This window comes from Staurois parvus, unplaced genomic scaffold (assembly GCF_062004578.1).
Source record: "Staurois parvus isolate SC_StPar_1 unplaced genomic scaffold, SC_StPar_1.0 ptg000139l, whole genome shotgun sequence".
Classification (NCBI taxonomy): Eukaryota; Metazoa; Chordata; class Amphibia; order Anura; family Ranidae; genus Staurois; species Staurois parvus.
In genome coordinates this window covers 4144774-4216862 of record NW_028317935.1, presented here as the reverse complement: position 1 = coordinate 4216862, position 72089 = coordinate 4144774, and the positions used below count along the sequence as shown (strand labels likewise).

At 42.9% G+C, this 72089-nt stretch overlaps 1 protein-coding gene across 1 annotated transcript; it reads right to left on the bottom strand.

Moving 5' to 3' along the window:
- Window positions 1-41328: 41328 nt before the first annotated feature.
- On the bottom strand, window positions 41329-67002 carry MTRF1L (mitochondrial translation release factor 1 like). Its single transcript, XM_089673518.1, has 7 exons — window positions 66575-67002; window positions 61886-61965; window positions 55945-56128; window positions 52936-53099; window positions 49955-50072; window positions 44351-44487; window positions 41329-41852 (listed from the first exon to the last, which is right to left on the bottom strand). The coding sequence occupies exons 1-7, from the start codon at window positions 66936-66938 to the stop codon at window positions 41658-41660; spliced, it is 1242 nt and encodes a 413-aa protein (XP_089529644.1). The 5' UTR covers window positions 66939-67002; the 3' UTR covers window positions 41329-41657.
- Between the last annotated feature and the right edge of the window lie 5087 nt (window positions 67003-72089).

The following is a 72089-nucleotide window of genomic DNA, read 5'->3' as shown; positions in this document are numbered from 1 at the left end:
CAGGCCCATTGAGAATTTCCTGTGTACACCCCCCCCCCCCCCGTCAATCAGTGATCACATGATCGGGACCTCGTACAGAGGTCCCGTCCGACGATCGGTGTTTCACTGTGTCCGGTGGACACAGCGGGCGGTGGTAGCGCGCACAGCTAGAAAAGGAGGGTGCCGTTTATGAACGGCAACCCGACCCTGGAGTGCCACCGCCCTGCCGTTTATAAACAGCAGGCGGACGGCAAGTGGTTAAAGAGGTATTAAACCCAAAAGAAAACATTTACTATATTGTAGCTCACCAATCCTTAGATGTGATGGCTGCTTTAGTTTGCTTTTTTCGGGTTTTTTTCTTTTACTTTCACTTGGTGATCCAGCCAGTAAGTCTGTTCTTTTTCAACAGAACAAGCTGTCTGCAAATGCATCAGTTAAAAATGTTGAGACAAACCATTTACCACTGACAGGGGTGCTTGCAACTATCAGCTGTTATGTATGTAAATTCTTTCCCAAAAGAAAAAAAAAATGTTGCTGTAACTTTGTAAAGTGTGAGCTGGAGTTTGGCTTGTTAGTGTATCTAAATCTGCTAGTACATCAAACACTCCCCTCCCCCTAGACTAGCCTTTCTCAACCAGGGTGCCCAGGCACAATGGGGTGCCTTGAGGTTTCTTCAGGGGTACCTTGGCAAAATGTCCAGTGGGGGGAACAAACCTGCCTTTTAGTTACACAAAGTCACAGGATTTTCATTGTGCACCATTCCGACCTTCTAGCCTCCGACATCCTAACTGTCAATGACATCATCAGCTGATAAGGAGGATGTCAACTGCCTGCACACAGGGGCGTCCCTAGGCAGGTGGGGGGGATGCGCAATGCACCGGGTGACACCAACTGCACAAGGTGACTCTGGACCTGCTCCACAAAAAAGGTGAGTTGTAAAGCAAGCCGAAGATCCCATCTGGATGGATCGGATCTGCGGATTGAGCATAATGGATCAGAGTCCGATCCATTATGCTCCCCAGTCCGCAGATCCGATCCATCCTGTGGGGATCTTCGGCATGCAACCTATACGGGGTGACACCAGACCCGCTCCACGAAATGGTAAATTGTAAAGCAAGCCGACAATCCCTGCAGGATGGATCCGATCTGCGGATTGGGGAGCATAATGGATGGGACTCTGATCCATCATGCTCAATCCGCAGATCCGATCCATCCTGCAGGGATCGTCGTACAACTTACCTTTTCGAGGAGCGGGTCCGGTGTCACCCTGTGTGGTAGGTGTCACCCGGTGTGGCGCGCACCTCCTGCACCTGCCTAGGGACGCCCCTGTGTGCAGGCAGTTGACATCCTCCTTATCAACTGATGTTGTCATTGGTTGTCAGGATGCCGGCGGTTAGAAGGTCGGAACTTACCTTTTTGTGGAGCGGGTCCGGTGTCACCCCGTATAGGTTGCATGCCGATGATCCCCGCAGGATGGATCGGATCTGCAGATTGGGGAGCATAATGGATCGGGCTCCGATCCATTATGCTCAATCCGCAGATCCGATCCATTCTGCGGGAATCGTCGGAGGGGGTGCCACCAAGTGTTACCGCACCGGGTGACACCAACTCTAGGGACGCCCCTGCCTGCACAGCATCCTAGTTTGACCCTTCCCTGCCCCTCTTCATCAATGCTGGGGCCACATTAGTTCAGTGATGGAGGACAGGTGCTTTGGGACTGCCCACAATTTTAAAGAGTGCCTTGACTGAAAAAAGGTTGAGAAACGCTGCCTTAGACTGACAATGTTTCTGTGTGCTATGCCCCCAGTGCTCCTTCACCCAGAGTGGGGGCTCTCTAATACAGGTGGTGCATTACTGGCCAGATCGCCAGGTGAAATCAGAGGGGAGGGAAAAAAGCCTAAAAAAAAAACTAATGCAGCTGACACATCTAATTATTGGTAAGTGGCAATATATTCAATTTTTGGTTTTGGGTTTAACCACTTCCCGACCGGCCCATGTATATAAAATGCCGGACGGTGGCAGTGCAGGGGCGGGTTGCTGTTCATAAACGGCGCCCTTCCTTTTGGACTGTGCGAGCTCCCGGGGAGCGACCGGCACCACGATCCGGAGGACACAGCGGAACACCGATCTCTATACGGGACCTCTGTGTGAGGTCCCGATCACGTGATCACTGATTGGCCAATCAGTGATCACATGAATAGTAGTAAGCAAGATGTCACTTCCTGACATCATTGCTTACTACTTGTGAAATCTGTGAATGATCACAGAGGTCACATGGCACAAGGCTATTCACAACAGCCTTGTACCATGTGACAAGCTGTGACCAATAACAGCTCACACAGTATTTCTCAATGGCTGCAAGAATGCAGCCAGAGAGAAGGAGAAATGATTGCTTTTACAGCCTTTATGGGTGTAAAAGCAATCAGTGAACAAAAAAAAAAATCTTCATCACCCCCCCACAAGTAGTACAGTGTACTGTACTGCTAGGGTGACAGTATGTTAAAAAAAAAAAAGTGTAAATCATTTTTTTGAAAAATTATAATTTTTGGGTATAAACTAATTTGTTTGTTTTTTTACTAAAAAGATAACTGAATAAATGTTGGCCAAAATTTATGAAGAAAGATTATTTATTTGCAAATTGTTATAACAAAAACACTCTTTTTGAAAATCTTTTGAGTTTTTCATTTATATAGCAAAAAAAAAAAATAAAAATCCCAGTGGTGAATAAATACCACTAAAATAAAGTTTTTTTGTCTCAAAAAAATGCTAAAAAATTCATATGGGTACAGTGTTGCATGACCGCGCAACTGTCATTCAAAGTGTGATAGCGCTGAAAGCTGAAAATTGGCCTGGACAGGAAGGGGGTGAAAGTGTCCGGACTGGAAGTGGTTAATATCACTTTAAAATCTGTCCAATAACTGGCTGGCGCTCCACAAGCTAATAAAAGTGCAGTTCCTAACCCAACTGCCGCTTTTTTTTCAGCCTACTGTCTTCTACAAAACGACATGTGTTTTATTAAATCTGAAAAATGTTTTTCAGATGTCCGTGAGAGCGTCAGACATCATACAGGGAAGAGAGCGTTGGCTTCAGATGTCACGTAATAAAGCCCAGCGACACATCTGATTCACATGATGCAGCGAGTCGCCACGTTTCATTCATTACATGTCAGAGCCGTATTAATCAGTGACATCTGTGATGTGATCTCCTTGCTGGAAAATCGTATGGAATCAACAAAAAAATAAAACCTGATCATTATTAATAGAAATGAACACATCTGTTCCGCTGCTTTTACAGTAGGCGGGGGCAGAGTGATGAAATCCTTGGAACCAAAATGCGGAGCGAGCTCATAAGTTAAAGGATAGGTCCACTTTAAGGGACAGTTCACACCAGGGGCGGACTGACCATTTGGAAACTCGGGCACCGCCCGAGGTCAGTAGGGAGCCCATGAGATGCCCCTGGTACCTTTTTCATAGGCTTTTTTGAGTTTGGGCAAGGACACAGGGGCCCCATGATCCACCAAATTGCCCGGGGGCCCCATGAGTTGTCAGTCCGCCCCTGGTTCAAACCACAAAAACGCACTCTGAATGCATTCTGGATACCTTTTTGCTTGCAGTTCACACCGCTCTCCGTTCCGGTGCAGTTCTGATGCAGGTCCAGTATGGTTCTGTGCAGAAAAAATTCAGACTGTTCTACTTTTTATTCTGCACCGGGAACTGACTGCACTGGCGTGAACTAGGACCATTGGAAAACACGGAAAACACTGTGCATGCATTTTTGATGCAGAAAAAAATGCACTGGACTGCATCTAGTGTGAACCAGCCCTAAAACAATCATTTCACTTTTTTCTCCAAAAACAAAAATAAAAAACCAAAAAAATAAATAAAACAAACATAACAAAAAAAACAAAACAAAAGAAGTAGCATTCTCACCTTGGCAGCAGTCCATGTCTCTTGCCTCCTTGCTGCAGCCATTTACAAGCCCTTCAGGGACTGTTCAGGGAGTGTTGGGGTACCAGCGGACCTGCTGCATGCTGTGATTTCATTCTCTGACCCCTTTGCCACCTTACTACACAGCAGTCATTTAGGAGGTCAGAGAATGGAACCACAGCACACAGTGAGTACTGGTATCGGACTCTCCGGGAAGTACAGAAACAATTGAGTACTGTCCGTGATACTTTTTTTTATTTGCAATAACATCCAATCTTCAGGACAAGCTTTCGGGGTATGTCCCCTACTTCAAGGTCCAAGCAGTACCAAATGCTAGAGGGCCTGGAGGAGGTTGCATTTCCCGGAACAGAGGCGAAGTTGGAGATACGGGTCAACAGAGAGGTGGGATTGCTACCTCTTCTCTTGCAGGGAACTTTCAGCTCTATTTTTCAAGGACCTGACAGGGTCGCTTTAACTAGTTACTGACTTTGGGCATGCTACACACGTCCCAAAAAAAACAAAACAAAAAAACACACAAAAACCCCATCATCATTGTACACAGAACATGTGTAGCACGTCCAGTCTCTCTACTCTGTTTGTGGGACCCTCCCCCACACTAGTTTTCAGAAATCGATGGCTTGGATTAATCAGAGTTCATAGAAGGTGTTGGCGGCTGTAGCTGCCAAAAAAGCGTTCGGAATAAAACTCCGTTGACACTAGCGTGACCTGTCATGCCGGTCAGGATACAGATAGTTGTGTGACAAGTCGCAGCCCATCGATTGAACGGCACCCATTCCATTCTATGTGACCTAAAGTCGCAGTAACTTTGAAAAGGTTCCTGCACTACTTTGATGCCACTTTCTTGCGACTTGAGTGCCAGCGAATTTAAAGGCGCATAAAAGTCACCCAACATCACGTGACTTTGGAGTCGCCCTAGAGTGCACAGAGCCTCAATCTGTGACTATACAAAGTAACATTTTGTTACTTTTGTATCATTCTGTTCATTCATCTGCAGATCAAAAGGGATGTCAGTTAAAACAACGTGACAAGTAAAACAAAAGTAAATAAATAAAATGTTCCTCTTTGTAACCCCTTATTAACCCTTATTTACTCTAATCAGCCCCAATTAACTGCTTAGTCTCCTTCTCCCTTAAACTATTACTTGCCTGCTGATTTTTTGTCTCTATTTCAATAACTATTAATATTGAAATATTTGTTTTTAAAGGTTACTGTTTTGACACATTAAATATACACTCGCCGGCCACTTTATTGGGTACACCTTCCTATTGCCAAGAAAATCTCCCCCACCCCATTACACCACCACACCACAACGCTTTTCCAATCTTCTATTATCCAATTTTGGTGATCCTGTGTGAATTGTAGCCTCTGTTCCCTGTTCTTAGCTGACAGAAGTGGCACCTGATGTGGTCTTCTGCTGCTGTAGCCCATCTGCTTCAAGGTTCAATGTGTTGTGCGTTCAGAGATGGCACTCTGCATACTTTGGTTGTAATGAGCGGTTATTTTAGTTACTGATGCCTTTCTATCATCTTGAACCAGTCTGCCCATTCTCCTCTGACATAAACAAGGCATTTTCATCCACACAACTGCCACTCACTGGATATTTTCTCTTTTCCGGACCATTCTCTGTAAACCCTAGAGATGGTTGTGCGTGAAAATCCCAGCAGATCAGCAGTTTTTGAATTATTCAGACCAGCCCGTCTGGCACCAAAAACTATGCCACGTTCAAAGTCACTTAAATCCCCTTTCTTCTCCATATTGAGGCTCGTAAGTCATCTGTTGCTGCCATGTGATTGGATGATTAGCAATTTGTGTTACAAAGCAACTGAACAGATGTACCTAATAAAGGGGCCGGTGATTGTATGTTTACACATTTACCATTTAAAAATGCACAAAATTGAAAAAAAAAAAAACACATTATTTAACTTGTAAACAATGTTGCAATGCTTTGTACCAGAATCATAATGCAGAATTTTCATTGAATTTCACACCATTAGTGGGCTGCAGAATTAGACGATTTTCATGCAGCCATCAAATTTGAGTGATCGGGCATGTTGAAATTTTTTTTGAAAAACAAATGAATTTCTAATCAATGATGGGAGAATCATGCGAGAAATATAATCAAAAAAGAAATGAGCGCGAACCGTGACCTGGAAGGAAAGCAGATTCCCAGCCATGAAAATTCTTTTCTGTAGCAACATGAAGTGAAACTGAAGGCTTGGATGGTCGAATTTCGAAATGAATGGTGGCACCATCGGATTACAAAAAGAACAACATTTCTGATTTTCTAAAGAAAATGAATTCAGAATTCGACCCATGTATGGCCCACCTAACTTTAGTGTCATTTTAACTACTTGAGATCCGGAAGGTTTTGCCCTCATTTATGACCAGGCCATTTTTTGCTATTTGGCACTGCGCTACTTTAACTGACAATTGCACTTTCATGCATAACTGTATGAAAATCAAATTTATATAATTTTTTTCATACAAATAGAGCTTTCTTTGGGTGTTATTTGGTCACCACTTGGTTTTTTTGTTTTTTATTATATAAACAAACCAAAAAAGATCAAAAATTAAAGACCAAAAATTTGGAAAAAAAAAACAATATTCTCTACTTTCTGTGATAAAACATATTCAGTATTTTTTTTTTTTACTAAATTTCTTCATAAATTTAAGCCAAAATATATTCTGCTACATGTCTTTGGTAAAGAAAATCCCAAGTGCAAATTTTATATATATATATATATATATATATATATATATATATATACACAGTACATACAGTGGGGCAAAAAAGTATTTAGTCAGCCACCAATTGTGCAAGTTCTCCCACTTAAAAAGATGAGAGAGGCCTGTAATTGGCATCATAGGTAGACCTCAACTATGAGAGACATAACGAGAAAAAAAATCCAGACAATCACATTGGCTGATTTGGAAAGAATTTATTTGCAAATTATGGTGGAAAATAAGTATTTGGTCAATATTAAAAGTTCATCTCAATACTTTGTTATATATCCTTTGTTGGCAATGACAGAGGTCAAACGTTTCCTATTAGTCTTCACAAGGTTGGCACACACTGTTGCTGGTATGTTGTGTCTTGGAAATTCGCTTTACCGAATTTCTCCTTACCGTGAGTACTCGCAGTTGGATGCGCAGAAATCCCCCATAAAGCTGTGCGAATCTCGCTTACCACGACTGCAGCCAAACTACACGATTCCTGCCCATCCAAATACTTTGGTTCTGTTGAATTTGTGGGTGATGGAGCTCCGTTACCCTGGAATGATCACACGACACTCTAAGGCTGGTTGCAACTCACATAAGGGCTGATTTTAGGCTCAGCTCTCTGTTTTATTAAGAATACACACATGCCCCCCACATGAATAAAGTCAATCCCTCCCACCGAACAATACAATGGGGATTGCTTATACAGAGGATGTACATTCCAATTGGAGCATAGCCTTTGCTATTATCTATCACTGGTCCTCCCCCATGAACCTTCTGAGGTCAGCAGACTTCCTCCCCTTCCCCCCTATGAGCCATCTGAGGTCATATTTCCTGTCCTACTAGCTTCTATTGGTATGTAAATTCTCTGCACAAGCACTCCCTAAAAATATCAGTCTGTACCTGGATGGGCCCGATACGATCTTTATTAAAACACATCCATCCCAGATACAGTTTCAAGTTAGTAATGGGTTGTAAGATATGCATAAGCCTACACGTGGAGTTCACACCGCTTGCGCATTGCGTTATGAAGCCCACGTGGTACCATGCTGCTGATATGTGGATACAGGCCCACGGTCTACTGACAGCAGCATTCGCATGGAATGCCGTGGTGGTATACACGCCGGTCTATAAGCGCAGATCTGCCATCTCATCCATTACCAAGCCGAGTACTGTAATACATACATTGTACATGCGCATGGCCCAATTGCAGCCTTCAGAGCTTTAATTAAGCCACACGAGAGACATATGAATAACACAAATACATGACACATTTAAAGTTCGACCAACAATACAAAATTTCCATGACATTCCCTCCTGTTTTATCATATTCTCCTCGTGTCCCTTCTTGATCTTCTTCAGCTTGATGGGTGTAGTCTCAAACTTCAAAGAGTTCCTGTAGTTGTCCCTGAGAATAAAGCTCCACGGGGTACCTGAAACAACAAGACCCGACGCAGACTCGACGCAAACAGGCTTGATTGAAGCGATGATCCTCAAGAGCGTTGGAACCTTCACTACAGGAAGGCTCTTGCAAAAACCACAAACAGACTTGTGGTATGAATAAAGCTTGTGATCCCACGGTGGTCTGGGGAGATCCAGCAACAGATTCTCAAATTGCCCCTGCAGACGGGGCCACACAAGGCTGGTCTCGACCCAGACAGTTTTCCAAATCGCAGACACAAACCATGATGAGGCTTGAAGCTTGCTTGAAGGTCTTGGAGAATGTGGTCTTCAGAGAGATAAATTAGAGGGAAGCCAGGACGTAATCTGTAGAGAAGGTGGATGGTTGGTGAGGTCTTCCTCCGATCAGTGGTTGGAGTGGGATCCCAGGAGCGGGCATGGAGATGTGGTCGTCTGCCCGAGCTTGGTTTACACGGTCGATGAGGCAACAGGAACATCTCACCGCGGCATATAAAAGGCAGATGAAAAAGAGAAGCATCAGGATATACACTCCCACTTCCTTCAACCAAGATCCGATGGAGAACAGGAAATCTCCCAATCCTCCCAAACCCTTGAACGGATTCCAACCCTCACTAGCTATAGCTCTAGCTTTTCCCTGTAGTTCACTAACTTTGTCCATATGGGCCTGGACCTTGTCATCGGTGTCTTCTATCCAAGTACAACAATCCTCTCCGATGAACTCACAGAACCCCCCTTTGGCGGCTAAAAGGTAATCAAGGGCCATCTTCTCCTGAAGCACTAAAATTCCCATCTGCCGTTGTTCTTGGGCAATTTCTCTGACAGCCTCTACGGTCTCGTTAAACATACTATCCACGATGACAGAAAAATTGTTCAGGCGCTTCATAAGTTCTATTCCCCATCCTGTCCATGAGGGGAACCAAGCCCATGCCTGGTCGCCCTCAGAGAACAGCTCCCTGCGAACTCTCCCTGCCATCCTTACCTTCTTGTGGACCATCAACTCTTCATGGTCCATCACTACATAGGATGCGGGGACTAGCTTTATGAGGGCACACGAACCTTTCGCGTTCTGGGGAAATGTTCTATAGGCTGCCGAACCACACAGAAAATAGTATGGACCTGTCAGAGCAGAACAGGAGGAGTTCCTCGTTCGGCCTCTGGTACTGAGCAACAGTTGCACAGACTGGGGGATTGCTCCCTCAGTCTGCACATCACATCCGTCCTTCCAACACACGTGGTCTGGTCGGTCAGTGTGGTTACTCAGAAAGGAAGTCTGGTTAGTCAGATTGACAGTTATACCTCCCTCGCAGGTGGTAGTCCCAACAAACTTGTTACCTGTGCCAAAGCTGATGTTAAAGCACACCTGAGGGCTGCCTAGCTGCCCAGTTACCCATAATGGACTGGTGAGGGCCCTACAGGAGCTAGAGCTAATATTGGTGCTGAAACTGATGTTACCTGCTAAAAATGTGTCATTAAGTTCTACCGACAAATGTCTACGTGGGGGCTGACCAGGGGTCCCTTGCTTTTTCATGCCGACGCGGATGTCATATAGGGCATGAACAGCGGCCATTGCGGACATGTGATGACTGGGTGGGGGCTTAGAGCATACCCAACAGTTGGTTTTGTTGGCGGTTCTGGCTAAACGCAGGTGCATTTTAAATAAAAGGTTGGGGTATCTGCCGTCTTTTCCTCCGTTCACACACATGTATGACATACAAACAAAAAGAAAAAGGAAAATGACACCCCTCATTCTCTGGTGTAGCTGAGAAGCTTCTTGCAGTGGCTTGCGTGCACCCAGTTGTCTCGTCCCTCGAGCTTGAGTGAGGTAGGTGTCGTCAGCTGGACTTGGTATGGTCCGGTGAACCGTGGCTCGAGTCCGGTTCTTTGATGTTTCTTTAGGACGACCCAATCACCTGGCTCAATAGAAAGAACACCTGTTATTGTATTTGGATCGGGGAGCGATTCGCGAACCCGATGGTGTATCTTCTGCAGCTCCCGTTGCAGAGATTGCACATAACCTGTAAGCTGTGAATGCAAAGACGACAACTGTTGAGGAAAGTACAACCCTGTTTTGGGAGGTCCCCCAAACAACACCTCGTAGGGTGACAGCCCATGTGGTTGCCGAGGGGCATTCCGGATGGAATAGGGGGCAATGGGGAGACACTCAGGCCAAGGTTTTTGGGTATCGGAAGACGTTCAACCTTACCGCTACTCTCGGGGTGATATGGGGTGTGTCGCCGCTGACTCCAGTTCCACCAAAGAGATGCAGTCGTGTCCTTTGGAAGAGAGATTAGTAGTGGACAAAGAAGACATGTTAGCAGAAGAGGTGTTAGTATTGTTAGTCGTGTTGCAAAATTCAGCACTGTCATTGCTGTCCTCCCCCCCCTTCTCATCTTCCGACACAGGAAGAAGAGAAGCTGGGTTAAGAATAGTGCATCGTTTGATAGTGAGGTTAGTAGGGGTTAGGAGGGTTTTCCCCTGAGAGGGGTACCTTGCCTTGGATGTCCTGTTTTCGCAGGACCGTTCTTGCTGCACTGGTGTCGGTGAGGCAAGGGAGGGGATATTTTAATTCCTCTAGAAAAAGATGGATCTGGGCCGACACCGATTTGTCAACTTCCTATGAGAATTCATAGGAGTTACTTACCATGGTGGTCATAGGGGCGGAGGACTCATCAGGAATGAACTGCCACCGACCTTTAGGTAATTGGGGACAGCTCCTCCTCATGTGCCCCGTTTGGTGGCACTGGAAGCACCTGGGTGGGGGCCTATTCTTCCTGTGACCCAGATCCCTTGGTTTTTCGTGTGGGGTCTGGGACATAAGAACTTTGGCCTTGTCTTGTTTTCTTCTATCCTTTTCCCTCTCTATTGCCGCAAGAGTGGAAAGGATAGCAGGGATAGACATCTCATTATATTCGGGTCGGGCCAGAACCAGCCTTTCCCGAATTTTAATATTGATGCCTTCCAAAAATTTGGCCCGCAACAGAATGTGCGTCGCGGTCACCTTTACCCCTTCAGTTGGAGCATCAGGTCCAACTTCCAGATCCGCATCCAGTGCCGTCTGCTTGAGACGGCGCCAGAAGCAGGCGCTTTCCTCATTAGGACCCTGGGTGAGCTTCATCATGTCCGTAGTAGAGGTAGCACCATACATTTCTGGAAGCTTTGCCTTTAGCTGTGTACAGAACTCTTTGCCCCCTGAAGTCATCTCCTCATGCGTGGTTATAGAGCACCCTGCAATCACTGTACTGGCCACTTCCATGCCCACCTTTGCCCGTAGGATCTGTGCACAATCTGACCCGCTCATACCATAGCTGAACTGGTTTTGTCCAAACATTCGAGCAAATCCTCTCGGATTGACTCGATAGTCCGGGAGCTCAGCCAGAATAGTGCGGATCTCTGCCGGGGTGAAGGGGACATGCCAAACTACCCGTTCCCCTAAAGTCCGTTCCCCCCGTGCATTGGGAGGACCTTCAAATTGCTGCACCCTGACTGGATAGGCCTCGGTCCGGGAAGAGTGCAAGGGCTGACCCAGCATCATCGGTGGGCTTAGATTAACCACCTCGCTTACTGCACCTTCAGGTTTGAGGTCCCTCAGATCAGGGTATAGCTGGGGGGCAGGGGTCTGATCAGTGGTTCGTAGCGCTTTGATGCAATCCGCCCTGTTTTTTAACCGGGTGTCTATTCCCCTTGATTCACAGATAGTCTGCAAATCGGTTGTTGAGAAGGCTTCATAGTTGGAAACAGAAGGAGCTGGGGTGAAGCAGGGAGAAGGGAGAGGTAGAGGCAGAGGCTGAGGCATAGAGACAGAAGACACAGAAGGTATGTCAAGAGTGACGTCACTAACAGAAGAGACAGGTGCAGTTATACTTATCTCAGCCACTGTTGGTTGTTGGGGGACCCCAGCAGACCCTGATCCTGCCTGCCTTAGTAGAGTCAGCCCTGAAAGAGCTTCCTCCACCTCTGACACCGGATCCTCCTGTTTTATTCCCTCTGGAGGCCAGGTATACATCACCTGGTTCTTCCGGACAGACACCAGTTTATGTATGCCTTGCTTCCCTAATCGGATTGACCTGTGAAGCCATAGCTGTGCGATCTCTAGTTCTGACGCCTGCATCCGTGGTCCAAATTCAGAGATGAATTTTTCCCACCTCCATGCGTCAAATGTACCTTCCCGGGGAATTTCCCATCTGGTACCCTTCGACCATTTATTCCACCTTTTGAGGGGTTCTGTAGACTTCCCCCCCAAACTCACCTTCATCAGTTGTGCAGCTGTCCTTACCCTGAAGAGGGCTGCTTCCCCCTCTCTCTTCATGGACTGACTACTGCCCATCGTGACTAGTCACTGGTATATATCCCGCGTCCGGGTACCTGTTTACCCCCTGGAGCACTCGGTGGGATCCTACCGAGAGGCCTGATTCCACCACTTTCCCAGCACAGCGTAATTTATGTGATACTTATCGATCACCCGAAGCGCATCAAGTGGCGGTCAGACTGAGAGCACACCTCCCACTCCCACAGCGCAATTTGTGTGATCCTGACCACCCGAAGTGTTTGTGGTAACCAGGATTTCCCTGGACCGCCCACTCACACAGCGTAATTTATGTGGCTCTCATCACCCACTGTGTTTGGCAGGCCACACCGCACAATGATGAAAGTGGCTTTTCTCTCCCTGCACACAGTAGCTAACACAAGTCAAAACAAAAAGAGGGGTTCTTGGATGTTACTTAGGGGTCACTGGTTGGGCAGAAACCTGCTAACTGACCTTTAGGAAATTTGTGTAAAGAAAAAAACTTTCCTAATACACACAGAAAAAAAAAACTCTTTTCAACCTGAAAAACTGTTAAAAAGGACAAAGTGGATCCTTATGAAAAAACACGGGACGTTTCACAGTAAAACAATTACACAGAGGTAAACCGAAAAACTGCGCCAAAAGTAACCTTGTTGCTGACGCAAAAATCACTCCTATCAGCACCGCTAAACGATCCGCGCTACACACGCAATCTTCAGTGCAACCACCTAGAACCGTTTACACAAAAAGTCTGCTGGACGTGAAACACGCGACACAGCAGCTTAAAACAAACCCGCTTTACAATAAAGAACTACTTTTAACAGGAAAAACACAAGAAAAACATAATCACTATACAAGAAATCTATGTGCAAAAACCCAGACTTCACCGCGCTCACTAAATGTGGAACACGTGAAGGGAAAACTCGCTTAACACACTTTAAATTGGCTGGCAATACGCAAATTTAAAGCTAAAAGCAAACAAATGAAACTGTAAAAAATTTGGATTAAAAACACAATATGGGTCAAATGCATATAGGAAACTTCATGCACATTGCATAGAGATTACTGCACATATGGTAGTCAACAAAATGGCCACCAACAGGGAAAGCACATGGTAGCCAACAAAATGGCCACCAACAGGGAAAGCACATGGTCATTACTAGAATGACCCCCCACAGGGAAGCACATGGTAACACTAGAATGGCCCCCCACAGGGAAGCACACGGCAGACTCTAGCCTCAAAATTGCCTCTAACCCCTTACATAAAACAGACTTTTAGACAGAACATACACTGGACAATTACACAACAATATGAAGCACACATACAACACAATTTGGCACAATCACAGAACGGACATAAAACACCAACATATCACACTAACATGCACATGTAACAGAAAGGACCCCCTGCTGCATGCTTGCTGGGAGCAGTAGTACCACAAAACATTGTACAGACTACATAACACAGATCTTACAACAGTTAACAATTAACCTAAGCCTTTCAGCACTGTAATAATTACCTCACGTGGAGGGGGGTAAAGCAATCACCACAGTACCTACAACCCGCAAATACTTACCTAACACTATGCAACAACTTTTACCCACTAAAACATATACCCGTTTAATTTTTGGTTGGAAGATTTTTAAACTTGACCAAATCCAGCCAACCAAACCCACCCCTCTGCTGCTCTCCGCAGAGACAAACCCTCGTCTTTCACCCACAAATCAAGAGTTTAGGACAAAAAACGAGGTCCTTGTTAAGCGGTATTTCTTGTTAGCTAACAGAGAGCGAAATCAGCCACACGAACACGCAAAAAGCGATCCTCTTAATGGCAGAGAGACCTGAAATGTGCCGGCATACTTTTTGCTAGTTCATGATGGCCCATTCCCCCCTCGTTCTTTGTTAGCTACGCAAGAATACGCGTTAGTATCCACCAGGCTCGCCAAACTGTCTTGGAAATTCGCTTTACCGAATTTCTCCTTACCGTGAGTACTCGCAGTTGGATGCGCAGAAATCCCCCATAAAGCTGTGCGAATCTCGCTTACCACGACTGCAGCCAAACTACACGATTCCTGCCCATCCAAATACTTTGGTTCTGTTGAATTTGTGGGTGATGGAGCTCCGTTACCCTGGAATGATCACACGACACTCTAAGGCTGGTTGCAACTCACATAAGGGCTGATTTTAGGCTCAGCTCTCTGTTTTATTAAGAATACACACATGCCCCCCACATGAATAAAGTCAATCCCTCCCACCGAACAATACAATGGGGATTGCTTATACAGAGGATGTACATTCCAATTGGAGCATAGCCTTTGCTATTATCTATCACTGGTCCTCCCCCATGAACCTTCTGAGGTCAGCAGACTTCCTCCCCTTCCCCCCTATGAGCCATCTGAGGTCATATTTCCTGTCCTACTAGCTTCTATTGGTATGTAAATTCTCTGCACAAGCACTCCCTAAAAATATCAGTCTGTACCTGGATGGGCCCGATACGATCTTTATTAAAACACATCCATCCCAGATACAGTTTCAAGTTAGTAATGGGTTGTAAGATATGCATAAGCCTACACGTGGAGTTCACACCGCTTGCGCATTGCGTTATGAAGCCCACGTGGTACCATGCTGCTGATATGTGGATACAGGCCCACGGTCTACTGACAGCAGCATTCGCATGGAATGCCGTGGTGGTATACACGCCGGTCTATAAGCGCAGATCTGCCATCTCATCCATTACCAAGCCGAGTACTGTAATACATACATTGTACATGCGCATGGCCCAATTGCAGCCTTCAGAGCTTTAATTAAGCCACACGAGAGACATATGAATAACACAAATACATGACACATTTAAAGTTCGACCAACAATACAAAATTTCCATGACAGTTGGCCCATTCCTCCATGCAGATCTCCTCTAGAGCAGTGATGTTTTGGGGCTGTCGCTGGGCAACACGGACTTTCAACTCCCTCCAAAGGTTTTCTATGGGGTTGAGATCTGGAGAATGGCTAGGCCACTCTAGGACCTTGAAATGCTTCTTACGAAGCCACTCCTTCATTGCCCGGGCAGTATGTTTGGGATCATTGTCATGTTGGAAGACCCAGCCACGTTTCATCTTTCATCTTCATCTGCCCTTGCTGATGGAAGGAGGTTTGCACTCAAAATCTCACGATACATGGCCCCATTCATTCTGTCCTGTTCATGCATCAGTCGTCCTGGTCCCTTTGCGGAGAAACAGCCCCAAAGCATGATGTTGCCACCCCCATGCTTCACAGTATGTATGGTGTTCTTTGGATGCAACTCAGCATTCTCTCTCCTCCAAACACGATGAGTTGTGTTTCTACCAAACAGTTCTATTTTGGTTTCATCTGACCATATGAAATTCTCCCAATCCTCTTCTGGATCATCCAAATGCTCTCTAGCAAACTTCAGACAGGCTCGGACATGTACTGGCTTAAGCAGGGGGACATGTCTGGCAGTGCAGGATCTGAGTCCCTGGCGGCGTAGTGTGTTACTGATGGTAGCCTTTGTTACGTTGGTCCCACCTCTCTGCAGGTCATTCACTAGGTCTCCTGTGTGGTCCTGGGATTTTTGCTCACTGTTCTTGTGATCATTTTGACCCCACGGGGTGAGATCTTGTATGGAGCCCCCGATCGAGGGAGATTATCAGTGGTCTTGTATGTCTTCCATTTTCTAATTATTGCTCCCACAGTTGATTTGTTCACACCAAGCTGCTTGCCTATTGCAGATTCAGTCTTTCCAGCCTGGTGCAGGTCTACAATTTTGTTTTTGGTGTCCTTCGGCAGCTCTTTGGTCTTCACCATAGTGGAGATTGGAGTGTGACTGTTTGAACTTGTTATCAGTATAACAGACACCTGTCCACAACCTCAAACAGGTGCCATTGATACAGGTAATGAGTGCAGGACAGAGGAGCCTCTTAAGAAAGTACAGGTCTGTGAGACCCAGAAATCTTGCTTGTTTGTAGGTGACCAAATACTTATTTTCCACCATAATTTGCAAATAAATTCTCTCCAAATCAGTCAATATGATTGTCTGGATTTTTTTCTAATTTTGACTGTCATAGTTGAGGTCTACCTATGATGCCAATTACAGGCCTCTCTCATCTTTTTAAGTGGGAGAACTTGCACAATTGGTGGCTGACTAAATACTTTTTTGCCCCACTGTATATATATATATATATATATATATATATACACACACATACATAAAACACACATATACAGATATATATATATATATATATAAAGAAAAGACAGACAGACACACACACACACATATATATATATATATATACACATACATTATGATGCTATGCCGGTATTGGCGGTGATCAGCGACTTATAACTGTTAAAATGTGGTGTGCAATCTGGTGCTAGCTGACACAAGCTGAGAGGTACACTGACTGACACTGACATCAATAGTGCCACTAATACAGTGATCAGTGCTAATTCTGCACACTGTCACCGTAACTAATGACGCTGGCTGAGAAAGGGTTAACATCAAGGGGCTAATTGTATGCCTAACAATGTGTAATGTGTGTTATATGTGCTGCATTTACTTTACTGTATGGCTGTTTTTCTCCCTGCTTTGCAGGAAAAAAATAAAAAACAGGCATATCGGTGTTTCCTGTACACAGAGTTCTTTTAGTAAACACAGAACCCTGTGTGTGATTGGACACAGTTGATCAACTGATTTTAGCTGGAACCATTGGCTGAAACCAGTTGCCAAATTCATGCTGTGTCCAACCACAAGAAACTCTTCTGCTTTTTGCTGCATATGGGGGACTGGAGTGCGGGAACCTGTATGCGGTCTGATATTATAAGGGCTGTTTGGCAGGGAGGTCTATCTCACCAGCAAAGGAGACACCTAATTGTGGACGGTGGAGGGTATACCGGTGCAAGAATTTGGTGAAGAGTTTCTTGTTGTGAACACGGAGAATATTATCGATTTTTTTTCCCTGAATATAAATCACGTATATATTGGACTGTGTATGGAACTTAATTACGAATTGGACATTTATACATAATTGTTTAGTGTTGATGTCTAAATGTATTTTTCTATTGTGGTTATCGATGATATAGTAGAGCGCGTTGCTGCGTTAGTTAATATGATGTTCACATGTGTGGTGATTGCACTGCCAGGTTGTAGCAGCTCTGCAATTGCAAAACTGTTTTCTATTGTCACATTTTTTCTATATTTTTTTTTATTTGCTTTCCTTTTATTATTTTTGATACTTTTTTGTTTGAGCACAGTAATAACATGGGGATCACTATTTATTTTATATTTGTTATCACATCTTAAGTAATGACAAAAGGTATTGCCGAATGAACAGGTCCATAACAGAGATATAAAAATTGCTCTTCTCCATAGGGGGTGAACAGGTGTGAAAGATGAAGTAGTTAAGATATATCAACTAGCTGAAGACACTGGACGTGCTGCACATGTCCATAAAAAACCATCATCAAAGTACACAGGACATGTGTAGCACATCCAGTCCTTCTATCCCTCTGCCCCCTTCCAATTGCTAGCCATTGTAGGTTCTAAAAATGAAAAGGAAAAAAAGCTGTCCGTTTATCAACATTGCTCAGATACAAATACACAGATTTATTTATTTATTTCAGGTACTTATATAGCGATGTCAATTTACGCAGCACTTTACATATATATTGTACATTCACATCAGTCCCTAACCCTCAAGGGGTGTACAATCTAAAGTCCCTAATTCACATTCATACATAAGACAGATACAATGTAACAGTATTACTTTTGTACCTACTACATTTTAGTGCTCGGTCACACCGAATCAGACTTTGAAATCGTGCAACTTCACTTAAAGTCGCACGATTTCAAAGTTGGATGTCAGTGCGACTTCAGGTGCAACTTGCAAGACATCTATGCGACTTGCATAGGCACATGTGGCTATGCAAGTTGCCCCTGAACTTGCAAAAAGTAGTGCATGCACTGATTTCAAAATCGGTGCAACTCTGATGAAGTCGGAATCGCACCAATTTGACGGATTCAATTGCAGACAATAGGGTGCGACTTGTCATGTTGATTTGAAACTATCAAATTCCATGACAAGTCACAATGATATGACCGGGGTCTTACCCTAGGTTCACATCTGTGCGGGTGGTGCCGCTGCAGATCTGCACGAAAATCCGTGCAGCCGCACCACCCACACAGAGAATTGCGGACCCGCGGGCAGGTGCCATTAGTTCTAATGGCACGCCGCCCGCACTGGGAAACGTAACCGTAGTGGGAACCGAGGGTCCCGTGAGGGCTGCGTGTTCCAAAGAAGTGCAGGGACTTCTTTCCCTGCGTGTCACGGGCACTGGAGTCCATTCAAATGAATGGGCTCTCGTGCCCGAGCAAAACGCGGCTCGCACGGCCGCATATGTGTGAACCGGGGGTTAGGGCTGATTCACAATGTAAGAAGTGCTACTGCAGCACTTTACTTCTGTGAAAGCTCTCTGTTGCCAGCTGCCCTAGGGGGTAGTGTGGTGCGCGAATCAGCGTATTGTACTGCCCCCCCCTTTTTTTTTTGGTTTCTGTATAAGCTTTATTTGAACTGTACAAAATGTACACTTCATTCACTGCAATGTCATGCAGTATAATGCGATAAAGTGCAGCATGTCTGCATTTTAGCGCAGCGCTAGGCTGCGTTGCAGTGTGAATGGGACACATAGGAAACAATTGTTTCCTTTGTGTACCTGCAGTGACAGACGTTTTTACAATGCGGTAAAATGTCTGTAACCGCACATAATTTCAATCTGCATATCCTGTCAGTTAAAGCAGCCTGACAAGAGGAAAAACACATTTATTAAAATAAAATGTGTCTATTCAACCCCTTATTAAACCTTAGTCTACCCAAATCAGCCCAAATTAACTCCTTCTTTCCCTTCTCCCCTCAACCATTTTCTAACTTTTTTGTTTATTTCTATTTTATTAAAGTGGGATTAAAATGCTCAAGACTTACCTCCCCCACCCTTCTAACAAGCCACCAATGAAAAAAAAACGCACTTGCGCAGGTGCACTGCTGGTCTCCTCCAGTCCTTTGGGAACTGCTGGAAAAGACCGGTGATGCAAGCTGCTTGGCGATAGTTTGGTAGCCCAGTCCAGCCTTGTATAGGTCTACAATCAACAGACTCTATGAGGGTGGCCTGAGGGCCCGACATCCTCTAGTGGTCCCTGTGCTCACTGCCCAGAACCATAGAGCTCAATTGACATTTTCCATTGAACACCAGAATTGGCAGGTCCACCACTGACACCCTGTGCTTTTCACAGATGAGAGCAGGTTCTCCCTGAGCACATGTGACAGACGTGAAAGGGTCTGGAGAAGCCGTGGAGAACGTTATGCTGCCTGTAACATCGTTCAGCATGACTGTTTTGGTGGTGGGTCAGTGATGGTCTGGGGAGGTATATCCATGGAGGGACACACAGACCTCTACAGGCTGGACAATGGCACCCTGACTGCCATTAGGTATCGGGATGAAATCCTTGGACCCATTGTCAGACCCTACACTGGTGCAGTGGGTCCTGGGTTCCTCCCGGTGCACAACAATACCCGGCCTCATGTAGTGAGAGTATGCAAAAATTGTAAAATTTTCCTTAGGCATTAAGATTTGTTTTGCTCTTAGGCGTGAAGCAGTTAACAAAGAAAACACCTTCCCATTTCAAGCTGTCAGCAATGGTACCACATGGAAGAGAAATGTCACAAGGCCTGAGAAAATAATTTCCTCACACAAGAAAGGTGAAGACTACAAGAAGATCAGCAAAGCTTTACTTATCAGAACACTGTAGCAAAAGTGGTACAAAAATTTAACAAAGATGGAACTGCAACCATCTTACAGAGACGTCCAGGTCATCCACGGGAGTCAACACCTCGACAGGACCGTCATCTGATTAGAAGGGTTCATGAAAATCGCCATGCAAATTCACTGCAGTTAGCTAAAGAAGTAGAAAGCCAAACTGGGGTGAATATTACAATATGGCATACACTGCAGAGGAATGGCATGCATTGGTGTCATCCACAAAGGAAGCCTCTCCTAATGCTCATACACAAAAAAACCTGCTTACAATTTGCCAGAACCCATGCTGAAAAAGAAGACTACTGGGACTCTGTACTCTGGAGTTATGAGACAAGGATAAATGTTTTTTAACTGATGACTTCAAAACTGTATGGCGTGGTGAGGACTACACATAAAAATACATGGTGCCTACAGTGAAACATGGTGGTGGCAGTGCCCTTCTGTGGGGCTGCATGAGTGCTGCTGGCATCAGAGAGCTGCATTTCATTGATGGTATCATCAATTCACAGATGTACTGCTCTATATTAAAAGAGAAGATGCTACCATCACTCCATGCCCTTGGTTGTTGTGCACTTTTCCAACATGACAATGATCCAAAACACACATCTAAGGCCCTCTTGCATTTCTGAGGAAGACCAGGGTGAAAGTGACCAAGCATGTCTTCTGATCTGAACCCATTCAAACACCTATGGAGAATTCTGAAGAGACAAGTTGAGCACCACTCTCCACCCAGCATCCAGGTTCTAAAAGAGGTCATTGTTGAAGAATGGAAAAAGACAGATGTTGCAGTATGCTGCCAACTTGTTAATTCCATGCCTAGAAGACTTACTAGAAAATACTAGAGGTAGTAGTTTTTGTTGTGGGGTGTATTCATTTTTGCATCAACTAATTTGAGTAAAACTGAAGATTTTGTAATCTAAGTTATATTACTAACCTTTGAATTATTATACTGTACCGCGCTCCAATATTATCAACCTTTTGTGATTAACCTTTTTTGGTTGTGTGAATTTCTTAATATACCACCTATAATCCAATCATTACTTACTTCTATGGTGCTTAAATATACAATTAACATAAATTAATTTATAAATATGAATTAAAAAATTATATGTGATTATAACAAATATTAATAAAAAATTAATGAAAAATTGGAATGTCAATTCTATGTGCATAAAATAATAAAAAATTAAAAAAAAAAAAAAAAAAAAAAAAAAAAAGGGAATGTCAATTATTTTCTTTGAATTTGAGATGGTGTTGTTATTCAATTTAGTTAATGTGAAAAGTCTGTGTTGGCAGCTTGAACCTCTCCCTCGTCTCCTCTCCTCTCTCCTCAGCTCAGCTTTCTCAATTGTGCTTTCTTCACTGGCTGCTTTGTTTATTCCTCCATATACGGAACATGCAGAGAAGGGAAAAGAAACATAGTGTCTTATCCGGGATATAAGTGATTTATTGCTCTTTGATCTCCCACTCACATTGTGTAAATGTAAATAACGCTTTGCATACAATGTATCAAGATTGTGCTTCAGACAGCCTGGCTGATGTGTTTGCTTGCAGTAAATATACTCGCCGTTCCTCTGTGGATGCGTGATAACGTCACCGCCCCTCCCCTACGCGTTACGCTACAGGGACTCGTAGCTTCCTCGCCGTTCCTCCCCCAGAGGAAGCTACGAGTCCCTGTAGCGTAACGCGTAGGGGAGGGGCGGTGACGTTATCACGCATCCACAGAGGAACGGCGAGTATATTTACTGCAAGCAAACACATCAGCCAGGCTGTCTGAAGCACAATCTTGATACATTGTATGCAAAGCGTTATTTACATTTACACAATGTGAGTGGGAGATCAAAGAGCAATAAATCACTTATATCCCGGATAAGACACTATGTTTCTTTTCCCTTCTCTGCATGTTCCGTATATGGAGGAATAAACAAAGCAGCCAGTGAAGAAAGCACAATTGAGAAAGCTGAGCTGAGGAGAGAGGAGAGGAGACGAGGGAGAGGTTCAAGCTGCCAACACAGACTTTTCACATTAACTAAATTGAATAACAACACCATCTCAAATTCAAAGAAAATAATTGACATTCCCTTTTTTTTTTTTTTTTTTTTTTTTTTAATTTTTTATTATTTTATGCACATAGAATTGACATTCCAATTTTTCATTAATTTTTTATTAATATTTGTTATAATCACATATAATTTTTTAATTCATATTTATAAATTAATTTATGTTAATTGTATATTTAAGCACCATAGAAGTAAGTAATGATTGGATTATAGGTGGTATATTAAGAAATTCACACAACCAAAAAAGGTTAATCACAAAAGGTTGATAATATTGGAGCGCGGTACAGTATAATAATTCATAGTTTAATTTCATACACCTAGAGAGGGTGTAATTAGTGCCTGGCGATCCAATATTTAATAAATATTCACTTAAGCACACAATTAACACTAATAATAGAGTAAGTTAACTCCTGGTGGCTCACAAATAACTATTCTATTAAAATTATATTACTAACCTTACTTTCATGTAAGGAGCTAAACAAATGTTCTATAAAACTCAGTTTTGTCAAAATGTTGGGAACTGTTCTTGTGTTCATTGAGATATTGATTAAAATCTTACTTTTCAAAAGGGGTGTACTCATTTATGCTGAGCACTGCACGTTATTTTTCCATTTTTTTAACACAGTGACAACACTGTTTATCCTGCATTGAAATTTTGAACAAGCGCGATCACCACGTGGACAGGTTAAGCTCCAGAAGGTTTTACCTCCTCCATGATCGGGCCATTTTTGCTGTTCAGCCCTGCGCTACTTTAACTGATAATTGCGTGCCAAATTACAATTATATAATTTTTTTCACGCAAATAAAGCTTTCTTTTGGTTGTAGTTAATCACCACTAGAATTTTTTATGTTTGATTCAATTTTGAAAAAAACTATATTTTTTACTTTCTGCTATAAAACATAACCAATTAAAAAAAATTATTCGTATATTGAGGCTATAATGTACATATTCTACTTGTCTTTGGTAAAAGAAACAAATCCCAATAAGTGTATATTGATTGGTACATTTGGAAGTTATACCGTCTACAAACTATGGTATATATACTGGAATTTTTTTTTTAATACTAGTAATGGCAGTGATCAGTGACTTTTAGTGGGACTGTGACAGTGAAGCAAACAATCTGACACTATTTTTTGATAAAATCAATTAATACTCGTGAGCCATTAGAAGGTGCTTACTTACATTGAAAGTGTAATATATAATTATATTAGATCACAGGATACTTCATACACCCTCTCTAGGTGTGTATCAGTTGACAATATATTCCAATATAGTACCGCGCTCCAATAGATCCTACCACGTATATCAATACTCAAAAAAACTCCTATATTATTCCACCAAACATCAAAAAATGATCAAAACATATAATCCATACATTAATGCTATAATATGCGTGAGAAAAAAATCCTTTCTATAATCACCCAAGTGAATATAATATACAATATGCCACAAAGTATTCCTCCTCTGTGATGAATCCTACAATGTTCAAACAATATTTCACCTTTCAGTGCTAGAGTATATGTGGGAAGAAAAATATTTTTCCTTTTCTGTAACCAAGTGTTAATCACCCAAATGGGTATAGCATTCAATATATCACAAAATGTTCCTCCTCTGTGTAGGGTTAGATAATAGTGTTCAACCAGAGCTGCACCATGGATCTGTGTCAACAGCGTGAGCCTCTCTCTCCTCAGCACAGCCGTTTCCTCAGATCATTCTCAGCTGGCTGCTTTGACTTTATCCTCCATATATGGAACATGAAAAGAAGGGAGAAGAAACATAGTGTCTTATCTGGGATTAAAGATATTTTAATGTGCGCTGGTTTTACACTCACATTGCAAAAGATGCAATTGCGCTTTGTATAAAATGTATCCAGACCACGCTAGGGTCAGCCTTGTAGGTGTGTCTGCCCTCAGTGAGTATAATCGCCGTTCCTCTGTGGATGCGTGATGCGTGATGCATCCACAGAGGAACGGCGAGTATACTCACTGAGGGCAGACACACCTACAAGGCTGACCCTAGCGTGGTCTGGATACATTTTATACAAAGCGCAATTGCATCTTTTGCAATGTGAGTGTAAAACCAGCGCACATTAAAAGAGCTTTAATCCCGGATAAGACACTATGTTTCTTCTCCCTTCTTTTCATGTTCCATATATGGAGGATAAAGTCAAAGCAGCCAGCTGAGAATGATCTGAGGAAACGGCTGTGCTGAGGAGAGAGAGGCTCACGCTGTTGACACAGATCCATGGTGCAGCTCTGGTTGAACACTATTATCTAACCCTACACAGAGGAGGAACATTTTGTGATATATTGAATGCTATACCCATTTGGGTGATTAACACTTGGTTACAGAAAAGGAAAAATATTTTTCTTCCCACATATACTCTAGCACTGAAAGGTGAAATATTGTTTGAACATTGTAGGATTCATCTCAGAGGAGGAATACTTTGTGGCATATTGTATATTATATTCACTTGGGTGATTATAGAAAGGAATTTTTCTCACGCATATTATAGCATTAATGTATGGATTATATGTTTTGATCATTTTTTGATGTTTGGTGGAATAATATAGGAGTTTTTTTGAGTATTGATATACGTGGTAGGATCTATTGGAGCGCGGTACTATATTGGAATATATAAACAATCTGACACTAGCTGACACAGGGTGGGAACTGACTAACTGACATCACCAGTGACACTAATACAGTGATCAGTGATAATACTGTTCACTGTAACTGTACTAATGACACTGGCTGGGAAGGGGTTATAATATCAGGGTAATCAAGGGGTTAGGTGTGTGCTTAACAAGTGTTAATGTGTGTATTATCTGCTGCTTTTTACTAAAAATCTATTTGTTCCTTCTACCTGCACAGATCTTTCTCTCTGTACAGAGCCCTGTGTTGATTGTCAACACAAGGCTGTGATTGGACACAGCCAATGAGCAGGTTCTGTGACTACATACAAGGGTGCCGCCTTTAGTAGTCTGTAAAGAAACAATTAAGGTCTATATCCCGATTTAGACCTTTTGGATTCAGTGTTTGTAATCTATGGATCCATTGGGTTTCCATCTGAGATACTTTTAAACCCATGTTAGTACCCCTCCAGTGCCTGGAAACCTTATCTATTCCTCAGAACTGGAGGCAACTGGGGTCCTTATTGTGTTTGAGTCGAAAGTGGTTAGAGACACTATGTTGTTTGTACACATTCTTGATATTTGTTAATCTATGCTCCTATAGATAATTTCCTAGTGGTTCTACCAATATATTGCAGTTTACATGGGCAGGTGAGCAAATATGTGACATGTTTAGAGTCACATGTGATGAACTTCTTAATAGGATAGGTTATCCCTGTCACATGAGATGTGAAACTATCTGACCTTTTAGTCCTATCCTTTACCATTCTTAATAGGACCCTTAATAGGATGGGCCAATTTTTCAGGAAGATCTTCTCTATTTCCTTATCCTTCCGGAAAAATTGGCCCATCCTATTAAGGGACCAGTCTTTAAAACAAATTCTACCACAAAAGCCTTTGTTTATTTACAAAAAGGCATTGGGGTTAAGACATATTATTACCAAGAATGTGGTGGAACCCCCGAGGAGGCCCCTAACGTTTTTGAATGCCAAAGGTTCCTATAAGTGAGGTAGATGGAAGGCGTGTAGAACAGTAAGGGATAGGACTAAAAGGTCAGATACTGTAGTTTTACATCTCATGACAGGGATAACCTATCCTATTGAGAAGTTCCTCACGTGTGACTCTAGATCAGGGCTTGAAAAAGCTGCTCGCCCGCTCGCCAAATGCGAGGGGAAATCCTTGTGTGGTGAGCACAGATGGAGCGGCTCCACCTGCGCTCCAAGCCTCATTGTGAAGCCGAGCTCTGGTTTCCAACTTCCGATTTACAACTTCCGGCTTCTTGTTCGGCACCACCATTACACTGGTACCTATATTTAACCTGGTATCAGTCCCTGTACAGCAGAGTCCAGACTGGGAGAGGGAGAAGCAGCACAAGAAGCCAATCATGTGTGCTGCAGTGCTGATATATCCTGTACATCAGGAGGATGCGGCTCTCCTTGTGTAATCATTGGGCTCTGTGCTCTGTATATCAGGAGAACGTGACTCTCCCTGTGTAATCATTAACTCATCATCAATGAAAAATACAAAATGTTTACTACAGGTTTAAAGCTGTAAAACGTGATAGTTTGATTGCATCCTATTGCTATTAGCTATTGCTGTTATGTTTAAATTGACATAATAAAGCTATGTTATAATTGCTGTTTTTTATATTTTGGACTCTTTATTCTAAAGAAAAATGTAATTTCAGAAGCTTTAAGGGGGCGTAGTTGGGTGGGGAAACTGGTGGAGAGTAAGGTTTGTGCCTGGCTAGTAGGTCTAGAAATTTTAAGCCCTGCTCTAGATATTTCACATATTTGCTTACCTTCCCATGTAAACTGCAAAATATTGGTAGTACCACTAGGAAATTATCTATACGTATAGGAGAACATGTTAAATATATCAGGGGGCGTGGCTTGAGCCCGGAGGAACATCCAGTTAAGCCGCAGTATCCCAGATATATTCCATACCCAGGCCCAGGATCACAGTGCGGCCTCCTCCCATGCGGCCTCCGCCCAAACCACATTCCGGAGCATCCCGCTCTCACAGCAGAAGTAAGGCCCCCACAGCTCATATGCATGTAGGGTCCCCACTTACTATGGGGAACCTCAAGGCAGTTGCATCAGACATAAAGGACACCCTGTCTGCAGCAACTGAGGATCTATACATAGATACGCAGGCTGTGGCACAAAGGCTTGAGGATGTGGAAGACAAGGTAATCCAACAGGATCTTGCCTTACAAGACACCTGCCAGCTGGTAAATACCCATGCCACCCATTTGTGCATCGGATTCCTTAACATACGCCGATATTACTGGGCTTGCCACATGGCAGGAATAGTCGACTAGACCTCCAACTATGTAAGGAAGACTTGGGTGAGTCTGGAAGCAGCCTTTTCTGTGATACCCCTAGCCACATCTCCATGGCTGGAGAGGCCACACATTCCACCCATGTTCAGAGAACATCCACTCATTGGACCTACATTGTCCTGTTTCCGCATAGTCTGTACGAAATGGGACCTGTCTTCAATGCCTGGTCCGCTCACGCTTATCCGAATGAATCCCGACTTCCCTCCTGGAATGTCTATTACATTCCTGTCTGGGGCCTTGCCTCTCGCTCACCCAAGATCACATCATTTCTTCAAAGATGGCATCCTCCTGACAAGAGAGCGCCTCGTAGCTAAATGGCCGTCAGTTACCTTGACCCCATGGATGTATATACAGCTCCATCATTTCCTACACAGCTCGGCCCTTAAGAGGGCTCTTGCAAAGCCCCTCACCCCATTTGAAAAAATCTGCTCCACAGACTCCCCACAGAGACACGTTGTTTCTAAACTATATGCCTATTTGGGAAACAAAAACTAAGTCACCTCTAGAAAGGCCTGCGTGGCCTGGAGTAGAAATTTGCAACTAGACTTGTCATCTGATGATTGGGACTGTGTATATTGCAATATTCATAAAGGCTCCATATGTGTCTCAACCCAAGAAAATAACTACAAACTATACTCAAGATGGTATAGAGTTCCATCTTTGCCCCACAGATTCGATCAGAGTATTTCTAACTCTTGCTGGAGATGCCACCAAGCGATTGGTACACTTCTTCATGTGTGGTGGGAATGCCCAATGCTTCAGCCATTCTGGATCAAAATACACTCAATCATTGCTCAAGTAACGACTTACTCACTGGACCTATATCCTGCGCAATTCTTACTTCATCACTTGTCCCTTTCTTCTAAAACGTACACTAAGTCACTCGCCATGCATACAGTATGGTGAATGCAGCTAAGCAATGCATACGTATACATTGGCGCTCTACACACAGTCCTTCTATCCAGGAATGGTTTACCCAAATAAATAAAGTAGCCGAAATGGAGGAACTCATTTATATAGCAAAGGATCCCCCTGAGAGATTCAGGAAAACTTGGGCGTGTTGGAGTCATTTCAAAACGATAGACACATATCACCAACTGCTGAAAGACCCTACCCCTTCATCCACGTGAGAATGTTCCTGTAAATACTCTGTATACTTAGATATGTCAGGTGATATGACCATATCATACACCCCACCTCACTGGGACTGATGAGCTTACCCTATGTACCGGTGAGACTGATATCTGCACTACGGAGTTCCCTGAACGTCAGCCAATATTGATAGTCCAGAGGATCTAACTGATTCTCTGAATACCAAAGATAACTTTGCCCAAAGTAGTTGAGTCTTCTACTTTTTTGTGTACCTCTCCCCCCACCCTTTTTTTTTTTTTTTTGCTTTTCTTCTTTCCTCTCTGTCCCTCATTCTTTCCTCGCTCCTTCCTTTCTGCACTTTTAACATCCCCATCCCACCCTTCCCTTGGATAATACATGACCAGACACCAATTCTTGACAGCTGGGAAGGGGAAAAAACTTTTTTGTTTGTTTGTTTTTAGTAAGACTTCACTAACTGAGTACTCTCATGTACAAATACATATAATGTGCTTCCACCATATTGGTGGACACTACTTGACCGGTATACGTTACCACTCATCCACCACACATAGTTTCTAGTAACTGACTTGGGTTGCCGATGGAATGTGCCATGATTCCCTTGCTCTCTAAGCCACTGTGGCTGAGGGGAAGGTATGGCGGTCTGCTAATTCATGTACCCAGTTGATAACAGCTTTTTTTTTCTGTATTGTTATGTGATTAAACTATGTATAATCTGGATGTATACCCCGACAGGGGACATTTGCATTGGTTTGTAAACTGCATGTTCAGAATGTAAACTGTTCATGTTATTATTATGCTTCTTTTCTCAATAAAAATGTTTTTGAAAAAAAAATAAATATAAAAATAGCAAGAATGGGTACAAACAACATAGAGTCTCTAACCACTTTCGACTCAAACACAATAAGGACCCCAGTTACCTCCAGTGCTGGGGAATAGATAAGATTTCCAGGCACTGGATGGGTACTAACATGGTTTAAAAAGTATCTCAGATGGAAACCCAATGGATCCATAGATTACAAACACTGGATCCAAAAGGTCTAAATCGGGATATAGACCTTGTTTCCTTACAGACTACTAAAGGCGGCACCCTTGTATGTAGTCATGGGATGGTTGGGTGCATAAGGAAAACAACCTTTTTCCCCCCTAGATATGGAGAAGTTGTAATTCAATGTATGTGGTATGACTAAATTAACCAACCCATCTCCCCTACAGGAAGCCAATACAAACAGGCAAAGTGCTGTAGGGATTAATATTTAATACCCAATCCTTTACACCTTTAAAGAGTAGCCTCCCTTTAGAGTTATTACATTTTTATTCTTACCAAATAGCTTTGAAAATATAAAAAAATTAAACTCATATAACCTTGTTCCCCAATTAGGGGCTTGGGACAACTATGTCAATTGCCATTTACTGCCACGATTTAATAGTACCCACCCCCTATATATAATATCAACTACTTTAGCACAGGGAAAATTAGTATTTATGTATGTTTTTTCCCATTTAGTGAATTATTGCCTCTGTGACTATAATATTTTATTGTGTTGTTTTTTTGTACTTTTCTATGGTATTTTGTGCATTTAGTAATTTTAATTAATTGTATGTATTTATCCATTTTTAATTTCTATTTGTTACCTAATAGGGCATATCTGTTTAGTACATATCAATCCATGGTATGCACTGTAGAGTATTTGCCTCACATTGGGGGGGAATATGCATTGCCTATTAGACAAGGTAGTTCTACTATCCTGTACTACGCCAATGTGTGCAGCCCGATTTGAATATCCGGGTTTAGCCGGCCATCTACATGGAGCCATCCAATTAGGTGTCAAGGTTAATAATTGGAGATACCCATTCAGAAGCAATGCAACTCTACTTAATGAGCCCGGATATGGAGACCAACACTTTCTGAAGATGCAGTTGGGCGAAACGTACGTCGAACCGTGATTCCGTCACTTCTGGGTCCGCGGACGTGATGTCCGGCCCAAGTGAGGCTTGGCACACACATCGGCCATTTTCGGTATTCACAGGCTATACATACTGGTGCAGGTATACTAGGCTTCATCACATGTGAGTGCATATCTGTTTGTTTTTTATTCTATTGCCACATTAATAAATGCTACACTTAGAACGCTTTAAAATCTTTTGGTTTATTTGAGCGGCTTGGCATTATTCCTCATATGGAAAGGAGAATTCCACATTGAGTATCCAAAAAAATTGGAGAGTTTGTTAACCTACAGTGCCATACCCCTTGGCTTGTTCTGTGGAGAGCTGATGAAGGGGAGGAACACCCTAGGATTACCAGAGGTGGATGGTCCAATATACTATTAAAAAATGTGCTTTTGACTGCCTTAACCGGGGTCAAAAAGGTCTGGTGAGTGAGCAATTCACTTATATCTCATTGGGACGTGGTGAAGACACAGTACATTTATGGGCTACAGCACTGAGGTTCAAAAGGACTGTCACTTTTTAATTATTATCACGGTTATATATGGACGTCAATTGGTTAATATATATTAGGATGACCTAGCACCTGAACAGGTGAAATCTACATCAGATGCCTTACGTTTGGGGCATTGTTTGATTCTGGTTTGCTATATATATGTTTATGTTGTATTTGCACAGCGCCTGTCTATTCAAAACTATTGTTTGCACAAGTGGTTATCCATTCTTGAGGGGCAGCTGCAAGTTTATACTTTTGTTACTAGAAAGATTTATTAGGCACCCTAATAATTTTTTCATTATATCAGATAAGCATCTCCTGGCCTTAAATCATTGGCTGGAACCTGATGACCAAATCCAGCCATGTCTAATCACAGAGGGAGCGAGCAAATTAAATCAGCACACCATGGATCTTCAGAGTGAGTCTAAAGCTTTATTCAGCGATCACATAGTTACATCAAATAGTAACATTTTGGAGCCTCGCAGGACCTCTTCTTCAGGCTTGTGATGAGCCTTCTGCAAGACTTCAAAATGTTTCTACTTGCTCTAACGATGTGATCACTGAATAAAGCTTTGGACCCACACTGGTGATCCATGGTGTGCTGGTGACTTTCTCTCGCTCTGACTATATACACTTCCAGCCGGTGGTGATCGCTGCAGCACCCACATATACACAGCCATTACAGGAAACTCTGTGTTGGGAATAGTAAGTTTTAATCACAGAGGGAGTTAGCAGGGGGCCCGCCCACGCGCTTTGAACTCCGGAATGCAAATGTACTGCTACAGGACAGCGTCACTGGGCAAAATCACATAAATATACACGATTTTGCAGTTCCAAGTATGGGGCACGCCACCCTACCGGTGCTTCTATTGGCTGCTGAGTATGTCAATCACCAGATCCCGGCTGGCGATATTCGGCTGGGATTTGGTGATCTTCAGCAAAGCTGACAGGGGAGAGACCTGTGTGTAAACAACACAGATGTCTCTCCTGTCATCATGGACGTACTGCTTTTTATCTCTCTGCCATCTTCCGAAATTCGAATTTCAAAAAGAATAGAATGAAATAAAACAGAATAGAATAAAAAGAAAAAAAGAAAGAAATAGAATAGAAAATAAAAGTATGGAAAAAAATAGAATACATTAGAATCGAATAGAATAAAATAGAAAGAATATAGCCATGTTCCGAAATTTTAATTTAGAAAAAAATAGAGTAAAATAGAACAGAAAATAAAGGAATAGAATAGAATAAAATAGAATATAGCCGTCTTCTCTCGAAATTCAAATTTTGAATAAAATAGAGCCAGCTATGCTTCACAATGTATTCAGCTAGGATATCTTTGAATAGTTTGAAACCACTGAAAATATTTGAATCCGATCGAAAACGAATAAACGGAATGAACTTCATTACAAATGCAACAAACCAAAATTAGTAACTTAACCACTTCCCGAACGGCCATTGCATATAAACGGCCGCACGGTGGCAGTGCAGGGCCTCCCTGCACCCTGCTTGTGCGCGCTCCCTGGGAGCACGCAGCGCCACAATCCGGTGCCCGCTGTGTCCTCCGGACACAGTGAAACACCAATCGTCAGACGGGACCACTGTTCGAGGTCCCGATCATGTGATCACTGATTGGCCAATCAGTGATCACATGCAAAGTAGTAAGCAAGGTGTCACTTGTGACATCATTGCTTACTACGTGTGAAATCTGTGAATGATCACAGAGGCCACATGGTACAAGGCTATTCACAACAGCCTTGTACCATGTGACAAGCTGTGACCAATCACCGCTCACTCAGTACTTCTCAATGAGTGCAAGAATGCAGACAGAGAGAAAGAGAAATGATTGCTTTTACATCCTATATGGGTGTAAAAGCAATCAGTGTAAAAAAAAAAAAAAAATCTTCATCACCCCCCACAAGTAGTACAGTGTCACCATGGTGACACTGTACTGCTAGGGTGACAGTATGTAAAAAAAAAAAAAAAAAAAAAATAATATAAAAAAATAAAATAAAAATGTAAAAAAAAATGTTTAAAAATTATAATTTTTGGTTATAAACTAATTTGGATTTTTTTTTTTACTAAAAAGATAACGAAATAAATGTTGACAAAGATTTATGATGAAATATTATTTATTTGCAAAATTTATAAAAAAACACTTTTTTTTAAATTTTTGGACTTGTTCATTTACATAGCAAAAAAAAAAAAATCCCAGCGGTGAATAAATACCACCAAAATAAAGCTTTATCTGTCTCAAAAAATGGTAAAAAATTCATTTGGGTACAGTGTTGCATGACCGTGCAATTGTCATTCAAAGTGTGATAGCGCTGAAAGCTGAAAATTGCCCTGGTCAGGAAGGGGGTAAAAGTGTCCGGTCTGGAAGTGGTTAACGAATCGATCTGAAACAAAAATAAACAAAAACAGCCTGTGAGGAGGGAGAGGGGGGCAATGTTGAGCCACACTGTTTGTCTATGGACACAAGCTGATTCGAGAGTGAGCCCACACAAGTGCCCCTTAGGAAGCAGCTTCCTATGGGGGCACTCGTGAAAGATGACGAGCCAGGGGTCCTGGTGGGGGACCTCAGAAGGGGAGGATCGGGTCTGCTCTGTGCAAAACCATTTCACAGAACAGGTAAGTATAACAAGCTTATTTTTTTTAAAACCTAAACCCTTCCAGTCACTTTAAAGGGGGGAAAAAACACAAACACACACAGTAAAAAATAGTTGCTTGAGTACATTGAGTTACAAGTATGAGGATCAGGAAAAAGTTCATATTTGAAAACTTGTTCCAAGTTACAGACAGAAAGTGGTAAAGCCCTAGGTGCTGCAGTACAGCCAGAAATCTAGTATTTTCAGGAGTGAAAGATAAGATTACCACCTTTCAGCCCATGGAAAACCAAAAAGAATGAGAGTGTGGTGTTGCAATGTGGTAAACCAGTGTAATTCATTTTGAGCCCATTCACACTATTCAGGTGTGGAGGAATACCTCAATGTACAATTTTGAATGGCACCTCAACAAACATCTTCAAGTGCACCAAAACACACTATTGCTTATTGTAATCCGCTGAATTGCCAAAAATTCTGCATGTGTGTTTGCTTTCGGCAGTTTGGTAAATTGCCAACCCATTCACTTGAATGGGCTACCGTAATGCAATGCATGTTGACCTAAAAAAAGCAACATGCTTAAACACAACACACTAAGATGCCAAGGCCTGAAATATGAACAAAGCATATCCCTCTAAGTTTCTTCTTGTCTCAATACAGAATACTAAGTGCTATTTCTGACTGCTGCCTCATTTCTCTGCTATCTGCATGAGTCACTTCTGGCAGGTTTACACCAAGAGGTAAAAAGGTGACAGGGAAGGAAGCTCCAGCACACAGCTTGAGGTTGACAACCTCAGCTCTATTCCCTTTCCTCACTGAACTCTGCAGAATATAACTTCAGATCTGTGCCCTCTGCTTTTCAGAGAGATTCTGTGTACATTCTGCACTTTGAATGGATGTACAGGACAGATTGCTACAAATAAACAGGTACAACTTACGCTGGTGGAATTATTTAATCTTTGTGTACCATCTAAGGCAGTGTTTCTCCATCGGGGTTCCACGAGAAGTCCCCGGGGGTTCTGCAGCAAATTTACATTATGGCGGATGTATACAGTCAAAATTTATTTTCAACGCTGTGCTAAGGAGCGCTGACAGTCAGCATTGGCAGCGGATGAATACGCAGTGATTCCTCTATACTTCTGGCTCCTAGAAAGTCGGGGGGCAAAGCAAGAAGAAGGGCTTGTATATGACAGCGCTGATCAAGGAGGAACACGTGGCTCAGTTGGAAGGTAAGCTCCGACCCGACCTATTGTACAGCCAGCGGCAGTCTGCCTCCCCCCTGCATTGTGCAATTTGCTCCAGCGGCTCTGTCCCCCCTGTAATGCAGAGTACAGGAGGGGACAGAGAGCCGTCAGAGCACATGGGGGGGGGGGTAGATACTTTCAGCTTGCGCTTATGGCATGGCCTTTACTTTCCTTCAGCTGCTGCAAAACTTCTTGGAGTGGGCGAGGCTGCTGAGTGATGAAGTGAGGGCCATTAACTCCCCTCTCCATCCTCAATTACCCCCCTTTCTGCCTCTCTCCACCCTCAACAACACCCTCCCCCACCACTCCACCCTCACAACCCCTCCGATCACTCTACCCTCAACACAATACCCCCCACCTCTCCACCCTCAACAATACCACTCCACCCTCAACAATACCCCCCACCTCTCCACCCTCAACAATACCACTCCGCCCTCAACAATACCCCCCACTTCTCCACTCTCAATAATACCCCCCATCACTCCACCCTCAAAAATACCCCCCACCTCTCCACCCTCAACAATACCCCCCACTTCTCCACTCTCAATAATACCCCCCACCTCTCCACCCTCAACAATACTCCCCACTTCTCCACTCTCAATAATACCCCCCACCTCTCCACCCTCAACAATACTCCCCACTTCTCCACTCTCAATAATACCCCCCACCTCTCCACCCTCAACAATACTCCCCACTTCTCCACTCACAATAATACCCCCCACCTCTCTACCCTCAACAATACACCTCTCCACAATGTACTGTGCCTTCTGTCCTTTAAACAGGGCAATTGTTTTACTTTCAGCAGGGCTGACTGTGTTACAAAGCAGGGAACGACACTGCAGCTTCAGGACTTGGCTGAAACTTACCTACAGGAAGCAGTACTTTCAAACCAGGAGTGCATACATTGATGGAACAGCAAGAATCTTTGTAAGTACTATGCTACACGGTGGGGGGGGGGGGGGGGGGGATTGATCAATGCAATGATACTTTGAGGTTGATTTAATAAAACCTGAGAGTGCAAAATCTGGTGCAGCTGTGCATGGTAGCCAATCAACTTCTACCTTCAGCTTGTTCAATTAGGTTTTGACAAAAGACATGGAAGCTGATTGATTTCAGTGCAGAGCTGCACCAAATTTTGCTTTCTCCAGTTCTCTATGTGCCCTGTTCACACCATAACACTGCTGTCTTGTGATTTTTTTCCTGCTTTTTTTAATCAGAAACCTGCATATGTGTTGCAGATTTCTATGCAGAAACAAATGCGCCGTACATGATATTAGTGTTTTGCTGTGAACAGGACACACATTGTACTGTGCCCTGATGACCTCCACATTGTACTGTGCCTATGCAAACAGAAAAAAGTTGCATTTGTGCCCTTGCAGAGATAGGTGCAGATAAGTTGGGTTTTTCAACTGTGTTGATATTTTTGCATTACAGTGTAGATTTAGCACTGAGAACCAGATATGTGCAATAATTGCATTGCAGAAAGACTTTTGCTATTTAATGCTCAGTTGTTATTATTGATAGTGTGGTTGACTTACAGAAGTATACCATTGTGTTTTTTTATTAGTTGTGTAAAAAAACAAGGAAGAGAGGTTCAAGAGGATAGTACACCTTCATGTACTACAGAAAATTCTGATAAGGCTAGTGAGGAAGAATTACAACATTCTGAGTCCTTTGCATGCACCAGCACGGTACTTGACCCCCAAAAAGTCCGCCTTTACAGTGAAAGTTACCTACCTATGGGTTGTTCATGGACAGGTTATCCACATTGTCCAATTCCATTGTGCCTTATCTGTGGCAAACAACTTATAAATACAGCAATGGCTCCAGCAAAACTGAAAAGACACTTTACTACAAACCACAGCCATTTGGTATCGAAAGGTGCTGATTATTTCAAATGGCTATTGGAATTTCAAAGCAAGCAAAGTACAGCTTTTGTTAAATAAGTCTCCATTAGTAAAAAGACTCAGGAAGCAAGCTATTTGGTGGCAGAAATTATTGCTCAGAAAAGAAAAAGTCACGATTGGTGAGAATATAATAATGCCAGGATGTAAAATTATTGTAAATCACATGCTAAAAGCAGCTGCAGTAAAAGAAATTGAAAAAGTTGCACTCTCAGACAGTACAATAAGTCGGCGTATTGATATGTCACATGATGTGGAAGAGCTCTTGTGTGATATCCTGAAAAAAAAACTGCTTTGCTATCGAGGTTGATGAGTCCACTGATATCACCAATGCATGCCATCTTGTAGCATTTGTACGTTTTGTAAATAGTGGTGAAATTCAAGAAAACGTCTTCTGCTACAAAGAGCTGCCTGAAACAACCAAGAGTCAAGATATATTAAATGTTTTGTCTGCCTATCTGGAATCACAAGGCCTGTCTTGGAATGGTTGTGCTGGAATCTTTACCAATGGTGCCCCATCAATGGTTGGGTCCATGAAAACCCTAATGTTGTCACAACACACTGCTTTATTCATAGATAAGTGCTCATGTCCAAAACTCTTGGCGCAGAACTGAAAAGTGTTCTGGATGATGCAACAAAAATGGTGAACTTTATTAAACAAAGACCAGTTCACTCAAGAATGTTTCAAACACTTTGTGAAAGCATGAAGAAGGACCACGTAACTCTCTTGCTACATACAGAAATCAGGTGGCTTAGCTTAGGACGAGTTCTGGACAGAGTGTTTGAGCTGTAAGAAGAGCTAAAAGAGTACTTTCAGAAATTAGTAGGTCAGATTTGGCTGAGTGCTTTGAAGATGAAGAATGGCTGCAGAAACTTGCATACTTAGCTGACATTTTTAATCACGTAAACCTGAACAAGTCTCTGCAAGGTTCTGAAGAAAATATCCTGACTTCAAGTGACAAGAAATTTGGATTTAAAAGGAAATTGAATCTTTGGAAAAGCCATGTTGTTAAAGGAAATTTGGAGAGGTTTCCTATGCTACTTGGCCTTGGAAATGAGGAAGGATACCAGCAAGTTTCAAGTCTAGTTTAAAGCCACTTGGATGTACAGCAGAGCAAAATTGAATATTATTTTCCTTCTCTTTCAACATAAATGTATGATTGGGTGAGGAGCCCTTTCTCCGAGTCTTCTGTTCAGTCAGAGAACTTGAGTTTAAAAAAACAGGAAGAAATTTGTTTTCTGCAGTTCGACCGTACACTCAGGATGAGGTTTGATGATGTGTCCTTGGACAAATTCTGGATTTCAGTCAAAGAAGAGTATCCTGCCATTTACAGAAAGGCAATAAATGTTTTGCTGCTGTTTTCTGCTTCCTACATGTGTGAGCAAGCTTTTTCCTGTTTAAAAAGCATCAAGAGCAAGGAACAAAATCGTTTAATTTCAGCTGAGGATGAAATTCGTGTGTGCTTATCTTACGTTCGACCCTGAATTGAGCATCTGTGCAGAAAAAAGCAAGCCCAAGTTTCACATTAAGGAGGTAATTTTGTTTAAATATTTAATTTATTTGACAAATTGCTGTTATATTTACAGCTCGCTGATCAGATCCAATGTTCCATGCACTGTAGATGTGACATTTTTTTTCAGAGGTTCCCCAAGATCTCGGTCCTGTTGCCAAGGGTTCCCTGAAGACAAAACGGTTGAGAAACACTGATCTAAGGGTATAGTGTAAAGGTTTACAACCACTTTAAACACTATAATAAATATGTTCTTCCCTCTGGGAAAAAGCTTATAACTTGTGATAAATGCACATTTTATTCAGCATAAATTTGGATTCTAATATAAAACATGGTGAAGTTATATGGAAATGAAATAAAGACTTTTTATTTTTGTATGGCTCTTGCATTTCTTTTATAATGAGGTACTACAGAAACATGCAATTAACATGGATAAAAATGAAGATTCACCCATGCAATTGGAGAATTAATCCTACCCTGAAAAAATAGTGGCAACTGCCATATTTGTGTGATTGAAAGCGAATTATATGCCTGAAAACTGAAGATTTACTTGAAAGGCCAAAACATATGTGGTTTAGTTTCTGCTAAACGGCAGAAAAGCTATAGCCCCTCAAATGTCTGTTATGGTCAGTGTTCCCTTTTAGGAAGATTGACTCCATCTCTAACTGTTGACACTCCACAAAATATAAGTTGACACCAGAACAGAACAGGAATAGAGTTTAAGTCTTCCTATAGGAAGGAAAGACATTTGATGCAGTGACAATTGTCTAAGAAGCGACTTCCTTCACTTTGTCCAGATATTCTTCTAACTTTTCTTGCTTCAAAGTATCACAGACATCCGTTCGGCAGCTGATCTGCAACGGCAGTAACATGGCAAGATGGGATGTTGAGATTGCTACTACGATAAAACAGGCAAGCAATTCAACACAGTAGGGCATTTAATCTAGAATCCAGATGGAGATATAAGAGTAACATGAGTCCTGGCGGTGTCCATCCTGTTCTGGGGCACCCAATCAAACCTCCTCACCAGGGAGGGGAAAGACACAGCTATACTGACTGGCTAGAGGTTATGGGGCCCACTTAAACTCATGAATCACTAAATTAAAATATATAACCTGAATTTCAACAATAAGAAGTACAATAGAAGCTCGCAGTGAGCAACCCAGCACAGCGTTTGCAAAGGCCTAGTGTTGTGCAATACTCAAGGGCTGTCTAAGACATGCCTCCTGGGATGCAGTGGGTATCAGTCACTACCGCAGTGTCCTATTTAGCGCATCAAAATTCCATAAAGATGGTTCATCTGGATGAAAAAGTGTTACTGCAAAGCCTACCTTCTGTACACACTGACTCCTAGAAGTCTGGAACTGTAGAAAACTGAGCTACAAGTTGCTCTCTATGCGTGAATGCTGTGTTGTATTTCAGAGAGTAAAACTGATTTGCTGTGTTCTGTGATGGGAGTCACTTTTGGTGGGGGGTCCATGGAACCCAGCTCACTTTGGAGGTGGGGAGACCCCTGTCTCAGCTCCCCATATCCCTCTTATGTCTAAATCACCCTGTGCCTGTTAGGGGAAAAGGGTGATCTGTCCTAATATTGTGTGGGCTTTGTCTCAGACTGTGTAGACATGTTTAGGAGATAGGTAGGATGGGGGTTGTTGATTGTTTAATGTTATGTGGCTGCATCCCATTGTTCTATTGTTTGTCTGGCTTGGGAGAAAACTATTATGGGATGTATGTGTTTATGTGCGTTAGCTTAGTGGGGGGGGGGGGGGGGGCTCTCCAGCAGCCCTCCCTCCTGATGGGACTGTCTCCTGGTGTGAAGTTTGAATACCTGTGTGTCTCTTGTTACTAAATGTAGATTGCCCCGCCCTGTGTCATTATGCAGGGAGGGGGGATTGTCCCCCTGAGTGTATATATCTTGTATCTGTGTTCAAATAAAGTAGCCTTGTATGGTTAGCTGTGGTGTCTGTTGTCAGTGTTCAGACAGGGAAGCGGTATTCTAACTGAAGTATTCGAGCGCAGTCTGGGTCGGTTCCATTACATGTTCCTTATTATATTCAGGGATATCCACCTATTCATAAACAGTATGGGATATGAAAGTGGAGTTCAGACTGAACAGAAAAAGGCAGTAACACAGCTGCTCTCATTTAGGCCTCTTGCACACAGGCCATTTGACCTCTGTGCATGCAAACCTGCCATTTCAGTGCGCTCAGAAACACTGGTGCAGTGTCCAGCCCCGTTGCCTGCAATCTGTCAAAGTCTATGATTCTTTTAGGATGGGGCTAAACACTTTACTGAATGGTACTCTCATTTGATGTTCTATGCATTCAGGAACAAATGCCCAGAAAGCAGAATACTGAGCATACGGCCCTAAAACACGAGTTCCACTAGTATTCAGCCCTGTCCAGCAGCAGCATATTTCAGCCTGCTAAAAGACTTTGCCAGGCTGCAGGCAGTGGGGCTGGACTCTGCATCTGTGGCTGCTGAGTGCACTAAAACCCCGGGATTGCATGTACAGCAGCTATATGCCTCTTGTGCCTTAGGCAACCCTGTATGCATTAGTTTAGATAACCATGACATGCCAGTGCAGAGCAAGATAAAAATATAATCAAGGTCATGTGACAGCATTTTTTCTCTCTAGTGATTTCAATTTTAGCAGTTGGGATGAAGTGTCACTTTGGCTGTAAGAGTTTGCATTATCTGAGAAAGGCTATGTACAATGCAGCGATGTCACTTGATTAAATATAGCCAAATATCTTTTGAGAAAAGAGTGGATATTAGCAGGGCCCTGCTGGTTTGCTGAAAGGGTTTTGGTGTTCTAGGGCTTAAAGTGGTTGTAAACCTCAGACATGAAATACGAAAAAAGCATGTCCCTCTATAGTGTGTACTTACTGTATCTCAATTAAGACCACCAAGTGTAATTTCTGTCTGCTGCCTCCTCAGTCCTCTGCTATCAGCATGAATCACTTCTGAAAAGTTTTCCTGACACCAAGAGAAAAAAAAAGTTGACAGGGGAGGGCGTTCCAGCACACAATTTGTGATTGACAGCCTCAGCTCTGTTCCTATGAGCTGTGTGAATGGGGAGGGGGGGGGGTGTCTCTTCCCTCCAATCAGCTCTCAGTGCTCTCCTCATGCATGCTCTGCAGCATGTAATTTCAGCTCCCCACTCCTTTTTTCTGACAGCTCAGACAAGCTGTATAAATTCTGCACTTTGAATGGCTATAGAGAAGAAAATACTAAAGATGAAGGTACAATGCATGTCAGGATTTGTTTCATCTCTGTGTATCAACCTGAGGCCAGTCACTTCACTGGGTATATGAAAGGGTTTACAACCACTTTATTGTCACAAAGACTGCAAGAGAAGGGTACATCACCAAAAGAAACAAATCAAGATCTCTTGTCTTGGTGGCCACCATCACCAAGCCATGAAGTGAAATGATATCTCCCAAGAGTGACAAAGATAGCAAAAAAGATCAGTAAAACCTGACAGTTTATAAACATTCCCCACTTTAGCCAAAGCTGGTAAAAAAAACAAAAACAAAAAAAACACACGTTTGTTCCAAGAGTTCACCATATGCAATAAAAAACTATTTTTAATGCCTAACAAAAATATATAATACTAACAATAATCTTTTAATTTGAAATAATTTCCACAAGAGACTCATAGTCAGCAAAATCACTGGAAGCTTGAATCATTTCATCTAAAAGTTCATCACCAAACATAAATGCTTCTATATTGTGCATAGACTTGCTAATACGGTGGTCTGTAACCCGGTCCTGTAGGAAGTTGTATGTGCGAATTTTTTCCGATCGTCCTTTTGTGCCTACCTATGGAAACCAAAAAAAATATATATATAAAAAATATTCTGTATTTCGACAGACAGCACTTTTTACTACTACTGTGGGGACATTTAGAGACTATTACATTTTTATTTCTGTTGGTGCCCATGTTGGGGACATTCTCACTTGTGTGAACAGCAAGACAAGGTATGATGTGGGGAATCCCCTCCAACTGAGAATCGGCAATCAAAGCTGAATTTCCATTCCTTCTAGGCTCTATACACTACATTGGTTGCATTTTGGCACTATTCCCAAATCAGGCACAAGAAATAATACCAAATCCTATAGCACACCTTATGCAAGCTTTAAGTTTTCCAGCATGCAAATCATTGATCGTTGCTCTCAGGGCGCAATTAAAACAGATTTTATAAGTCAGCAGGCGCAGATTTTTAAAGTGATTCTAAAAAGGTAAAACATTTTTTTTTAAAAACTATACACATGTACTTTCCTTCGCTGTGTAACTCTGCAATGGTTTTGCACAGAGCAGCCCCAATCCTCCTCTTCTTGGGTCCCCCACGGGCGCTCCTGGCCTCTCCCCCTGCCGTGTGCCTCCATAGCAAGCCAATTGCTACAGGGGCATTCACGTGTGCTCATGCCCAAGCCGCCTCCGTGTGTCCGTAAGACAAAGAGCATGGCTCAGCCCCACCCCCCGCTCTTTCCTCACTGGCTCTATTAAGGTGAAAAAACCTTCTACCGTCGGAACCACTTTAATGTAGCAAACTTGACATTACCAAACATTCGCTGCAGGTGAATCTTCTTAGTGTTTAGTCTTCTTCAGCGAGTGTTTTAAATGACTAAGTTCATCACCAGTGAATGTTTGGTCAAAGTCATACTCCTTGCTTTATAAAACATGACCATGGATGCTTGGAAAGGTGTATGTACAGCTAAAACATTTGTTTTGGATAGTGTACTGAAAGATTAGAATGTCTCTAAAGCTGTGTCACCACTAGGTAGGTTCACCCTACTTTTCCTTGTGACCACTGTTGCTACGACTGAAAGTGATGGGAAATCCAAAACTTGTCAAAAAGTGTTGAGGATAAATCTTCCAATAGGAAAATCTGTTTTGGTAACAACTAAGAGCAGAATTCCCATCACTTTGTAGACATTTCCCCTCACTTCCTGTTGCGTCTCCAGGGCAGAAAGTGAAGTTAATTCTTTCCAACAAGACACAGAAAGCAAAAAATAAACCAACAGGGGTTTTAAACCTAAAAATAATCGAAAAAAGTTTAGCCGATACATACACTTTAGGAATCAATTCAAACTCCAAATTTGCTACAGCCAAAATACTGCCCACGTTTCCACAAACTTTGTTATGAAAATCATTAATTTAAAAAATCTATCTCTCTAATACTAAAGCAGAATATACAATACTCTATAAACATTTTTACACAGAATTATAGCCTTGTGCCAGGACATCTTTGTTGCACTGCGATGCAATGATTAGACTCTCGCCCGCTTGCCAAATGCGAGGAGAAATTCCTCTGTGGCGAGTGGTGAGCACAGATGAAGCATGGAGCGACTGCACCAGCGCTCCAAGCCTCATTGTGAAGCCAAGTACCGGTTTACAACTTCCGGTTTCCAGCTTCTGCGGCACCGCCGCCTAGGGAACAGGTGCAGGAGAGGTCAGCTCTCCTCCGCTGAGACGAGACACCCTCTCCACCGCCGCAGGGGACTCGGGGGGCCCGAGAGGAGGGAGGGGAGCGGGTGCCCGGCACACAGAAGAGCCGCATTAAAATGTGTAAAGAGCCGTGGCTTGCCGACCACTGAGCTACGGCAACCCTATTGCCTGTCACCTGGTGGGCAGTGTGCTCCGGAGCCGCAGCAAAGGTGAAAAAGAGCCGCATGCGGCTCTGGAGCCGCGGGTTGCCGACACCCGTGCTAGCCTACAACTGACAGCTCCATACAATGCAGCGGGGCCTGATTGGTTTCTCCCACCCTTCCTTTGAGTATATAGGCCATTGAAAAGAGGCTGTTATAAATTTAGACGTATATACTAGTTCAATAATGTAATGAAACCATAACAGAGTTAAACAGTGGACTTTACAACTATTTGCAGTTCAGAATTTATCTTTCAACAGAACAGAAGGGTTCCCCGCACCCGCTGTCATAATTTAAAAAGTAGCACAGCTGTGCTGGGTCTGCCCACACGGCCACGTCATTCATTTACAGTTTCTGATGAATACCTACAAGTACCATCAGCCATTGTGGCTGATGGCTTGTAGTTCTCAATGGACTGCAAGGACGCTGGTGAGCTCTCTTTTAGTCCATTGATTCTTCTTGCCATTCAGTAACCACGAGGTACAGGCAGACACAGCTTACTGAGTGTTTTCAGGATCCAGGCATTGCATCCGCATATACTGATCATGGATGATATGCCTTACAGACTGTAGTGTTAAAAAAATAAATAATACACTTTTTTATTACTTGCAAAAAAAGCAGTGCATTTACTATTTTTTTGAGTCAGATGAACTCCTTTAAGTCTTTACCTGTATTTTTCTTGCACTCTGTCTTTTATTTGTCTCTTCTTCTAATTTCATATTGTATAAATTTGCACGAAGAACTTTCATTGCAGTTTCTTTATTTTTGATCTGAGATCGTTCTTGCTGACATTCAGCAACTGTACCTATATGACAGATGGAAGCAAAAGACCAACATCAATGATTTACTTAGAATTTTGGTCTCCTCTATAAAAACTGTAGAAAAAGAAGCGCTGTCTTGAGGTACAAAGTGACAGCAAGGTTATTATGTAGCATATTAAGCCAGTAATCAATAGTTCTAACACTTAGAGCATTGGTCTGTCTTGATCTTGTTTCAGCAGAAAAAAAAAAAAAAAAAACACAAAGCACACACCAACAAACTATAGTATGAGTTAAAACAGGCACAAAATGCAACAAGGTTCCTGCATTTACTATACTACCTTAGCACCTGGATCAGCCCCCACAAATAACTCAATATTTTCAGGAATGTTGCACATAAAGTTCCCCCAAACCCCCCAGACTCCTACAATTCAGCGCTGGGTGCATTCAGAAAGCTAAAACTTCCATAGGAATTTTGAGGTTTCTGGTGGACTGGAGAGTTGCAGTCATGGCAAGTACAGGCACCTTCTTTTTTTTTAAACACGTTCACATGCTTGCATGTCCTGTTTCATCATCAACAAGAAAATATCCAAATATGCTGTCCTGCAAGATGACCTAGGAACAAATTGTCAGTCTCTGGTTGTGTTTAAATTTCTGTTGAAAGGGAAAGCATATTATTGCCATCATGAAAAGTGTTCTAATAAAAGTATTTGCAAAGGCTAATTTTTTTTGCGGGGAGGGGTTAAACTTACCTGCTCTGTGCAATGGTATTGCACACAGCTGCCCCAAACCACATCTTCTGGGGTCCCCCCTCTTCTCGGTGCACTACCATGGAAAGCCGCTTGCTATGGGGGTGCACCTGTAGGCTCAATCTTGAGCCAGGCTGTGTGCATCTGCAGAGACACTCAGCCATGCCTCCTGCTCTCTGCTCACAGGAGTTGATTGACAGCAGCGAGAAGGAACTGGCCACCGCTGTTGCCTCTGTGAACAGAGAGAGAGGAGACAGCCACTTCAGATGGGTACAGTGCTCGATCAAGATTGGGTTCAGGTAAGTATATGGGAGGTGATGGGGTGATACAATTATTGGGATATTTTTTACCTTAATGCAGAATATGCATTAAGGTAAAAAATGTTGAGCCTTTAGAACCACTTTAAATAGGAACTATTTTGGAGCCAGCAGGTTTTCTGTTCACAGAACTCAATGAGGGCCAGTTCACGCCAGAATCGCACAGGAATGAGGTCCACATTTCTGCGCGATTCCTGTGCATTCCCCTGCAGTGCAGTTTTGCAGCCCATTCACTTGAGTAGGCTGTAAATCACATTGGAAAGCAAAAAAAAAAAAAACAAATGCATGGACTATTATTGAAATACATGGTGCAACAAAACTCATTGTACTGCGCTACCACCATTTTGCATCTGAGTTGCCATAATTGTACTGGAACCTGCAGCAGATCACAAGGCAGTGTGATTTGAACATGGTGCAGGAAACGTGCACAGAACTTTTCCGGTACCACATTTTGGTTTAAACTGGCCCTCAATCAGAGCAGCGACTTATCTCTTAGAAAGCTCAGTTTAATGCAGGCCATAGACGGGTCGTTTATCGGCCGAATTTTCATCCGCACGAAAAATAGGCTGATAATCAACCCATTAGTGGGGCCAGCCCAGTTGGCCGTTTTTCGCAGATCTCCTCATTTATTTTTATCGGTCATGCTGGAAAATCCGCGAAAAACAGACGATTTTTGCGGACATAGGTAGCAGCATCGGCAACGGGCCCGACCAATTTTTCTTTATCGGCCGAAAATTTGGCCGATAAATGGCCCGTCTATGGCCTGCCTAAGGGTTCAATGAAAAACAACCAGATCATCAAATAGGGTCTTATGTACTGTTTCTTTAGCTAACCAATAGTGATATAATAGTTTAAACCTCCATAAATAAAAAAAAGTCAACCACTATAGTTTCTTTTTAAAAGGTACAAAGTACCCTTGCTAATAAACTGTAAGAGAATTAAAGGATAAGTTCAACTAAAAAAAATAAATAAATGCACTTTTTTTGCAGGTAAAAAAAAAAGTGCATTTACTCTTTTTTTTTTTTCTCTGTAGGAGCCTGGAAAGCATCACAATCAGCAGAGCGCAGGTTCAATGCAGGGCTCCTGCAGACTCAGTGAAAGCTCGCTGCTCAAACCTCATACAGGCAGGCATTTACACATACAGGAAGAATCAATGAACTACCTAGAGCACCCTGGCAGTTCACTGAGAACTAGAAGCCGTCAGTCGCAAGGCTGTAGGTACTTGAAGTTCATTCATGCACAGAACTCTGTAAATGAATGACATGGCTGTGTGGGCGGAGCCCAACACAGTTGTGCTCTTTTTGAATTGTGACAGCGGGGAGAAGATCCCTGGCCTGCTGTCACAGGGAGGGTAGGATCAGAGAGCAGCTGCAGGAGCGTGAATATGTTACATGTTCCACCCTAAAAACAGATGGAACATGCAACATGTTCCCAAAGGTGAACTTATCATTTAAGGGTGGCACATACAGTTAGGTCCATATATATTTGGACACAGGCACAATTTTCATACTTTTGGCTCTGTATGCCACCATAATAAATTAAAACGAAACAATCCAAATGAATTTGAAATGTAGACTTTCAGCTTTCATTCAAGGGGTTGATCATACATATCAAAATACAAATTTTTGGAACTGCAACCATTTTTATACACAGTCCCTCCATTTTCAGGGGCTCAAATGTAATTGGACAAATGAATATAATCATAAATAACATGTTCATTTTTAATATTTTGTTGAGAATCCTTTACTGGCAATGACTGCCTGAAGTCTGGAACCCATTGACATTACCATAGACTAGGTTTCCTCCTTTCTGATGCTTTGCCAGGCTTTAACTTTGTGGGTCTTTCTGCCTTTAGTTTTGCCTTCAGCAAGTGAAATGCATGCTCAGTTGGGTTGAGATCAGGTGCTTGACTTGGCCATTGTAGAATAGGCCAGTTCTTTTCCTTCAAAAGCTCCTAGGATGCTTTTGCAGTATGTTTTGGATCACTGTGCATCTGTACTGTGAAGCGCCATCCAATCAACTTTGCTACATTTGGCTGAATCTGGGCTGACAGTATCTCTCTAAACACTGCAGAATTCATCCGGCTGCTTCTGTCACATCATCAATAAACACCAATGACCCAGTGCCACTGGAAGCCGTGCCTGCCCATGCCATCACACTGCCTCCACCATGTTTTACAGAGGACGTTGTATGCTTTGGATCATGAGCTGTTCCAAGCTTTCTCCACACTTTTTCCTTCCAGTCATTCTGGTACAAATTAATCTTAGTTTAATCTGTCTAAAGAATGCTTTTCCAGAACTGGTCTGGCTTTTTTTAGATATTTTTTGGTAAAGTCTAATCTGGCATTTCTATTCTTCATGCTTATGAATGGTTTGCACCATGTGGTGAACCCTCTGTATTTGCTCTCATGAACGCTTCTCTTGACTGTAGACTGACAATTGTACACGCACCTCCTGGAGAGTGTCCTTCGCTCATCTGGATGTTGTGAATGGGTTTTTCTTTACCACAGAGAGGATCCTGCGATCATCCACCACTGTTGTCTTCCGTGGACGTCCATGCCTTTTTATGTTGCTGAGCTCACCAGTGCATTCTTCTTTCCTCAGAATGTACCAAACTGCTGATTTGGCCACTCCTAATGTTGCTGCTATCTCTTTGATGGATTTGTTTCATTTTTGACTACTTCTTACAGCATGCACCTGTTCCAGCTTCTCAGAATGTGCTTGTGTGTGTCTGTTTGGACACACGTGTGTGATTCCGTGAGACTGTCCCTTAGAGCCATTTTATGAAGCAAGTAAGCGTGAAAATTTGTGATCTTAGGACCTTGTATGGCAAATACTGCTTAGCAGAGCAATTTCATTGAAGGGAGGGGACGCTACATATATGATCTTTTGATTGCTAGGCACATATGTAGTGACCATAATAATCTGGTGATGTTAGATCAGCTTGCTCATATTTAAAAGATAATATAATTAAGAATGTATCTTTACAACATCTCAATAATGTTGTATAACCACAAATCTACATATGTTACATTACCAACATATAAAACATAAGCTAAATACACACAGATACTATTAGTATACATTATGTAATACTTATTCTATTTTGATTCACTTCAAACACCTTTGACATTCTATATCAGAGTCTTCTAACCAGCTATGCCCTATTATAGAATACTCAGCTCTCAGCTGGTTAGCTAGCTCAGCTTATAACTCACACATTCACACATTTTAATATTAATTATGATTAATCATAAAAACCAAATATTTTGCAAGCTTGCCATCAATATAATATAAGTGCCGAATTATGAATTTGATATAATTAATATTTATCACTCACCTGTAGCAGTCCGTTTTTCTATAAGCCAAGCAAACCTAGTCTACTGGTATGTGGCTGCCCCCAGAAATGCCATGTTCACTGGCCAGAAAGTACAGGAGGAAGAACAAAAGATTTCCTGCAGTTCCAGGAGTTGTCTGCTGGGAATCATTGGGACTGGTGTCTCGCAGGAACGTAGTCAGAGGGATGTGCAGAAGGGTCAGTGCAGACAGCATGCAGAGACATGGTCAACAGACAGGTAAAGGATTGGTCCAGACAACAGGCAGAAACATGGTCAATAAACAGACCAGGGTCAGTACAGGCAGTAGGCAGAGACAACAATGCACTGGTGTGATAAGGGACACTATTGAGGGTTGCACTGGCGCTGGTGACACTGACACTGATGTGACTAGATCCTAACATGGATTGCTTTTCAGAGAGCACCACACATGTGAACAAGGCCTTATGGTGACACTGACTGCTGTGGTCTGATGACATTGTACTGTTGTGATGGTGGTTAGAGACAATGCTTAGCTGCACTGACATACAGTGATTTTAGAGCAGCCAGCCACTGCACATAATTGTGACGACAGCAGTACAATGTCATGACATATTGACACTGCACTTGCTTTGGTGACAGTATATATATATTTTTTAAATACTGTCACCAGAGCAGTGCAGTGTCACTATGGTGACATTGTACTGCTGTGGCTATTGAACAGGGAGTGGCTGCAGCATTGGCATACAGTGTCATTAGTGCACCAGTCAGTGTCTTTGATCACCAGACAATCACTAAAATGAACACTCCGTTCCTCTCACAGAGGATTGCTGCGAGAAGAAATGGTTCAAAGGCTGCAGCATGCTTGGTTACAGCGATCATATGGTACAGGGTCAATTTCATTGGTCCTGTGCCCAATCTGTGATCCACTGTGTCTTTCACAGGGCAGACTGTTGCATGCCCAGGGGGATCACAAAAGTCATGGGTACATCCTCCTACAGTGGTCAGGTGGGAGATGGTTAAACAACAGGCATAATATGAACAAGTTTTAAGAAGACAAAACTTTTTTTCTGTCAGTCAGCTGTATATTAATTGACAAGAGAAAAAGATTTTCCTTTAACAGTTTCTTACCTACCTGTTGGAATATGAACAATTCGTACTGCGCTGTCTGTGGTATTGACATGTTGTCCCCCAGCACCACTGGCCCTTTTAGTTTCTATACGCAAGTCTTTGGGATTAATTATTAAATTTATCTGCAGACATAAAGAAGACAAAAGTAACAGATGACTACAACATATTTAAGAGAGGAAGGAGCAGAAACAATAAAAGGACTCCAACTTACTATAGATGCCCTGAGTGTCCATTCACATATATGCAGATTGGATGTGGATTTGGTGTGAAAAAACATTGCTTCTTATGGTGCCTGTTCATATATGTCTGGTGCAATGGCGGTGCGGATTCAGTGCGGTTTTAAAAAGAGTCTTGTCCGATTTTTGAGCAGTGCCTTCAGGTTCAGCTACGGATTACAGGCTATTGACTTTTATGGGAACCGTTTCTAAACCGCATATGTGAGAACAAGATAAGATCCTTAGCTAATCCTGTCCTGAACCTGATGTGAATCTGTGAACAACTACTGTATCAGTTAGCTGCGAAACCTGAGCTTCAATCTGCACTGCACAGGTGTGAATCAGCTCTGATCCTTTTTTAAGTAGATGCTATGGCTTCTGTATGTGCCTTTAAGCTGTCCCACATTGTTAGCTGGCAAACTGATAGTTCAGGCACAAGAAGATTCTTCACCCCTTGCACCAACTCTAGTCTCCTCCTGTCCCTTACAACTGCATCCTGTAAGCCACCACATTATTGTGTACTCCATGACAAAGAAGTACTGGGGAAGTGAGAGGTTTGTGCAACGACGTAAGCAGCTCCCATCCGCACTGTGTTAAATGTGATAGTAAGGGAACCAGACTTGCGCAGCCCATAGATTAGGCAATCTTCTAAAGAAAACTGCTTGATCCCCCTATCAACAGAGTCAGAGGTGAAGGGGGAATCTCTTCAGCAGTGCTATTGTGTTCTTTTTTGTTTTATTAGGGAATAACCACATGTGGTACATATAAAAAAAAGGAAAACCATCTAGTGGTAGATATAGACATCACCTGAGCAAGAGTACAAAGTAAAACATGCATTTTACAATAGTGAAATTCACAGATGACTGTGACATGAAAGGAAAGTAAAAACTTTTCTGGAGAGCAGCCAATAAAACAATACATTTCAATTAGAGCAAAATGTAAGAGATCAATAAACAGTAAATTGACAAATAGTTTATGCCAAGTGTCAAGGGTGAATTAGTCAAAAATGTTACATTTATGAAACCAAGCTTTCCATTTTTTTCATAATAAAAGCATAGTATTGTACAGAGCGCAAAATATTTTCTCAACTTTACTGATAGAATCCACTCTCAGTTTAACCTGGGAGAAGGGGAACTGAGGACGTTTTCCAGCGTCAGGCAACTACCCGATGGATAGAGACACAAATCGTGTGAATCAATCTCATCAATAAAGTGGAGCACTATTGGGCTCTGTCAGCAGGAAGTCTTCCATAGTGCTGCGGGAGGCTTTCCCCCATCAACATTGACTGTGTTGATGGGGAAATCGAGCAATTTTCTTTAGTTAGGTAGTTTAGTCTTTAATTTTCATAGTGGAAGGAAAGAAAATCGAGTACTCTATGGCTTGCCTAAGTAGATGACCTCCTAAAAAGCTGGTAAATGCTAAATACAACAGCTGGGAAGAATAAACAAAAGTAAAACTAACTAGTACAGTGTTTCTCAACTCCAGTCCTCATGGACCCCCAACAGGTCATGTTTTCAGGATTTCCATTATTTTGCACAGGTGATTTGATCAGTTTCACTGCCTTAGTAATTACCACAGCTGTTTCATCTGAGGGAAATCCTGAAAACATGACCTGTTGGGGGTCCATGAGGACTGGAGTTGAGAAACACTGCACTAGTAGATTCTCAGAACAATCAACAAGCTTGGCGAATGTTGTTCGAAAGTACTTTAAAACTTTCATTTGCTGTTAACATTCAGTTCTGGAACAAGTAGATTTAATAAGAGGGAAACCACATATACTGTTCTATCCTTTTCATCCAAATGTTCTCATCACTGCAGCTAAAAATGAATGTCCATTTGACCCCAATGATTCACACCTATTAGCATAGGTTCGAATGGGCCTATAAAGTTATAGGGCATTTAATTACTTCTGTCCCTTGCAGAGAGCTCCGCTATTATATTTGACATGAAAAAGTATTGCGGTTGCAACAATGTATCCATTTCAGATACAGATGGTTTTATTTGGATACAAATAGAAACATTGTTGCAACCACACGACATTTCATATAAAATATAATAGCGGACTGGAATTCTTCTTCTTCTTGCAGGTCACAGCTCATGAGCAGATTTTTTATCGGTAAAACGATCGGCCGATTTGCCCATCATTGCCGGGAACATCGGGCGATTTTTTTCCAACTTTATCGATAAATAAAATGTGCCAAAACCCCGAAAAACAACCGACCAATTAACTCACTAACAGTGCGAAAATCGGCCGTTTTTCCAGGTGAAAAATCGGCCGAATTTCGTCCCGTCTATGGCCTGCATTAGGGATGGGAATACCATATGGACCACATAACGAAATTCTTGGGATATGCACGCCCTGCTGCCCTCAAAAGACAGGGAGTCCAAATATAAACAGAGGGCGCACCGGCCTAGTGCACTACTTTAAAAATATGTTTATTAAATGTTAAAGGTAGGTATCGTGCTCACAAATTGTCAAAATCAAAGGCACATCGTGAAGGAACAGTTCTGTCCAATTCACACTATGTGTCTGTCTGTAATGAGAACTCTGGACGTCCAAAAGGTTGACGCATTTCGGGGACTAGCCTCTTCCCCAAAGCCCATTGGCCTTTGACATATATGCTCTAAATATTTTAGGCATTTGTTATTTCCATTGTTTTTTGATGATCAAACTGTTTTTTGCCAGTGAACAGCTAAAACATCCCAACATTTTGCCACATTTCAATATAACATTTACAGCTTCTTTAACTTATTTCAATGTTTACTTTACCTCACTTGGTTGAGGCAATACTGCTACAGTTGTAGTACTTGTGTGAATTCTTCCTTGTCTCTCAGTCTTTGGCACTCGCTGAACTCTATGCACTCCACCTTCATATTTTAAACATTTATAGGCATCCAAACCTCCTATACTTGCTGATGCATGTCGCACTCCACCTAAAACATAATAAAAAGTCATTTTAGATATTTTTACATCACAATCCTCGCAAAATACACAGTGCTTCCATAAAAGGAAGCATGTGAATGCCTCAAACACCATCACATAGCCTTCAAAATTCTTTATTTTTATGTCAAGCCTAAGTGCACTGAAATAGCCTAAACTTCATTGTTTGATAAATTACCCCCAAAATCATGATCAAAATAAAGCAAATTCAGTTAACAAGAAATTGCTTTTTCAATTCTTGATATCTACGCCCTGTCCCCCTTGTGCCTCTTCACATTCCTGCAACTATGCTCAGAGCACACGTTCCAATGAGGAAGTCAAGTACAGTATCAATTACCCAAAAAGGTTTATATATTTTTTTTTTATTCCTGATGGTGACTTTAACATGGATGAAACAAGTCAGCACCAAAGAAATTAGGAGAGAATGAGTATGGATCTATCTGAATAAAAACACTATGCAATACTGAATCTGGTATACTCCATTTATCTATTTGAGCTCTTATCTTGCTAGAGTGTTACTAAAGGCAATTTAAAAAAAAATTAAAATAACAAAACATGTTATACTCACCTGCTCTGTACGATAGTATTGCACAGAGCAGCCCTGATCCTCCTCTTCTCAGGACCCCTGCCGGCAATCTTAGCTCCTCCTCTTCTTCAGGTGTCTCCATAGCAAGCCTATGGGAGCACACAGTGCATGTTCGCTCCCGAGCTGTGTCTATGGAGCCACGCTCAATAGATACACACAGCAGGGCTTAGCCCCACCCCCCACTTCTTTCTCACTGCATTTGATTGACAGCAACAGGAGCCAATGGCCCCTGCTGCTGTTTGAGTCCTTGTGTGAAGAGGAAGAGAGGGAAGAAGAGATGCAACTGTGCACAGCGCTGGATCTCCCTCCTCTTCCCCTTCACACAGGGAGTACAGAAAAATATACAAAAATTTTTTTACCTTAATGCAAGGAATGCATCAGGGTAAAAAACATTTTTAGCTTTAAAATCACTTTAACGCTAACCTGTTTATTTATTACTTTAGCTGGCTTTTGTTCAAACTGAACTGATTTCCCCTCCACACATTCAATGAGAATCTATGCTGCACTGATCAGCACTGCAACTGCTGAATGAGTAGCTTTTTTCCCCAACAGGTCCAATCAACAGAATTTGATCAATAGATCAACTTCTGTTGAGTGGCAGTGGTCACACATGGATCAGAATTTGTCCGCTTCCTGCTGAATTGTCCAAATTTTGATCCATCTATGGCCACCTTTAGGAGTGGATGCAAACTTGGGAAAAGGATCACAGCAGTCAAACTCAACTTTTGTAGTAATGCTTGCTAATAGTTTTCACTTTGAAGCAGGGACATTGCTCTCTACGATGGGCTAGTTTTCATTGAATGATTCAAACAACCTCTTTGTCTAACAAGTGGAAAATAGAGGTAGTAGTGGGTTTCCTCAGGATCCCTAGAACATAAACAAAATAGCCACACTCATATACGTCAACAGGTTCAATAGCAACTTTTCTCTTTATACAAGGCCCAGCTTTATAATTAGCAGTAAGGCTGCCCAAAGAAGGGTCCATTTTTTTGTTCAATTAGCAGACTGAATGCAAAAAAACTAACTCAATTTCTCTATCCATACACTCTGTGCGGATGGGAGAATCCTCCACGGTGAGCTACTGTTTTTTGATAGCAGGAAATCTCCCCCGGCATCACAATACACTGGTCAGCGATGTAGGCAACAGCCTGTCGACTTCTGTGCAACATCCTTCCCCAAACATGGAACGAAAACTGGCCGATCCCTGCTGAACTAGCCGAACTTCGGTCCATGTATGGCTGGCTTTACCTTATAGTGTCTATTAAGGTCACCAAAGCTGAGCCTATGGTCAAAGTTGTAGTGTATCACCCAACACCGATTTTAGGATTACAAGTAAAGCTGGGAGTAGCCTCTGATCCAAGTGTATGTCCCCCCCCCCCCCCCCCCCAGAGTGTCCAACTGACAGAACTAAACTCATCCGATAACTTTAAATGCAAACTGTAGTTTGGGTTTTGTGGTATAAAGTCAAATTATATAAATTTGCTCAAATTATAATTCTTTCAAAATATTTTTCCTTTACAAAAACAGAAGAATAAATATAGTATTATATATGGTCTTGCCACCATTCATCCATACAAGCATCACAAGGAGATGCTTGGAGCATAGAGCACACAGCATAGATCCACTTGTTTCTGGGTCCCGTGCTCAGCACCTGAGGCACTGTGGCTACAGGAGGTCGGCTGCTCAGCAAGGGACCCAGAAACAAGTGGAGATCACTGGATCTCCAATGTGTACTTCAGTAATTTCCAGCTTCCAGGGAAATCAGCCAAACATCACTCCCGGCTCTACGCCTTGTCTATTTAGAGAAAGCTTTGCATTCATTCAGAATATGCACAGCATTGTCTGAATGGCGCCTGTGCTGAGTGCCTAACCTCCTGTGTTCAGTATCTGGAGATCATTGAAGTAGCAATGTCTACTTCAGTAATTTCCAGCTTCCAGGGACATTGGACAGGTATAGTTTACCTAGTTACATTTGTCCAGGCTGGACCAATGTATATTATGGCCATGCCTGGAATTATTCTTTAACAAAATGTTCACATTACATTAAAAGATAGGCTGCATTGCTAAGATGACCTGATGCTACAGCCCTTCTTATTGCTGGCTCTTTAGGAAAAAATGTATCTACAAAGACACCTGTATAAAAACATAAGAAAATCAGTATGATTTTCTCTATTTGACTGAGAAGTATATTCAGATTTCATTATCCACTGCGTAGGAAAAAAATAATTTCAGTATATATATGCAAGATTTACCCAGATCACTGTGGGAGTATTCCAGTATGTCAAAAATCCAATTTTTATGAGCAGCATAACGCTGATACATGTCAAACATCTCAGCAGTAAAAAGCATTGCCTCCTGTCCTCCAACACCAGCTGTAAGCTCTAGAATAAGATTGCAGTCATCCTCTTCATCTCTTGGAATTAAAAGACAAGCTATCTGAAAAAAAACAAAAAAAAAACAAAACACACAAGTTTTTTTTATTCAGCTTCTAGCACAGTATGTAGAAAATGAGTACATAGAAAGGTAACACAAAGCTTAAAAAGAGAAAAACTTTAAATGCTGCTTGCCTTCTGCCTTTATTAACCATTTGTAAAGGCATTTACTGTTGGTGGGTGGTATCTCCAGGCACCACGACGTACCTGTACATCATGGTGCACATGCACACTGGCACGCCCTGTGACCAGAATAAGCACAAGGGAAGCTTCAGAATAAAACTACCATCCCTTGTGGTGATTGTGGGTTTTTTTTGCACATAAACTTTAAAGCGGAGCTCTAGTCAAACCTCAAAAAAAAAAGTCAGCAGCTACAAAAACTGTAGCTGCTGACTTTTAAAAAAACAACCTCACGACCCAGCAGTATACTCACTGCAGCCAGTTTCACTGCCGGTCGCCTCGCTTGATTCCTCATGGGGAGTGGGGGACCAGTGATACTTTTCCTTTAGGGTGGAGCTCTGCTTTAAGTTGGATTGCCTAATCTTTAGGGGAGAAAACCCCTTAAATATATGGGTTGTGAATGGTTTCCTATTCTGTTACAACAATATTAGGGAGGTTATGTATCCATTTATTTTAACATTCTACAACATAGTAGTCACAGACTGGAGTAGAAAGACGTAGTAATGTGGCACTGTTTTAGAATGATGAGAATCAAGCAGAAGCTGCTTAAATCTGGAAGACTAGAGGAATGTTAATTTTCTAATGCCTGGAAAGAATTAAACCGACCTTCTACATACAATTAGTGTAGGTTTTTACCATTAAATTGCACCAAATCTACTGTATCTCACGCTGAAGTTTGGAAAAAGTTCAGAGAGGTATCAGCAGTTTTATCTTCACAACTGCAGGATTTTCAGGGAGAATTTCAATAGTGAGGTACCCTGTACACACAATGGCACATTTCTATATAGGAGGCTGGTAAGGGATTCATACAAATACTTTCTCAGCTGCTGCATTATTGGAAATTGGAAACATGCACCATTCACCAAATGGGAGGGTAAATAGTAAGCTTAAAAAACTGAAGGCGCTAACAGGAAAGTTTATTTACCTAAATTTTTGTTTACAGATATATACAGATAAATTTTAAAATATTGAGGAAGAATACCATTTTAAATACAAATTATTTTTACATAGAAAATTTTAAAAAAGGAGACTGGAACAAGATAGGACAGTCTCAAAATCTATGATCACCAAGTTCAAACTACAGGGTGTTCATCAAGTCTGGACACTGGCACATTCTCAATAAATTTCAATATATTTGTCAATAACATTTTATTTCATTGGAATATTAATCAATAACATCTTCAATGTGATTTACACCATTTGTAATGCAAAGTTGTAAAATACATTTAATATTCATCTGAATTGTGAGATTGTATTGCTTGTATGATTAGCACAAGAGTGGGCTCTGACCCTAGTGGGGTGGAGCTCATACAGGTGGAGGTAGCCCAACATCCAACTGTAGAAGCATCAACTTGTACACAAAAACACAAAGTTTTCTGGCTGCACTTGTTGCATACAGTTTCCAGGTTAATAATTCAGAATGTTTATAACTCCATCTTTCTGTCACTTTAAAATAGTTAATTTGGAACTTCACTAAAAGATGTGCCCATTGTGAGCGCTGCATAAATTGTAAGTAGCATTAGCTACATACAGTATACAGCTCTGTGTTTTTGCAGCAGGATGGGAACTTCTGTGCCATTCCCAGAACAAATATGAGTTGGGGTAAACCAGGGTGGATTTGATTTAAATCAAACTGATTTAAATCACGATTTAAATCACGATTTAAATCACTAGTCAGTAAGGCTTGATTTAAATCCTAGTTTTCTACATAAAGACTAATTCTTGCTGGTATAACTTTAATATGCAAGTAGATGAAGATTTTTAGAATAACAACTTTTCATATTAGTTTTTTTATCCCCAGTTTAATAGGTTAATCATTCATATTTGGACAACTTTTCTGCTGTACTTAGGAAGGAGAAAAATCATTCGCTTAATATTAACAATTTAAATAGATTTATTCAACTGAAACAATAACATTCCAGCATATGTTATTTGCTTAAACAAACATCCATGTTTGTTAACTAATTTGGCTAAACAAAATATATATATTTTAAGAAACTTAGACTGTCAGCCCCTTCCTCCTCCCACTTAGTTTCACTTTCTTCTTGTGCAGATCTATTCCACTCCAAACAATCAGAAAAATATTGTTTCTATTCTATTCACTGAACTTCTTGAAATTTAGCACTGAAGGGGTTGATTCTGTATTCATAGGTTTGTAGAAGTTAGGATTAAGGTCTTTTTCTTAACTCTGTTCATGTTGTAACATTTTTGCTGTGAAGAAGAGGCATGTGATCTCCGCTGAGTCAAATTCAGTTTTGAGAACTGCAAAAGTAAACCAAGCATCTGTGATAATATCTTGTAGGCAGAGAAACTGCCCAATAATCTTAGAAAAACCTCTGGAAGAGCATGACATTGTGAATGGATTAATGGAATTTATTTACCAAAAAAAATTAAACATATACAGCCTTATTCTACATAATTAAAAAACGAATCTGTATTTCATGATGGCATAACCTTTGGATGGTAATATATTTTCCTCAAAAAGCATTTTATTTAAAAAAATCCGATTTAAATAAAAAAAATCCGATTTAAATTAAAAAAATCAGATTTTTTTAATTTTTTTTAAAAAATCATTGATTTTTATCCACCCTGCGGTAAACACATATGGGGTAAACTCTGCTCAGCCATTCACAGGAATCTTTGGATTGTCTGAAGGAGTACAAGGCATCCTCTGATTGGCTAAGGTGCAGAGCTGGGTTGATGACAATGTGATCTCCACCTCAGACAACCAGGGGAAGCCTTGCACTCATTCAGAAGATATAAAGCTTCCTCTGAATGACTGAGCTGCACTGAGGCCAACTCAATATTGTTCAGTGAACGGGGCAAAAAGTCCCCATCCAACTGCTAGAACACAACGCCGTATACTCTATGTAGCTGAAGCTACACACAGTTTATACAATGCTCACATCAGGCACATCTATCAGTGAAGGTAACAGCTTGTTTGGTCCAAACAAACTATTTTAAAGTGACAGAAGAGAACAAAAAAAACAGACACACACACACACGCAAACTACATATTCCTGTGAAGGTTTCCTTTAAAAACCCAAAATCTAAGCACTGGTACTTGAGCAGTTTAACCCCTTCTCGCCTAAGGGTAAAAAAAATGTTCATGCCCAAGCACAATTTTGCAACTCTGACATGTGTTAGTAAAACTGTACATATCGTCACAACTACTTGGTGTATCCAGGTGGATTATACCTTGCTTTTTTCAGGACAAATTGGGCATTCTCTTGGTGGTAAATGGTAATGGATATCTCTTGATTTTTTTTTTCTATTATTAAACGTAATGCCGGCCTAAGATAGTAGAAAAAAAATCTTTTTTTTAACATTAGCTGTATATTTCTTGCTATTACCATAATTTTTCAACAAAGAGCAACATAAAATAAATTCTCCTGCTCATGATGATCGCAGCAATACCACATACAATGGATATAAAAAGTCTATACATCCCTGTTAAAATGTCAGGTTTCTGTGATGTAAAAAAATGAGACAAAGAACTCAATTCAGAACTTTTTCCACCTTTAATGTGACCTATAAACTGTACAACTCAATTGAAAAAAAAAAAATAATCTTTTAGGGAGGGGGGAGTAAACATAAAATACTAAAATAATGTGTTTGCAATACGTGTGCACACTTTCTTATAACTGGGGATGTAGCTGTGTTCAGAATTAAGCAATCACATTCAAAATCATGTTAAATAGGAGTCAGTACACACCTGCCATCATTTAAAGTGCCTCTGATTAACCCCAAATAAAGTTCAGCTGTTTGAGTAGGTCTTTCTTGATATTTTCATCCTACAGCAAAAGCCATGGTCCGCAGAGATTCCAAAGCATCAGAGAGATCTCATTGTTAAAAGGTATCAGTCAGGAGAAGGTACAAAAGAATTTCCAAGGCATCAGATATACCATGGAACACAGTGAAGACAGTCATCATCAAGTGGAGAAAATATGACACAACAGTGACATTACCAAGAACTGGACGTCCCTCCAAAATTGATGAAAAGACAAAAAGAAAACTGGTCTGGGGGGCTGCCAAGAGGCCTACAGCAACATTAAAGGAGCTGCAGGAATATCTGGCAAGTACTGGCTGTGTGGCACGTGACAACAATCTCCCATATTCTTCATATGTCTGGGCTATGGGGTAGAGTGGCAAGACGGAAGCCTTTTCTTACGAAGAAAAACATCCAAGCCCGCTAAATTTTGCAAAAACACATCTGAAGTCTCCCAAAAGCATGTGGGAAAACGTGTTATGTCTGATGAAACCAAGGTTGAACGTTTTGGCCATAAGATATGTTTGGCGCAAAAACAACACTGCACATCACCAAAAGAACACCATACCCACAGTGAAGACTGGTGGTAGCAGCATCATGCTTTGGGGCTGTTTTTCTTCAGCTGGAACTGGGGCTTAGTCAAGGTAGAGGGAATTATGCACAGTTCTAAATACCAGCCAATATTGGCACAAAACCTTCAGGTTTCTACTGGAAAGCTGAACATGAAGAGGAACTTCCTCTTTCAGCATGACAATGACCCAAAGCATACATCCAAATCAACAAAGGAATGGCTTCAACAGGAGAAGATTAAAGTTTTAGAATGGCCCAGCCAGAGCCCAGACCTGAATCCAGTCAAAAATCTGTGGGGTGATCTGAAGAGGGCTGTGCACAGGAAACAGTGGGCAAATATTGCCAAGTCAAGTTGTGCCATGCTGATAAGACTCATACCCAAAAAGAATGAGTGCTGGAATAAAATCAAAAGGTGCTTCAACAAAGATTTGGTTTAAGGGTGTGCACACTTATGCAACCATATTATTTTAGTTTTTTATTTTTACTTCCCTCCACCTAAAAGATTTCAGTTTGTTGTTCAACTGAGTTGTACAGTTTATAGGTTACATGAAAGGTGGAAAAAGTTCTGAAATGATTTATCTTTGTCTTATTTTTTTACATCACAGAAACCTGACATTTTAACAGGGGCGAGTAGACTTTTTATATCCACTGTCTGTGTATGTTAGTGTTTGTTTATACCCGTATTATGGCCCAGAAACTATGGTGAGTATTTTGCATATTTTTTCCTGTCTAAAACACACTGACACTAACTGAGGCTGATAACAATTTAAACTTTTTTAAATTCTATTCAAAATATGCTAACCGTGACCTTTGACCCTGGCCCCCTACTGACAAACCTTGATCTTGCTATTTTTTTTTTTTAACTTTACACTCCAGCTCTGACAAGGAGTGGAAAATACAGTGTGTCTTCCTCTCCATTCAGAAGAGGAAGTAAAACACGGGCAGGCTCACAGTGATTGATCACTGTGATAGTCAATCAGAGGCTATCACAGTGATCAGGTGATCCAGAACTGGGAGTCCCAGGTCCCAATAGTTAGTACGGGACCCAGGGCTCTTGGTGACATCCTAGTCTCTGTGCTGGGAGCATGCTGTGTGGCACACTCCCAGCACAAAGGGAAATACGCATATATGAGGCCCCATGGAAAAGGGGTCCACTTCCATGAGGCTGAATATATGCATACAGTCATCAGGAAAGGTTCAAACATGAATTTTGTTTTTACACGCATGGAAATAGTACATTACCTGGTATTTTAGATTCATTATCTCTTCTACACAAGATGCTATTTCTGTGTTTGCAAGTGCCTTTAAATCTTCACTCTCATCTGTATAGTAGCAAAAGAACAGAGACATTAAAAATATCAGATAAAACTTATTTGTATCTTGCAAAACTTCTGCCCAGTGAACCCTACAAATCTGAACTACTACTGTTACTACTGGTTCTCTTTTTACCTTAAAGCAGAGCTCCTGATCAAATAGAATAATATAGTATATGAACACTCCATTAAGAGAAAATGAAAAAGCTGCTCTTGCTGCAATGTTCATCTTCACAATGGCACTGTCCCTCACAGTAATTCTTTTCGGCCACCAGATGAAGCTCCTCATGAATGTTGAATGATGGCTGGGGTCATTCGACCAGACTTCCTATAAGCCCAGGGTGTCATGGACCTGCCAACCCCAAAAGGTACGGCATCATGCTGACCTGGGCTTAGAGTACTACTGCACAGAAAGCAGCAACTGAACACTTCTATTCAATCACCTATTACTGTAATACAGGCAGGATGTGAGGGTTAAATGCTTATTAACTGGTTCTAAAGCCTTACATTTTTTACTCTTATTGCATTCTATGCATTAAGGTAAACAACAATCTGTTGCAGAGGATCCCCCCAGCCCCCTTATACTTATCAGAGCCCAATATCGATCCAGCACTGTACATGAGTGCAGCGGATCTTCAGGCTCTTTCCCTCCTCACTGGGCAGATTTATAGCAGCATGGGAACGTTATAGCAGAAGGCGAGCGGAGACCGGAAAGGACTAAGCAGCAGAGGATCAGCAGAGCTGGGAGTCTGGGGCAGGAGAAACTAGCTATGTCACACGTGGTGCATAGCGTGGGAGAAATAGAACGGGAGGTGGGCAGGGAGCAGAGGGAGAGAAGGAGCAGAAAACCAGAGGATTAGAATAGCTGGGGGTTACTACTGAGCAGGGGATCAGCAGAGCTCGGGGTTACTACTGAGCAGGGGATCAGCAGAGCTCGGGTTACTACTGAGCAGGGGATCAGCAGAGCTGAGGGTTCTACTGAGCGCGGCCAGCAGCAGAGCTGGGGGTTACTACTGAGCGTGGCCATCAGCAGAACTGGGGGTTACTACTGAGCGCAGCCATCAGCAAAGCTGGGCATTACTACTGAGCGCGGCCATCAGCAGAGCTGGGGGTTACTACGGAGCGTGGCCATCAGCAGAACTGGGGGTTACTACTGAGCGTGGCCATCAGCAGAACTGGGGGTTACTACTGAGCGCGGCCATCAGCAGAGCTGAGGGTTACTACTGAGCGCGGCCATCAGCAGAGCTGGGGGTTACTACTGAGCGCGGCCATCAGCAGAGCTGGGGGTTACTACTGAGCGCGGCCATCAGCAGAGCTGGGGGTTACTACTGAGCGCGGCCATCAGCAGAGCTGAGGGTTACTACTGAGCGCGGCCATCAGCAGAGCTGGGGGTTACTACTGAGCGCGGCCATCAGCAGAGCTGAGGGTTACTACTGAGCGCGGCCATCAGCAGAGCTGAGGGTTACTACTGAGCGCGGCCATCAGCAGAACTGGGGGTTACTACTGAGCGCGGCCATCAGCAGAGCTGGGGGTTACTACTGAGCGCGGCCATCAGCAGAACTGGGGGTTACTACTGAGCGCGGCCATCAGCAGAACTGGGGGTTACTACTGAGCACGGCCATCAGCAGAGCTGGGGGTTACTACTGAACAGGGGATCTGCTGAACAAGGGTACCGATGAGCTGGGGATCTGCTGAGCAGGGGAACTACAGGTTCCACTGGGACTCTTTAAAACAAATACAAACTCAGCACACACAGGGTATTTGCCAAGCTTCATTAAAGTTTCAGAAAAGCATCACCGAAGCATCATAAACGCACATTGAAGCGGTAGGCGCTTTGATATGTGTTAAAGGGGAGCTCCAGTAATAAATGTAAAAATTAAAATCAGCACCTACAAAAACTCAAGCTTCTGACTTTTAATAAACACACACTCACTTGTCCCATGATCTAGCGCTGTGCTCCCCAGAGGCGTATTCTCCACCCATCTCCGGCATCTTAATTGTAGGCATCCAGCTGTGACAGCTTTTGGCTTCACAGCCAGGTGCCCACTGCTCATGAATAGTCCCACAGTCTTCTGGGACCTGTCACTTGTCACAGAAAACTGCAGGGAGGGAGAACTTCCGTTCCGATCGCCTAGGCGGATGGAGTGGATGTGGGTACCCCCCCCAAAGAAAGGGGAAAGTTCCACTTGTTTGCATTCTCCTCTCCTCCAATGTTGAAGCGGGTACCCGTCAAAACCAGGTACCTGCTTCAACTTCCGGTCAGATTGTTCGGGCCCCCACAGCCTTCTGGGACACATCACAGGTCTCAGAAGACTGCAGGACCCTTCACAAAGTGCAGCCATGCTCACGCATGTGCAGTAGAAAACCAACTGTGAAGCCCAAAGGCTTCACTGGCAGTTTCCTTTATTTAAGATGCCAGCACCTGCACCCGAGGCAGATTGAAGAATCAGCTTGGGTGAGGATGGTGCTGGATCCCTGGACAGGTAATTGTTCTTAAATTAAAAGTCAGCTGTTACAGTATTTGTAGCAGCTTTTTAATTTTTTGGGGGAGAGACTGGAGTTCCTCTTTAACCGCTTCCCGACCGCCCTATAGCAGACCTACTGCTACAGGGCAGCAGGGCTGCACAAAAATCACATATATATACCTGATTTTGTAATTCCGAGTAGTGCCCTACCCATGCTGCCATTGGCGGATACAGCTGTCAATCACCGAGTCCTGGCTGGAGATTCCCCGCCAGCACCCGGCGATCGCCAAGGAACACTGACGGGGGAGAGGTCTGTATGTATTCAGTACAGATCTCTCCCCTGTCAGCTCCAGCACGCTGCTTTGTATTGCTGTGTATAGCAGAGCAATACAAAGCAGCATGCTTACACAGTAAAACACACACAGGCCACAGTTAACCCTGTGATTGCCCCAATGTTAACCCCTTCCTGCCCAGCCCCATTAGTGCAGTGTCAGTGCTTTTTATTAGCACAGATCACTATATTAGTGTCACTGGGGATGTCAGTGACAGTTAGTCAGTCATCGTCTCCCCCCCCCCCCACCCCAGTGTCAGAATGCCCACTGCAGACCCGCTATAAGTCGCTGATCGCCGCCATTACTAGTATTCATTTTACAAAAATTCCAGTATATGTATCGCCATTTGTAGATACTATAACTTTCACATAAACCAAATAATTTACACATATTGGGATTTTTTTTTTTTATGATGAAATGTGATTAGGTTTTTTTACTGGACATGTTTAATAGCAAAAAGTCAAAAATATGTTTTTTTTTTCTCAAAATTGTTGGTCTTTTTTTGTCTATAGCACAAAAAATAAAAACCACAGAGGTGATCAAATACCACCAAAAGAAAACTCTATTTGTGGGGAAAAAAGGACTTACATTTCCCTTGGGTGCAGCACTGCATGACCGCGCAATTGCTATTTAAAGTAACATAGTGCCGTGATGCAAAAAATGGTCTGGTCAGGAAGGGGGGTAAATTCTCTGAAGGGCAAGTGGTGAAAAGTAAGCCTACAGTATTTTTAGCGGCTGATTTTTAATTTTCTGGGAGGAGACTGGAACTCCTCTTTAAAGCAGAGTTCCACCTAAAAAAAAAAATTAAAAAAAAATTCAGCAGCTATGAAAACAGAAAAGCTGACATTTAAAATACAGTCACTTACTTGTCCCTCGGTCCAGCGGTGTCCTGACCACGGCTGGTTTCACCGGCCATCTTCTCTCCCTGGTGCCGAAATCTTTAATGTGGGCACCCGGCTGTGACAATTTGTGACTTCACAGCCAGGTGCCCACTGCGCATGCACGAGAAGCACTGCATTTGTGAATGGCAACGTAGTCTTCTGGGACCTGTCACGTGTAAAAGGAAAACTAAAGGGAGGGAGGGGGGAGGACAACTTCCACTTCCGATCACGTAGGCGATTGCAGCGTAAGTGGGAGCGTGTACCTGTCAAATTCGGGTACCCGCTACCCAAAGGTGCCAATCATTAATTGGGGAGTGGGGGACAAAGGCTTAAAGTGGAATGTCTCATTTTGGGTAGAGCTCCATTTTTAAAGAAGAGGGGGAGAGGACGCATTAAAGCGAGACTTCCCATTTTGGGTGGAGCTCAACTTTAAAGAGTGGGAGAGGACGCCTTAAAGCGAGACTTCCCATTTTGGGTGGAGCTCCACTTTAAAGAAGAGTGGGAGAGGACGCCTTGAAGCGAGACTTCCCATTTTGGGTGGAGCTCCACTTTAAAGAAGAGTGGGAGAGGACGCCTTAAAGCGAGACTTCCCATTTTGGGTGGAGCTCCACTTTAAAGAAGAGTGGGAGAGGACGCCTTAAAGCGAGACTTCCCATTTTGGGTGGAGCTCCACTTTAAAGAAGACTGGGAGAGGACGCCTTAAAGCGAGACTTCCCATTTTGGGTGGAGCTCCACTTTAAAGAAGACCGGGAGAGGACGCCTTAAAGCGAGACTTCCCATTTTGGGTGGAGCTCCACTTTAAAGAAGACCGGGAGAGGACGCCTTAAAGCAAGACTTCCCCTTCTGAGTGGAGCTCCACTTTAAAGTGTAACTGAGCCCCAGGGAAAGTGCCCTATGAGGAGTGTAGACTGATGAGAGGGAGGAGGCCTGCTGCTCTCACCTGCCATGAGTTGGTGGAGATCACTCAGCTCTCTCTCCTTGGCTCTCAGCTCCTTTATCACAGGTAGGATCTGCCGATTACTCCAGCCCACCTTCTCTCCACCTTCCCAGGACGCTGCCCTCTGCTGGTCGGCTGCTGTCCCTGCAGTCTGAGCCGCCTGGGCCTCCCATCGCTGCAGGTACTCGCTCCACTCATCGCTCCTCACCAGTCCTTCCAAGCATGGAGGGCGCCGGCTATCACCCACCCTCCGCTTCCACTGCACTGCGGAGCCCAGGCCAGGGAGGACATTATAGCGTCGGCCCCACAGTCTCCCGGGACCCGTGCGAACACCGCACAGGACACAGCGACCGACACTGAGCAGCATGGCCCGGCTACACTCTTCTGTGACCCGCACGTCGTTCACCGACCGCCATCTTGGGATTGGCAACACGCAAGGCACGGCTTGATTAGTTTCCCATAGTCCTAAGCCAGCGTTGGGTCACCGCGCCATCTTGTGGCTGTTTTACGAATTGCCTTTAATAGTTAGTAAAAGTAGAACTAAAGGCCGGACTTTTTATTAACGTTTCAGATAGAGAATGTGTATCCTATTGGGGAGATTTCTCTTCACTTCCTGTCCCATAGCCAAACACAGGAAGTGAAAGGAAATCTCTATTAAGTGAGGGAAATAACCAGTAGTCACCAGAAGCAATAGATACAAAACAATTCCTGCTTTAAGTGTACCAAAAGAAAAACAATCTAAAAAAGCAACACGTTAACCACTTGCCTATCGAACACTGTTACCCCCTTCCTGCCCAGGCTAATTTTCAGCTTTTAGTGCTGTCGCACTTTGAATGACTATTGCGCAGTCATGCAACACTACACAAATGAAATTTTTATCTTTTTTTTTTTGGGTGTTGTAATTTTTTTACGTCACACACAGTGCGGCGGTTTTTCAAACGCTACTTTTTTGGAAAAAATTTATTTTTTTGAATCTTAATGCACAAAAACACAATATATTGCTCAATTGTTTGATAAATTCTAAAAGATGATGTTACACTGAATAAATAGATACCAAACATTTATTTATTTATTTATTTATCGAGTTTATATAGCGCCAAAGGGTTTGCTCAGCGCTGTACAATAGAGGGGGGGACAATACATGAAACAGTACAGTAACATCAAACAGCACACAAGGGGTAAGAGGGCCCTACTCTTTCGAGCTTACAATCTAGGAGGGAGGAGGTAGAGGTACAGGAAGAAATGGCTGTGGGGGATGGAGTGGTAGGAGGAGGGAAGGGCAGCGGCTGTTAGGTGAGGGTGGGGTAGGCTTCCCTGAAGAGGTGGGTTTTCAGGGAGCGCCTGAAGGTGAGGAGGGAAGGTGACAGTCTGATGGATTGGGGTAGTGAGTTCCAGAGGATGGGGGAGGACCTGGAGAAGTCTTGCAGTCGTGCGTGGGAGGAGGAGACCAGGGAGCAAGATAGAAGGAGGTCCTGTGAAGAGCAAAGGGTACGGGTAGGGTGGTACCTGGGAATCAAGTCGGTGAGGTAGTTAGGGGCAGTGTTGTGAATGGCCTTATAGGTCAGAGTGAGCAGTTTGAATTTAATGCGTTGGGCAATGGGGAGCCAGTGGAGGGAGAGGCAGAGGGGGGTGGCAGAGGTGGAGCGGCTGGTGAGGTGGATGAGTCTGGCAGCTGAGTTCAGGATGGTCTGAAGCGGGGAGAGTTTGCACTGGGGTAGGCCGGTGAGGAGGGAGTTGCAGTAGTCAAGGCATGAGATAATCAGGGAGTGTACGAGTAGTTTAGTGGTGTCTGGGGTAAGGAAGGAGCGTATCTTGGCGATGTTCCGGAGGTGGAGCCTGCATGTGTTTGTAAGTGATTTGACATGAGGTTGAAAGGAAAGGTTTGAGTCCAGAATGATGCCAAGGACCTTGGCTTGCTGGGCGGGATTGATGGTGGTGTTGTTGGTAGTGATGGAAAGGATGGGGGGGGGGGGGCGCAGGAAGGGGGAAAGACGAGAAGCTCGGTTTTGGAGAGGTTGAGCTTGAGGAAATGGAGCGACATCCAGTCAGAGATGTCGTTTAGGAGGTGAGTGATGCGGGCGGAGAATGTGGGGGTGAGGTGAGGGGTGGATAGGTAGATTTGAGTATCATCAGCTTAGAGGTGGTAATTGAAGCCGTGGGAGTGTATGAGTTTGCCAAGGGAGGAGGTGTAGATGGAGAAGAGAAGGGGTCCAAGGACAGAGCCCTGGGGGACCCCAACAGAGAGGGGGAGGGAAGAGGAGGTGGCACCGTTGTAGGAAACGCTAAAGGAGCGTTGGGATAGATAGGACGAGAACCAAGAGAGAGCGGTGTCTCTGATGCCAAGGGAGAGTAATTTATTAAGGAGGAGGGGGTGGTCGACTGTGTCAAAGGCCGCGGAGAGGTCTAGGAGAAGGAGGACAGAGTAGTCGCCTTTGGCTTTGGCGGTTAGTAGATCTTTGATGATTTTGAGGAGGGCAGTTTCGGTGGAGTGTAGGGGACGGAAGCCGGACTGTAGTGGGTCAAGGAGGTTGCTGTCAGTTAGGTGGGCGCTTAGGCATTCGTAGACCAAGCGCTCAAGGAGCTTGGAAGTGAGTGGCAGCAGGGAAATTGGTCTGAGGTTGTTGAGGTCAGTGGGGTCCAGGGAGGGCTTTTTGAGTATGGGGGTGATGTGCGCATGTTTTAGGGGGGAGGGGAAGACGCCAGTAGAGAGGTAGAGATTGATGATGTGGGTAAGGGAGCGGATGAGGGAAGAGGGGGGTGACCAGAGGAGTTGAGAGGGGATAGGGTCCAGGGGGCAGGTAGTGAGGCGGGCTTCTGAGAAGACTCTGGTGACTTCCTCAGTGGTAGTAGGGCTGAAGGAGTGCAGTGAAGGGGGGTTACGGTAGGCAGGGCCTTGGGTGTGGTGGGGGGCAGTGCCGTTGCGAGGTCAGAGGAGGGGAGAGATGAGGGGGTGATGGAAGGGGGAGGCTAGATGGGGAGGTAGATTGCAAGTTGACTATGTCCTTGCGGATTGCGTCAATCTTGTTGTGGAGCTGAGTGGCAATCTCGTGGGCGGTAAGTGAGGTACTGAGTGGAGGAGGGGGGGGAGAGAGCAGGGAGTTGAAGGTGGAGAAGAGTCGGCGAGGGCAGGTGGAGAGGGTGTTGATCAGGTTAACGAAGTAGGCCTGCTTGGCGGCGTGGAGGGAGGAGGTGTAGGTGAGGAAGGCAGATTTGTAGAGGGAGAATGCATGAGGGGACCTGGTTTTGCGCCATAGTCTCTCCAGCGCACGACTGCGACCACCAGCTGAAAAAAATGATACCAGGATGATGCCTGTAGCTGCTGGTCCATGTTGGGCATATATGTAACAGCAGAGAACACAGGCATATGATGAATCCAGTTTGTGGAGCAATTTGAACGCCATTCATTCTTTTTTGTAATGCCCATGTTGAGGCTTAGGCCCAAAAACATTTTACATTCAGAAACCGTGATAGGTTTCCAGGCAAATTGTCTGGCAAGAGCTGATTTTGGGTGGGCAGCCATGTATTTTTGTGCATATAAATGGCTTTGGCCCACAATCAGTTGGTACAAATCTTCCATGAAAAACAGCGGAGGGGCTAAACGCAAGTGCTGGCAGCGAATGGGGCTGATCCTGCTAACCAGGGGCGGACTGACCATTTGGAAACTCGGGCACTGCCCAAGGGCCCGGGGTTGGTAGGGGGCCCCATGAGATGCCCCTGGTACCTTTTTCATAGGCTTTTTTGAGTTTGGGCAAGGACACAGGGGCCCATGATGCCCTATTGCCCGGGGGCCCCATGAGTTGTCAGTCCGCCCCTGCTGCTAACACTGCATTTTTGAGGACACTATACAAAGTGGGCACTAGTATAGTTCTGTTCATGATCAATATATTGATCCATACAAATACTATACTAGTAATGGCGGTGATCAGTGACCTAAAGCGTGAGTGCGATTAGTGTGCGGGCAATCTAACGCTAGCTGACCCTGGCTGGGAGGGACACTTACAGACCCTGATGCTATCTGATGTTGTTAGTGGCAGTAATACAGTTATCAGTAAAACATTTTATATACTGACACTGTACTAATGGCAGTGGCTGGGTGATGAGGTGATCAAAGGGGCGATCCAAGTGTTAAATGTGCTGATCTAATGTGTGTGTGTAAAATATAGTGCTTTTACTCACAGTGTTTTCTCTTCTCTCCTTTGACCGATGGGAGGCAGCGGGGGGGGGGGGGGGGGGCGCAGGCACATTCACAATCTGAAATAGGAGCCCAGAGCCGCCACTCGCCTTCACAATGCGTTTGGAAAGTAATTAAAAAAAAACATGATCACCGGGTTCCATTCACCGGGATCTTAATTCCACTGTGTCCCCCCTGTGTTAGTACAGCCCCAGCAACGTACCCGTCTGCCGCTTTGCCTGTAGCTGCCACTGCTGCGGGCGGCAAGCAACCTGACAAGTAAGAAAAAGTGTTTTTTTTTTTTTTTTTAATTGAATGTTCCTCTGTTTTAAACCCTTAATGTATGCTAATCGGCCCTAATTAACTATGTTCTCCTTCTCCATTAAATTATTATTTTCCTGCTGATTTTGTTTGTTAGGGCTCGTTCACACTAGGCTGTTTTGCCAACGCTTGCCAAACGCCCCTATAGCTTTTGGCAAGCGTTGGTCCGGCGTTTGCGGAGCGTTATTAACGCTCGGCAAACGCTCCGCAAACGCCGCATGCGCGGTTTAGCGGCGGTTGCTAGGCGTTTGCCGAGCGTTAATAACGCCCCACAAACGCCTATAATGCAGTTTGAGTGGTGTTACCGCTCCGCAAACGCGTCGCAACCGCACCGCAAACGCCGGCCGGGCGTTTGCGGAGCGGCACCATAGACGAGAATAGGAGGCTTCAAAGCCTCCTGACTCGTCCAGATGCGTCCGTTTTGCCGCGACGCAACGCAAACGCTCCCGTTAGAACAGCACCATGTGCTGTAATGTGCAGAATTGGCAGAGGCGTTTGGGAAGCGGTAAAAACGCTTCCCAAACGCCTCTCTGCCGCCTGCACACAAGGCTAGTGTGAACGTAGCCTAAGTTTCTATTTTATTAACTAATAATATATTAACTTTTTTTTGTTTGTTAATATTTTTACTCCTTTAACATATGTTTACAAATTTCACATTTAAAAAAAGCGCAAAATTGAAAAAAAAAAAAAACACTTTATTTAATTTGTGAATAACTTTGATGCTTTATACCAGAATCAAAATTTTAGTGTCATTTTAAACAAGACAAATTACAGAATAAAATCTGCACTTTTGTATGTGTGTATGTGCAGTAACACTATTTTTAAACTAACACTGCGCAAAAAAAAGAGCACATTTTGTTATGCTTTGTTACACTTAATTGTTTAAGGATTGCGAAAATAAAAATAATTGTTGCAAGACATTATTCACGAAAAGAAAGCCTTGTTTGTCCCACTTGCCCTCCGTCCTATAGCAGATGTACTGCTACAGGGCGGCACAGCTGCACAAAATCATGGATATATACATGA

Bases quoted from the DNA above. Each gene is read 5' to 3' on its own strand.
- MTRF1L (XM_089673518.1), bottom strand. From the start codon at position 66,938: ATGCTGCTCAGTGTCGGTCGCTGTGTCCTGTGCGGTGTTCGCACGGGT. The intron at 56,129-61,885 runs GTAATGTACTAT...GTTTTTTTTCAG, and splicing joins TAATGAATCTAAAATACCAG to ATAGCTTGTCTTTTAATTCC. The intron at 53,100-55,944 runs GTAAATCTTGCA...ATTATGTTTTAG, and splicing joins ATACTCCCACAGTGATCTGG to GTGGAGTGCGACATGCATCA.